The sequence below is a fragment of the Pelobates fuscus genome, chromosome 3 (assembly GCF_036172605.1).
Source record: "Pelobates fuscus isolate aPelFus1 chromosome 3, aPelFus1.pri, whole genome shotgun sequence".
Lineage (NCBI taxonomy): Eukaryota > Metazoa > Chordata > Amphibia > Anura > Pelobatidae > Pelobates > Pelobates fuscus.
Window position 1 is genome coordinate 333,645,235 of NC_086319.1, and position 72,089 is coordinate 333,717,323.

General features: G+C 40.4%; 1 protein-coding gene across 1 annotated transcript; it reads left to right on the plus strand.

Annotated features, from left to right (window-relative positions):
- Positions 1–1,658: 1,658 nt before the first annotated feature.
- Positions 1,659–37,218, plus strand: LOC134601223 (aromatase). Its single transcript, XM_063445692.1, has 10 exons — positions 1,659–1,687; positions 4,027–4,181; positions 6,804–6,954; positions 16,735–16,889; positions 20,090–20,266; positions 28,644–28,758; positions 29,115–29,229; positions 30,318–30,480; positions 31,506–31,747; positions 36,961–37,218. Exons 2-10 carry the CDS (start codon positions 4,037–4,039, stop codon positions 37,204–37,206), a joined length of 1,509 nt encoding a protein of 502 aa, XP_063301762.1. The 5' UTR covers positions 1,659–1,687; positions 4,027–4,036; the 3' UTR covers positions 37,207–37,218.
- Positions 37,219–72,089: the final 34,871 nt, after the last annotated feature.

The following is a 72,089-nucleotide window of genomic DNA, read 5'->3' on the forward strand; positions in this document are numbered from 1 at the left end:
TCCTCACATCTCCAGCAGGTCTCTGAGACCGCATACAATGTATTCTATCTGGTGTTCTGTACCATCCGATCAATAATTGTAGTTGAGTTCTTGTTGTTTTGAGCACATGGAGCTCAGGTGTGTCAATATGTGAATTTTCATCTACTGATGGTCGGAGTGTGAGACACCGGTGGCACTTTCCCAGCTTGCTGCATGTTTCGTGGGTTCAGGCTGGTCTGACGACTGGAGTAGCATGTTCAGAACAGAGATTCCCTTATATAGGTGTACCCGTGCCCTGCACAATTCTTCAAACTCTCTTAGAGTCATGTGAAATAGGCGTTGTCCATACTGGGAAGTGTAGTAAGATTTAACTTGGAAGTATAAAAATCTGTCCAGGCCCGTTGGAGTCCTGTTCGGCAGTAAGTCCAGTAGAGGCATTATTGCGTCTGATGTGCACCACTGGTGCATGTATGTACAGTACAATTCACCAAAGGCGCTGATGTCCTTAGGTGTAAGTCCCCCAGCTACCTCAGGGTTATATATAACCAGGGTTAGTGGTTCCAGTGTTATGGATAGCATTAGCCTTGTCCTAATCGAGCTCCATACCTTCAAGGTCGCCACACTGCAGCTGGAAGCGTCTCCTCTACCTGAGCCCTCTCCATGTTCAGATCTTGGATTTCTTAGGAACATGCCATTCCACCACCCATAGCAGATGTGTGGCTCTGTGGTAGTTCCGAATAGAAAGAAGTCCCCCTCCCCCTTGTGCCTTCAGCGGGTGCAGTTGTGCTCTCTTGCTCATAGGCGCTCGAGACTGCCATACAAACCTAAATATGTCTGTATCCATGAATTGGAAGAAGGTCATAGGCAAGCTTATCGGGATCATTTGGAATAAGTAAAGTAGGCGTGGGAGGAGATTCATCTTGATGGCATTAATTCTGCCAAACTACGAGACACAGAGGCTGGACCATTGAGCCGTATCAGTTTTCAGTGTGTGCAATAGTGGAGTAAAGTTACATATATACATTCTTTAATAAAATTCTATAATTGCATATGTCACTAATAATAATAATTTTTTTTTTTAATGTTGCAGACATAGCATGTTGGTGGAATATGTTGATGCCTGAAACATCTTCAAAGAAATCTAGTTGAGCTGACAAACGTTTACACCCTTTTCTTCTTTTACCAAAAATTTTATTTTACATACATAGCTTGGCATCTAGGCATCTTAAAAATACATATACAATGGCTGTTCCAGGGAGCTGAACAAAGACTAATGATAAAGGGCAAGAAAGACACATTTAACAATTAGTCATTGATGTTAAGACGATGCTTGTTTTTCACTTTTTTTTTCCCGTTTACATAAAATAATATTGTGTCAAGACTTGCATCATATTACATCTAAGGTAAGTCCTGAATGAAAAACAAAACTATATTGAATGTGTTTTTTAGGTTGCAATTATATTATTTGAAGACCAAGCCGTTTGTAGTAATGACTTTTTTGAAATCAATCAGACGGTATCTAAGCAACTGATCTCATAGCAGCTTGATGCACCTTTTCTAAAGAAACCACTTTACACTGCTGGTCAAAAAATAGGGGGGGGGGGGGCTTTTCGTTTTTTTTTTTTTTCGTTTTTTTTTTCTCAGTACATTAAAAAGGTAGAGATCCCAAGGTCCTTTCACAGAATGCCAAAGTTACCAGACCACACAGGTACAGTTGAATTCTATTTAATAAATGATTTTTTTTGTTAGAGCATGAAAGAAAACATGGAATTAATGTGTAATTGTATCTGTGATAGCTAGTTCGACAGAATGTGTAGTTTCTTTCCAAATGTTACTAAAAATAAAAAATCCTTTTTTGTTTTTAAAATTGTTTTGGAATAAACAGCGGAATGGAAATGTTTAATTGATATATCATTTGGATACTTTATAACTTATTAATGTATTTTTAAATTGTGGAGAATGTTTCTGTGGATATATACATATATGTCAACATATGTGTACAGAATTTTTTTTTTAATTAATTAAATGGAATTCTACTTTGGACTATTTATATTATTACTATAAAACTTTTGAGAGATACTTTATGTAATTAAGGTAGTACTAGGATTCTATAACAAATCTTGTGAATTACAATAAGTACCTGTATGGATATAGAAAGCTTATGGTAAAACATATTGATTATCTATCTGAAAAAGTGTTTTATTCCTGAATTTAAATTTAAACGCTTACAATTTATCTGAAGATTGCATAGAAAGGGCCCTTCTGTGTAATTATTTATTATCCTTATTTAGTCTCCTAACAGCCATTTAAAAATATACAATGTTCTGTTTCAGCATGTATATTTGTTCACATATTTTGCATTTCAGAATTTGTTTTCTCTTTTTAATTTATTTTTCAATTGCAAGTGTTTGTTACATGTTAATTGAATGTTACAGAAAAGTAATTAATTAAATGGTTATAAATAATAGTTTTGCATTACTTTTTTGTTTTTCCTTCCCTCCTGCCGCCAAAGAAAACAAACACACACACACACACACACACACACACACAAAGGGAAGTTTCCCCGAATATAGATTAGAGGGATTCCCTGCTCTGGTGCGTTTGTCTATGTTTGGGGAAATTTCCCGAACAAAGACAAGCGCACCAGAGCAGGGAATCCCTTAACTCCTCACTTACCGACCAATTCGTTCTACGACTGGGTCGTAAGACCTGAACCCGGTCGGTAAGTGAGAAGTACCTGTATAGATATTTAAACAGCAACTGGATGAATACTTGCAAAAGCATAATATTCAGGGATATCATTTTTTATATGTGTAATATGTGCAGCTTTTTGACCCAAGGAGATTTTTTTTCCTAGTTTGTTGCAAAATTGGAGAGCATTGGGTTTTAGAACTGGATTTTATGTCTTCTTTTGGAACAGAAAAAAATAGTTGTGAGAGAGGCTGAATTTAATGGATGCATGTCATTTTTCAGCCTATGTAACTATGTAAATTAAACCATGCAGTTTTCAACAAACAAAATTACTGGTCAATTATTTAACGAAAATCGTTTATTTTGTTTTGGAATGTTTGTTGAAAAAATAATCAACTATTTTGTCTTATGTTTGGTTTTCTCATTTATCTTAAACAATAAAACATGTCATTATGACTTGGGGACTTTTCTCCTCTCACCCCCTATGAGCTTTTCTGAAGGGGATTCCTTCCCCCATTTTCCAGTTTCCTACACCCATTCTCTCAAGTCAATAACATAATGATTGCCCCTATGTTTATGAGATATACATTTTCACTGTCTGAGTCAACAGGTAAGTTGAATATGTCAATCTACTAATTTTTGAACTATTGATCATGATTTTATAAAATTATCATTCCATATGTAGAATTTGATCAGAATATTAAAGAAGGAATTATATTCTAGGAAATAAATAAGTATATTTCTCTTACGTATTAAGTCATATGCTTTGGTTAAAGTTTAAATGTACATATTGTCATTGTCACCATGGATAGAATGGCAAACCCCAACTACACCATATAGGTTAATGTGAAGTATGCCAAAGGGCTGTAGAATGCCTCGCTGCAGTTGGAAAATTCTTAAAATTAAAAAAACATAACTTTTGTTGTGATTTTTACAGAAAAAAAAGTACTTTTCAATACCACAAAAAAACAAAACAATCTTATATCACTTAACACGTTTTCATTCTTTGTGAGGTAGGGAAATATTTCCTATCTCAACATAAACACAACTCTTCTATCCTCTTGCAAGTGTTACACAGAGTATCTTGCTCATATGTCCAGTGTCAAGGCCATTACTTCACTATGCAGTTGTCAAGTATATACAATCAAACAAAAGTACTGTGCAGTTACTCAAGTGCATCTCTGTAAGAACTCTTATCTTCATGTTTTGGCTAATTGTGCTCTTATCAAGCAGATTCTCAAAATACGAAGAGGGTAAAATGCCAACAGAATAGCCTTTAGTCCCTGATACTGTATTCCTCATCTGGGCATTTAAAGCTTTTGGAGGACCATAACCTTCTTCTTCTCTCAACTGCAGAAGAAAAGACATGATTTTAGAAGCGTGGAACAGTATGCAGTCTAACATCACGGAAGCTATACCAAGTTTGACTCCTACCACTGCTGCCTCTTTTCTCATCTTTATTTTTCTGCTTGTTGTGCTATGGAGTCAAGAAGAAACCTCAACAATACCAGGTAAATAAATGGATGGACAATTTTTTTTTACTATTTAATGATCAGCATTCAACCACGTAAGACAAGCTATACATTTTTTCGAAAATAGATAAAAACCCTGAATATCAGGTGCAAATTTGTATATTTGGTCATATTTAATGGGCTTTAAATGCTTAGCTTTGAATTACATGAAAGTAGTCCATATTTATCACACTGTAGTCCTATATCATTGTTCACATGGATTACCTACAAATTAACACTCATGTTATATTTACCGGAATGTTCAATATACTTTCCAAGACTCCTCTCTAATGGATGGTCTAGTTTGGACTTCAGCTATGTGTATAAGCCCGGAAGTCTCCAAATATGTTAAAATATACAGAATAGGAGGCTTAGTATATTACAGACTAAATATTTATTTTTGTACCTTTGACACTTTTGCACTTTTTGCACTTGTGATATGTATTTTATATAGTTTTGACAGCATGTGACTGTGCATTGACTTGGTTGTTTGTTTTGTAATGATATTGCCCCTACTTGCATATTGTATATACAATGTTTGTAATATTTTAGTGTATATACTAGCCAAGCTCATTAGTGCAAATTTATTTCAAAGATAAGCTTTTCAAAAACGTTGTTAACCTATAATCTAGTCATATCACAATTTATTAGATTTCTGGATAATCTAAGTGTTTAATGACCTTCTAAAAATTATGCTAGTTTTTTTTTTTTTTCTAATGTAGGCCTTGATTTAATATTGTTGGATAAACTTTCCACATGATTTCATATTTTTGGATACACTTTTGAAATAAAAATTTCAAAAATATTAATATATCAAAAATATTTCATATAGAAAATATGATGGCAATATGTAAAAAAAATACAAAATTAAAAATATTTTTCATATTAAATTATTTTAAAAGTTTATCCACAAATATGAACTCAGTTTGAAAGCTTATCTAACTAAATTAAATTGAGGCCTTAGTGTGACATTATTAGTCTTATTAAGTCATTTTCTATTTGAGTGTTAGTACCCCTTTGCTGGCTTGGAAACACTTCTGTGAATCTACAATCTGTAGCATCTGGAATGTGGTAAGATTTTATGAAACTAATAAACCACTTCAATAGTCAATATTACTTGAAAAAAAAAATCACAAAACAGGTGCTGCAAACAGAATTGTTTTGAAAATTGACATGTTTTTTTTAGAAAAATATAACATTTTACATATTCTAAAATCATTTAGAGAGAACTGCATGTGTAGTCTATTGTATGTAGTATATGCTTATTATCTTTACATTTCTGATATGTAAAGTGTTTTACTAAGGATTGTACATGTGAGTCACCTTACATTTTAATTGAAAAAATGCACATTCCATTTAGAGCTTGGCTTGCTTTACCCTAATGATTGGGCTTATTCTGTTTATCCAAAAAGTAATGATATTCTTCTGTTCAGGTTAACTAACTCACCACTTGGAAACTTTACTGTTATAACAACTTAACCAGTAGTAATGTTTTTTTTCTGATCTCTGTGGATGATTATGCAAAATAATCCCCTCCTCCACAAATTGGTTTTCATGCTCTCATGTACATATAGTGATTTTATTCAAAATAATACATTTTTACCAGATTTGTTAACACAAATTAAAAAAGTATTTACTGGGTGCATATAATTAAAATTACCAAACATCGCCCCCAAATATAGTCAATGTACAGCTGAAGGAACACACACTATGCTGTGCTTTAAATGCATAACATCCATGTAATCTGTGGGGATATGTACAGAAAAGAAGCTATTTAAACTAATGCAAAGTAGGTATAACACTACTAAAATTGTACATAAAATAAAAACTATACTTAACTCATCATAGGGCACCTGTGCAATATTCCCCAAAATGTCTCCAGTCCCCTGTCAACCTTTGGCCTAGGTTGCAACCTCCGGCACTCCCGATTTTGTTGACTACATCTCCCAAATTGCTCATATAGCCATACAGCTGGAAGAGCTTCAGGTGAGACAGTCCACAACATCTAAAGCGGCGGAGGTTACCTACCCCTTGCCTAGATTATTGGTGCCTAAACTTGGAACCCCAGATGTTACCATTATCCTTTGAAATAGAAAGCAGGGGAACATTGGAGGATCTTGTCCATGTTTGCTAGTTTGCTGGTTTGCTATCACCTGAAAAGGAAGCCTCCAACAAATCTTATGTGTGATTGCATTTGTTGATGATTTTGCAAGGGCAATATATAGATTAAATCTACATCCAGCAAACTAGTAAACCAGTTATGTGTTACTTTAGCACGCAGGGTCACTTTAACTTGAATAATTACTCTCTCTATTTATTACATCTGCAAGCTCACTAGCCCGATACATTACAATTTCCCCAAAGCAAACATTAACTGTAAAACAAAACAAGGAAACACAAAACATAGTTGCTGCTGTTACATAAATATAAATCATGTGTTTAGCTATATGAGAAGGTTGAGAAAAGCATTGCATTGTGGGTGGCTAACCTTTACCCCAGTAAGAGTGTAGACGGCACTATACGTAAATACTTTGTATAGCTGCAGTGTTGTCCAATGTCACTGGACAGAGTAATAGGCAATGCTGAATTGCCGCTAAACACTGATTCATTTTGTATTTTCAGGTCCGTCCTACTGCATGGGGCTTGGTCCAGTTATTTCCTACTGTCGGTTTCTCTGGACAGGAATAGGCAAAGCAGCAAATTACTATAATAGCATGTATGGCGAGTTTGTAAGAGTCTGGATTAACGGGGAAGAAACACTGATCATCAGCAAGTGAGTGTATATCCATTGCAATATCCCACACTCTATGACATAAAGTGCAAATAAATATACGTGTTGGTTTAACGTATCTCGCAGTACAATTAGTCATTCACATTTCAAGTTTACAGTCAGTATAGTTTTATATTCATATACTTTTATACGTTTGGGGAAAAAAAGACTCAAGTCCATCATTTTAACTTTCTACACGTCTGTTTCCACTGTTGGTCCAAAAAAAAAATAAAAAAAACTGATTTCCAATTCGGCATCAAAAAGTTTAATAAATTTCTCCTTGACTCAAAATTTCAATCGGATTTCTTCTTGTTTTAACAAGCTGTCAATGTCCATTATATTATCTATTATGGTGTACTGTTGTACAAAGACGCAATTATTGTTATATAAAAGTTTTAAATGTATTTAGTATAAATCAGTGATAGCAAATTTGCATTACAAAGTATTTTTAAAAGGAGAAAAACTAACACAACATAAGTACATAGTCTTGAATTAGAGGGGCAAAGTTTTTAAAAAAAATATCAGGAAGTATTACTTTACTGAGAGGGTAGTGGATGCATGGAATAGCCTTCCTGCTGAAGTGGTAAAGGTTAACACAGCAAAGGAGTTTAAGCATGCATGGGATAGGCATAAGGCTATCCTAACTATAAGATAAGGCCAGGGACTAATGAAAGTATTTAGAAAATTGGGCAGACTAGACGGGCCGAATGGTTCTTATTTGTCGTCACATTCTATGTTTCTATGTACCGTATATATTCGAGTATAAGCTCAGTTTTTCAGCACATTTTTTGTGCTGAAAAAGCCCTCCTCGGCTTATACTCGAGTCACTGTCTGTATTATGGCAACTTACATTGCCATAATACAGACCAGGACCGCAGGGCTCATTATAAGTCCGGCTGTCCTGTTGGGAGCCGGAGCAAGCTGTTACTTACCTTTTGTAGCAGCTCCGGTCAGCTCCTCCGTTCAGCTCACAGTGTAAGTCTTGCGAGACCCGTGGCCATCAGAGCATTGCCATGGGTTACTGTGGCAACGCGGCACGCAGACCGTAAGACTTACACTGTGAGCTGAACGGAGCTGCTACAAAGCTAAGTAACAGCTTGCTCCCGGCCCCCCTCTGCACAGCCCATGCCACTGGACCACTAGGGAATGAGAGAGATCCCCTCCCTGTCCAGGTAACAAGCAGGGAGGGAGGGGGGGGGTAAACAATAAAATTAAACAAATATATAATAAAAATAATAAAATAAATAATAATAAAATATTAAAATAATATTAAAAAATACATATTAAAATAATAAAAATGCCCTCCCCCACCCAGTTTACACACACTAAACTACACACACACACTCTGCATTATATACAAACACACACTCTGCAATATATACACACAGTGTGTGTATATAATGCAGAGTGTGTGTTTGTATGAGTGTGTGTGTGTGTGTGTATATAATGCAGAGTGTGTGTTTGTATGAGTGTGTGTGTGTGTGTGTGTGTGTATATATATATATATATATAATGCAGAGTGTGTGTTTGTAGGAGTGTGTGTGTGTATATAATGCAGTGTTTCTATGAGTGTGTGTATATAATGCGCGCACACACTGCATTATATACGCACACACTGCATTATATACATACACACACTCTGCATTCATTATATACACACTGCATTCACACAAACACACACATTCTGAATTCATTATATACACACACACACACACACACACTACACACAAACACACACACGCTCTGCATTCATTATATACACACACTACACAAACACACACACGCGCTCTGCATTCATTATATACACACACTACACAAACACACACGCGCTCTGCATTCATTATATACACACACTACACAAACACACACACACACGCTCTGCATTCATTATATACACACACTGTAAATAAATCTTTGATTAATGTAATTTTATTGGGATCTCATTTTATTTAGAAATTTACTAGTAGCTGCTGCATTTCCCACCCTAGGCTTATCCTCGAGTCAATAAGTTTGCCCAGTTTTTTGTGCTAAAATTAGGGGCCTTGGCTTATATTCGGGTCGACTTATACTCGAGTATATACGATAACGACAATTCCCATGATACACAGCTAACGTAAAACCCTGGCAGAGGTTTAGGGAAAATGCTGATCAGTGACCGGAGAACAGGTGATGTCATATATACATTCATGCCATTATTTTATTAACATTGATTTCTCTGGGATATTACAATATTTGTTCATGATTTGATTACATTTTGCATTTATATATTTTTTTTATAACAACTCTTTCTCCTGAAGGATGTATATCTCTTTAATAATCAACTTTCATCCATGACATAATTAGCATTATACTTATCGCCTTTCACAATATTATGATAAGCACTGGCCTTGCTTCTCACATTTGGGATTAGTCAGGGCCATAGCTGTCATATTTGCAAACATATGCTTTTGTTTCTAGTGGAATAGGTTTCCCTTTCCTCATTTTGAAAAGGAAGCTGTCAAATTGCATTGTATAGGGATAACACGAGAATGTTTGTGGAGCTATAAAAATATAAGTGAAGCAATGGGAGTATGTAAAAAAAATTGGACAAATGGATAAAATGTTTATGAACTCTCACTCTGCAATTTTCAAAGTGTTCGGCAAGATTTTGTTAGGATTTTTAGATATGTAGAGAGAGACTTTTTTTATTTTTAAATTTAGACATATTTTTTTTTTATAATAGACCTTACATTGCACGTAATGTATAACCAAGTAAAATATTTACATTGTAATTTCAACATTTTATTACTTTTAATTTAACCTCATTATTCTATTCCACAACTGTACTTTGGTAAAGATGCAAAGGTCTATGATGCCAAGTCGTTCTTGAAGGAATAATGAAGAGTATATTTATTAAAGAGTAGATGTAATGACGTTAAAACCACATGAAATAAAAATGTAAATAATAATTTAAGTTATGTGTAAAGTGAAAACATACTTGTTTATGCTGTAGAATGGTTGAACATGGCATATGAGTGACTGCTGAACCCAGAACGAGAGCTTGGGATGACTCTACAACATTAGCTTTCAAGATAAAGGAAAATTGGGTAGATTTATGCAGCAGGTTATGGCAAGGCTCATACAATTCAAAGTAAAGAATGATTGCTAGGTGTATTAATAACAACGTAAATTTGTAAACATTAGAAGAGGAAATAGATGGGCTTAGTGAAGATAGATGGGAGATACGGCTGGGGAGAGAAGTGAAATGTTTAGTAGGCAGATTAATAATAGTACAGTATTTTGGCACTCTGTTTCTTTGGAGATACTGACTAAATCTTGATATATGGTATTCCTCAGGACCACTGAGGTAGCCCATCCTCGCAGCATTGTATTTGTGAGCAGTGTTTGTGTTTGAATGTAAGTATGTTTTGTGTGTTTTAATGTATGCATATATTTGTGTGTAGTGTCTCCATTTGAATGCAATTGTATGTGTGTATGAATTGTTGCTATTCAAAAGCAGTGGTGTGGTGTATTAGTGTTTAGTGTTTGTATTTGAATGTGTATGGACGTAGCGTTGGCATTTGATTGCAAGGATGTATGCACATATTCACATATACTTCCCTGCACATATACAAATAAACACACTGACACATAAACACACAAATACACACACTGACACACAGATGCACACATGAACACACACAGATGCACACATGTACACATACTGACACACATATATATACACACACACACAAATAACACCTAAACACATGGACACATACAAACATATAAACACACAGGTAACACATGCACACGTATACACATGCAGATAACACAAAAATCACAATTTACATATCTGTGGCCACCCGCTGTTTCCATACCTTTTTGGTGCACGAAGGAAGCTTCCCTGGGACCAAGTGACATCTGGCTTAGTCTGATGGGAGTCTGGTCTAGGCTCTCCCTCATCTCTATCCCTCATCTGCCCTCTCCTTTGCAGCTTGATGGCAAGCTGGGAAAAAGTGACTTGTGCTCACTTCCTCTCAGCACAGTGTCTTCACGCTGAGCAAGGGGCTGGGTCGCGCTGTTAAAGGGGTGTGGTTCCTGCCTGGGCTCCTGGTCAAGGAATGTCACTGGGTGACCCTATGTGCATGGGCCACCCAACGAGCCCTCTGAGCTTGTGGGCCTAGGTGCAGCTACACCGGCGGTAGTTCCATCACTGAGGTTTGTTTCATTTTGTTTAATTTTATTTCATTGCACACTGGTTATAGCATTTGAGAACAGTTTGGCAACTTACCTGGGGTGACCTCCTCTTCAGATTGAAACTCCTGCAGTACAGGGTCAGGTCATGGGCTGAAAGCATCAGCTAAGCACTCTCATATATTGATCTAAGCCCTATATTGCCCAGCATAGTCCAGTGTCTTCCAGTAAGTTGACAAACTGTTTTGAAACAGTTTGATTATTTATCCTGGGAGGGCACTCCTGGCACCTTAAGCACCACCACATGCAGTGCTTATGGTGCTTGAAGCGTTCCTTTAAAGGGACACCATAGGAACCCAGACGACTTCAGTTAATTGAAGTGGTCTGGGTGCTGTGTCCCTATTGCACTTAGTGCTGCAATGTTAAACATTGCAGTTCCAGAGAAACTGCAATGTTTACATTACAGCACTAAGCCTGCCTCGAGTGGCTGTCTACTAGACATACACTGGAGGCGCTTCCTGAATCCTAAAACACTTTTGGTCCAATAACTGACACTGGAGGACATCCAGTGTCAGCTATTTCCCCATAGGAAAACATTGATTCAATAGCGCCCTCTCGTCGAGGAATGTCAGAGGAGGCGGAGCCACAACCCAGTGCCAGGGGACATTGGCGCTAGGATACCATGGCAAGGGGTGGGGAGAGGGGAGGTAGAGGGAGCTATAGTGCCAGGAATACAGCTTTGTATTACTGGCACTATAGTATCCATTTAAAATGAGTTTACAAGCTCTAATAGTTTAATTTTTCTCAGCAATATAGAATCAGCACTTCCAATTTTCACAAAAAAAAAATGTTTAACTAAATGAGAACAGTAATCCAATGTAAGTGTCAAATTGTTACATAACAGCAAAAAATCGATGCATTACCTTTAAAGTATTGAGCTACCAATAATTCTTCCACTGACTATTCATTTGACTTTGCTCCCCAGAGGCTTTGATCTCTGTTAAGAGAAAGCCTTATTGATTCGTGGCCAACTAATACTGCAACAGACAGGTCTAGCCATAAACACCAGCTGTGTTAAAGTCAAGGTCAAGCAAAGAAACACAGAAGAATTACAAACTTGTAGTAGACTAAAGGACATGGATGGATAGATGGATGGATGGACGGATGTGTGGTTGGTTGGAAGAACGGACATACAAGCGGACAAATGGATTACAATTACGTACAGACGCAGCAAAGAATTTTAAACATATTTAATTATCTTCAGAATATTAACTTTTTATGTTTCAAGTACTAACAGAATGCAATGAACAGTTAGAACAAAGCAAAAAATACAGAGGGATCAACCTACTAAACAGTGTTGGAAAAAACATCTCAAATTTAGGGGGTGTCTCAGATAATCAGAACTAATGTAAAAATTGTACAAAATGTCAAAGAAGTTGCAAAAAAAAATTGGTTAGTCTATTAATACGGTGAAAGAAAGGAGATTTAGGAGGGAGCTGTCTGAATATGCAACAGATACAGGTTTTCTCATCAACACATGAAAAACAAAGTCAAACTGGATTAAGTTTTCCCAGGGAAAGGGAGTGCAGAGGTACAGTAGCTCAGGATATTTTGGAGTACTCCTACTGATAGTTGAGGAGATCTGGGATGGTGAGTTTTTTTCACTTTTCTTATTGTTCAATCTTTTTAAAGGGTCATGCCACGTACAACCTATTTTTCTCAAAGACAATGACAATTTTACCTATACACCGGGGTAGGCAACCTTCGGCACTCCAGATATTGTGGACTACATCCCCCATAATGCTCTTTCACCCATTATGCTGGCAAAGTATCACGGGAGGTGTAGTCCAAAACATCTGCAGTGCCGAAGGTTGCCTATGCCTGCACTATGCTATCACAATTGCTAGCAAATATATGGATTGGGTAAGAAAAAAAAAGAAATATTTAAATAAAAATCTCTCTCCCACCTGTCAATCAATTCTTCAGCATTCACTCCGTACAAAATTGATTGACAATGAGTGACACCTCCCCCAGGCGTTCTTTCTGCTCTCCAAATATAGCCACCACAGAATATGCACTATGGTTGTCATGCTAGCTCCTTACGCTCTTAGCGCTGGCTAGATAGTATAGGAATGGAGTTCCATTGAAATGCTGTCATCCTGGCAATGAAGCCGGTGTGTCGCATTACTAAATAGATTTTCCCTGGTTTTGGTGCTGAACAAATGGCTGCAAGTTGGAGGTAGAATTGACAAAAAAAAAGCATAGCCATGCAAAAACACTTGTCTTACAGCGAATAAAGCCATATATGCTCCATACACTGTAAGATGTTTATTTTTTTTTTAGCACAGCCTGTTACTGCTGTCCAACTCTTCTACTATTAAGGGTTAATAAATGGGGGGAAATACCCCTCTGTCTCATTAGACATTTTTTTTTTACCTTTTAGCTGAAGGTAGCAAGGTGAATTGTTAGTGTAGGACTCACCTAAGAGGTTTGTCTTGATGTGACAGGTTAGCCTCAACTTGGCCACTAGAGTGATACTAAAAAAACTCCAGTTATTTAAATATGCACATGGATTAGGGATAGTGTGCAAATTACTTTATTCTTTAATTTTTGTTGTACGTATTGGGGTTGGTCATTGCTAGTGTGAGCTTGAGCGCAGTACAAATGTTGTATGTTTGCATCTACCTCTATGTTTCTATAAATACCGTGTTGATTTATATTTTGATATTTTTTAAAAATAACAAAAGTACTAATAATATATACTAAGCAAATTTAGAAAACCAAAAATACAAGCAAACCTCATCCTTTCAGCACCAAATTTTGTATTCCTTTAAAAAAAAAAAAAACAAACAAAAAAAAAACCACCTGCTGTAACTTGTCATAGTTTAAATGTTTAGTATTTAGAGCTTGGGGGGGGGGGGGAGAAATAGTGGGGCTTTTTAAAAAAATATGTATGATTTAGGGACATGGTTTGGTTTGTAAATACCAATAATACAATTCATCAAATATAACACAGGTAATGATATTAAGAAATATTAAGTGATTGGTTAATAGTGTATGATCATAATAGACTAGAACAATTGACTATTATTGTACGTGTAAACAAAGTCTATTATTGTAAATATAATGGCAAACAATCTTAATTGAACTTACATGGCATCTTGACTCATAGACAAACTTGTAGCACTGTTTTTACACTTTAATAATGGTATACATATAAAAACAAGTATATATAATACTAGCCAAAGATTATTATTTTCTAAAATTAATAATACTAATTGGATAAATGTAAAAAAAAAAAAAAAAATCTACCATTTTCATGAACAATCTGTAATGTTACAGCTCCCTCTATAGGTCAATAATATATTATCTCAAAGCATTTATGTCTTCACCATCTGCTGATTGATCACCCTTTAGTGATATGGATACATTGACTATATATACTCGGGGTGACTTTACATCTTTGGGTACAGTTGGATTTATTGACCTGTGTGTATTTTTTTTTTTTTTTTATAATTTTTATGTTTCATAGAGTTTCTTAAGTTAACCAATGACATCATTAAAGAGACACTATAGTCACCCAGACTACTTCATCTCAATGAAAAAAAACTGCAATATTTACAGTGCAGAGTTAACACCTCCTTTAGTGGCTGTGATAGGTCATCCACCAGAGGCGATTATGTGGCACAGGCCATGTAGAACTCGATCACATGACGTGAAAGCGACATATGAAAGCATTGATTTAATGCTTTCCTATGGGAAAATGTAATTGCCGGTACGGCACACACCACACATGAGCATTAGGCCCCCAATGCTCCTCTATTAGGAGTACAGGATTGGACCCTGTCTCCTCCGTGATTGCATCTCCGGGCGAGAGATGTGCCTCGGCTCTGGAAACGAGGTAAGTTAATCGGGGGTTTTAATCCTTTCAGTGCCAAATGGGGGAGGACCAGATACTACTAGCGACAGGGAAACTGCAACAGATTTGTATTCCTAACACGTATAGTGTTCCTTTAATAATGTTACTGGGAATCCATTAAAGCGGCACAAATCCATTTTTTTTAACCCTCCTCCCAACTTCACTACATCTAATTGACCCCCTAGTCACCCCCAAATGCCCCTAAGCCCCCAATATAAGCTATTTTTTTTTACTCTTTATTTTCTTCCCTGACCTAGGTCCAGGGCACCGCCATCTTTCTGTGGGGAGATGAAGTCACTGTGGGACCCGTCATCTGCCAACACTAAATAGCGCTGTGAAATTCCCGTGCATGCCCAGTTAAACACTTGGGCATTCGAACAGGAATTTCATCTATTCATTCATTTGTCAGAAAGACGAATAAATGAATAGAAATTTCAAATGAATGAACGAAGACCTCTTTGTTCATTCGGTTTATTACAAGGAGGGTGCTACCGGCGCGCAGCTCCCTCCTTGTAATACGTAAAAATAGAAGTGGCAGGGAGCACTAAGCCCCCCATGTCCTCCCTCATTCTATGGGAGTCAATATGACCCCCATAATAGCATAAGGGAGATTAAAATCTCCTGAATGCCCCTACTCGCTATGCTGCGAGTAATGGCATGTCTATTAAACAGTGAGCAGCCTCCCCCTTCTAAAATATTGCCCCATGATGGGGCATCTATTAACTAGCAACAGTGAGCAGCCACAACCGAACAAAAGTCCTGAATTTTGTCCTAACACAAATGGATGAACTGCTCTCATTCTGTTAGGGTGAAATTCTGTCGTTTAGGCATCGCGAGGACACGAAGGAAAGGTAAGAATTGTAGGAGAATTTTGCTAAACACAGGAAATGGAGCACACTTTGCTCCTCCGCTGGTAATAGCTGGTCAGGCGTAGGAAACCTCCATAAGACAAAGTAGTCTCTACTTTGTCTTATGTTTTAAAGAAAACTAGAGCAGACAGGAAGAAATGAAGAACAGATCCTGACAGAGGGAGAGAAGAGGAAGCGATTGGGGAAAGGTAAGTTCAGCACGACAGTGCCGCTTTAAGTTAATTCCCTTACGCTTGTATTTGAGTTGCATTTTTAGTTGAGGATGATTGTTTTGATGCTAACATGCTTGTTCTGACATAGATGTGCCTCTCCTACATGCTTTCTGGATACTGTTAACCCCATGCTAGCATGAGCTAGCAGGTGTCATCGAAGGAGAAAACGGATGTATCTGCCAACATGCAACGTTAAATCCCAGTGTGCACTACTTGGCAGCACACAATCTTCACAACAATAAACACAGACAACACTCATTATCTGCAAACATGCAATTTTATCCACTAGGAAATATATTTCGGATGAGATATATTTTAAGTGTGCATTTTATATGTAAAGCAATAGGTGCTTCATTGTTTGTTATGTTTGATGGAGGTTTTCATTATAACATAATTAATCTCAAGTACAAAAAAAGAAAAAAAAACATAAGAAACAAAGACAAGGCATCAGACTTTATATCGTACTAACTTCTTATAAAGGGTGCAATGTAAAAGTAAAGCTAGCAATGTGACTTTTATTTTTCAGATAATGTAACAATGATTTGAAGAGCTCAGATGTCGTTTATATTTGTTTCAGCAAATTGTATTTACATATTTGATCCCCCAGGTCCTCTGCAATGTGTCACGTGATGAAACACAGTCACTATGTGTCAAGGTTTGGCAGTAAACTGGGATTACAGTGCATTGGCATGGATGAAAATGGGATAATATTTAATAGCAACCTATCTCTATGGAAAATTATCCGTCCATATTTTACAAAAGGTATATATATTTTTTAAAATGTTAAGCACTTGCTGTAGCAGATCAAACCATTGCCTACCTAGCACTTGCTATGTTTATAACAAATGTATGCAGGTATTGCCTCAATCCTTGGCAGGGTAGGACTTTCCGATTAAACAATGCATACGAGTATCTTATGTATTTCTGGCTTACAGCTAAAATAAGCAACTTAAGCACATCTTAATCTAAAGTGGCACTAAAATCTTTATAAAATACTCATGATGACTGTGTTGAAATTTCACTGAAATTCCAACCCAGTCAAGAGATATACAGAGACAAAGTAGGGACTACTATGTCTCTTTAGTTCACCTCCACTTGAATTTTCTTGACACAAGGCAGAGCGTAAGTGTCCATCCATGAAGCCATCACCAGTTACTGCTGCAGGGAATTGGCTGGGTCTATGGAGGACCCTGCAGTCTCGCAGGAACCCCCTATAGACCTCAATGCTGTACTCTTACGCATGCGCGAGAGTACAGCATTGATGTCGGCACCGATGAGGACCATGCTGGACCAAGATGGCGACTCCCGTGAGGGACAAGTTCCGGTAAGTAAACTCACCTTTATCTGCCCTACTTGGACACCAGACTACCAGAGGCGATGTTACCGTCAGGGGTTTATGAATGCAACGCAAGTCTCTATAGGAACCTCTGCTTAAGATATAAATTATGTTCTGCTCCCAGGCCCTAAGAAGGTGTGGGACATAAAAAAATGATCTGGTAGTGGGAGAAATTAGTGCTTTTGGCAGAAGGTGTAGGAGGAGATAGGTCTAGAGTCAACATACCTTTCAGCACTCAAAAATGGGACATGTATCAGGCCTTCAACAGGTTCTTCTCAGTTATTAGCAGATCACTGGGAATACCAACCTTTTTTTTTCCCACAGAGACACATCGTGGGTTATTTGGGGGTCCTATGCACCACCAACAATGTATCTAATGTTATTTAGACATGTGTGTATTTTACTTTAGAAGTGTAGCAGTGACCAGAGCGTTCTCTGTGTGGGGTGCAAGTTTTCAAGGGGTGCGGAGCTCAGCTAATGTCGTTTGAGTGCTCTGAAGGAGTGTACATCAGTTTTAGTCATGATTTCAGTTTTTACCATATTTATGGAATTTTAATGGTTGTCACGGAACTATCTAAAATGTCATTGTTTTGTTTTTTTGGTTTGCTCTACTATGTAGTTCATTCCCTCATGGGTTTTACTAAACAGAAAGGAACATGAGTGATTTGTTCTTAATGAGGAATTCTAGTTCTCTCACAAGAATTAATTAGAACTAATACACTGTGAGCGATATACACTGTGAGAGGTCATTGTGAAGCAAGCTCCCAGTGATGCAAAGATATAACACATACAAACCAGAGGGAGACATTACAGATAGCTTGCCACAGCATCTGTAGTTTGGCAGCGTTAATAGTATTCTCTTAATTTTTTTGTTTTAATTGGTATCCTCGAAAATCATACACACTGCTAATTCCTTAAATGCTTGAGTCAGAGAACCCCACAATAAGAGCAAATTACATCAACAGCCTGAAAACTGAAGCTGCACTATTTAAAGAGACCTTGTCATCCCCGGGTCATGCGGGCAACAAGTTCATATTCAGGTAGGTATGTGTTAAATCTATATATTGTGCTGGTGAAAAGTCTATAGTTTAAATGATTAACTTACGTGAAATTCCTCTTCTTCCTCACACAATATCTATCCTAGAGTAGTTGGAGAGGTTGAACACAGGCCATTCACTACAAAATAACAAATAATTCTTAGTGTACAGGTACACACTTTGTTATTGCATGACATTGTCACCTGGAAAAATAGCAATGAAGAGTGCCTAGTCACTCGGAACCTCAAATTTAATTTTCTTTACAGCTGTCCCAGTGGCATAACAGTAAAACCCATTAAGGTCAAACTATTAAAATGTTAGCACAATTAATTTTTTTTTAAGCATTAAAAGGTCATGACATGTTCTTGTCGAGAGCATTTTATAGTTGTCTTTTCAAGTCAATACTTTGCATTCCTCTTATATGTTTTCTACTTAATGTTATCAAATAGTATATTTTTATTATTATTATTATTAGCACTTATATGGCACCAACAAATTCCACAGTACTTCACAATTATAGAAAGGGTGAATAGGGCTCTGCTCAAATGAGCTTACAATCTATGAGTGCATATGGGAAACATCAATTTACCTCTACTATTTAATTTAACTTAGAGTGACACTATGAGCACCAAATCAACTTTAGCTTAATGATTTTGGTGTATAGATCGTGCCATCTGAAAGATCAATTCTCTGCCATTTATGATTAAATCACTTTGTTTATGCAGTCCTAGTCACGCCTCCCCTGCAAGTGATCTACATAGTCTCTCCACCCATTTCCTGTAAAGAGAGCTCTAAAGTTAAAACATCCTATATTGCACATTTTGTTTAATTAAAAAATGTGTGTTGCCTGCTAGAGCATGCAGGAGCTCCCTGTTTATGATTACAGTTCAATTAACAGAACACGGGATAAAAACTTCTGAAGTAAAACACTGTGCTGTTACATCTGATTGAAAATAAAAACATTTTTTTTCGTGTAGGCTGTGTGACTCACTGCCAGGGGAGGTTGTGATTAGAGCTGGATAAACAGAAACTAAAGTAATTTAATTCCTAAATGACAGAGAATTGAGCAAGGAGACTGCAGGGGCATGATCTATATACTAAAATAGCTTAATTAAGCTAAAGTTCTTTTGGTGAGAACACCAAACTACAACTATGGAGAGAACAATGCAAAACGTTATGCTATTATGGGTATGTCCCAATATTAAAAGAAAAATGGTGGGGTGGGGGGAATGCACAAAACTCTGTGCAGAATACTTAAAATACCAATAAGCTGTTTAGATTAATAATTTTATCCTTTATCATAATAGGGCTTGTGAAAATTAATCTTTGTTTAACTGGAACATACACACACGCCTATTTAATTCACAATACATATTTGCTGAGATAGAAACATTGTATGCTATAATAAAGGATAAATTCACCTATTTAAAGTGGATCAACAACCACATGTTCGCAAGAGCCCATTTGAGTTCCTTTAATAATGTTATTGTGTTTATCTATACACATAACTACAAATAACTGAATGTATAGTGGATTATGTTAAATTATGCCTATGTTTATATACACTATATAAACATTTTTCTTTTCAGCATTATCTGGACCTGGGCTTATACAAACCACAGAGCACTGCATCAGTTCAACCAATCGTTACCTTGAGAAACTGGGAGATGTAACAAATGAATTGGGAAATATAAATGTACTGAAGCTTATGAGGCTAATTATGTTAGATACTTCCAATAAGCTGTTCCTAAGAGTTCCTTTAGATGGTAAGGCATCTGTAACATGCTCTCAAATAAGCACAGAAATATGGCTGATATCTGATTAATGATTATAGATTGTAAGCTTGCTGGCTCCTTTTGTATCAATGTGTCTTATTATATATCTTCGTTAGTGATGTACCGAACGGTTCGCTAGCGAATAGATCCTGGCGAACATAGTGTGTTTGCATTCGCCACGGCGGGCGATCACATGCGCGGTTCGATCCGCCCCCTATTCGTCATCATTGAGTAAACTTTGACCCTGTACCTCACAGTCAGCAGACACATTACAGCCAATCAGCAGCACACCCTCCCTAGCAGACCCGCCCACCTCCTAGACAGCATCCATTTTAGATTCATTTGGAAGCTGCATACATTTTTTTTTTATTTATTTATTTATTTTCTAAATTCTTTAATTTTGTAGTGCATGGAGGTATAACAAATGAGCATGTGGTACCCCAACGGCATTCCTCATGCTTTTCAAGTAACAATTGTAACAATAGGGTATATGTTAATACCCTAGTCGCGCGGAGCCCTCCATGGGTGAAGATGGATTAATTTTTTTTTATTTTTTTTTAAGTTCGACGGGTATGATGGCTTTTTATTCGGCCTTTTTTGGGGCTGAAAAATGAAGGTTTTAGAAAAAAGAAGACGTTGAATAGTAAGTTGAATTTTACTTTACAGGGTAGTAATTTTATTCCCCCCTCACTATTATTCAGGGTGAGGGGGGTAGGTAGGGGCTTTTTTATTTGGGTGTGTTACTAGGGGCTTGGGGACCCCTAGTCACCTTTGATGGGGGAGGGGGGGGGTTTCATTTAGGGCCCCCACCCGCCGCTCAGGGGGGGGCCGGGGGAGGAAAGTAGGTCCCCCACATTATTCTTTTATAGGGCCCCCACCCGCAGCTCAGGAACCATGTTACTCTGTATATAGAGGGAGCCATGTTTACACTGTATATAGAGGGAGCCATGTTTACACTGTATATAGAGGGGAGCCATGTTTACTCTGTATATAGAGGGGAGCCATGTTACTCTGTATATAGAGAGGAGCCATGTTTACACTGTATATAGAGGGGAGCCATGTTACTCTGTATATAGAGAGGAGCCATGTTTACACTGTATATAGAGGGGAGCCATGTTACTCTGTATATAGAGAGGAGCCATGTTTACTCTGTATATAGAGAGGAGCCATGTTTACTCTGTATATAGAGAGGAGCCATGTTTACTCTGTATATAGAGAGGAGCCATGTTTACTCTGTATATAGAGAGGAGCCATGTTTACTCTGTATATAGAGAGGAGCCATGTTTACTCTGTATATAGAGAGGAGCCATGTTTACTCTGTATATAGAGAGGAGCCATGTTACTCTGTATATAGAGGGAGCCATGTTACTCTGTATATAGAGGGAGCCATGTTACTCTGTATATAGAGGGAGCCATGTTACACTGTATATAGAGGGAGCCATGTTACTCTGTATATAGAGGGAGCCATGTTACTCTGTATATAGAGGGAGCCATGTTACTCTGTATATAGAAGGAGCCATGTTACTCTGTATATAGAGGCAGTGGCGTACTAAGGGGGGGCGGTCCGACCCGGGTACCACTCACTAGGGGGGTGCCCGGGGCGAACTTTCGCAGGGGCAGCGAAATGCCGCCCTGTGTCTTGTGTAAAGGGACCGGCTGCTAATAAGACTATCTACCCGAGTTTCCCATCCAGCAGCAGCAGGGTCCTCTTTTCTCGCGATCCGCGAGAGCGTTGCCGTGGGTTGCCATTGCAACGCTCTCGCGGATCGCGAGAACGTTTCCATAACAATGCTCTCGCGGATCGTGAGAACGTTGCCATAGCAACGCTCTCGCGGATCGTGAGAACGTTGCCATAGCAACGCTCTCGCGGATCGCGAGAACAGAGGAACCTGCTGCTGCTGGATGGGAAACTCGGGTAGATAGTCTTATTAACGAGCATGGAGAATACTGGGCCCCTCTAAACTGCCCAGTGATGCTGTGCCACCGGATCACCAGTCGAGGAGGACGGGAGGGACAGGTAAATGGCAGCACTTATTCCACACAACATACACACTGCATCTGCATACACTCTACACACACTATACATACACTGCATACACACTACGTACACTGCATACACACTACACAAACTATACACACACACTGCGCACACACACTGCGCACACACACTGCGCACACACACTGCGCACACACACTGCGCACACACACTATGCACACACTGCACACTCTATACACACACTGCACACACATACATTTTTTAAAAATTGCTGTTGTTTTTTACATGTTAAAGTTGGGGAGTGGGGTGCCAAATAAAGGATCCTCCCCGGGTGCCAAATGCTCCGGGTACGCCCCTGTATAGAGGGGAGCCATGTTACTCTGTATGTAGAGAGGAGCCATGTTACTCTGTATATAGAGGGAGCCATGTTTACTCTGTATATAGAGGGAGCCATGTTTACTCTGTATATAGAGGGAGCCATGTTTACTCTGTATATAGAGGGAGCCATGTTTACTCTGTATATAGAGGGAGCCATGTTTACTCTGTATATAGAGGGAGCCATGTTTACTCTGTATATAGAGGGAGCCATGCAGGGGCGGACTGAAAACCCTCAGGGCCCCCGGGCAAAAATAAATCAAGGGCCCCCTTACAGGCCCCACCCATACTCCGCAGCAAGCGCCACCCATGTCCCGCCTCCATGCACCGCCTACAGCCACACCCTACACAATCTTTAGACACAAGGAACAAAAGTGCAATAATCCCTTCGAGGCCCAAGTAGAGACTACAATTGAGGGCTAATGGGCCATGGAGGGGGGTCTTTCTAGCAGAGGCTATCTCAGTGTCCTTTAGAGAGTGTGTTAGAAAGAATCCCCAACAGGCCCTATTAGAGACTACAATGGAGTCTAATAGGCTTGGAAGGGGGTCTTTCTAACAGAGGCCATCTCAGTGTCCCTGCTGGAAACAGTCGCCTCCAGGCCCCAGTAGAGACTACAATTGAGGGCTAATGGGCCATGGACGGGGGGAGCATTCTAGCAGAGGCTATCTCAGTGTCCTTTAGAGAGTGTGTTAGAAAGAATTTCCTCCAGGTCCCATTAGAGACTACAATGGAGTCTAATGGGTTCTGGAGGGGGGTCTCTCCAACACTCTGGTTCCTATTCACAATATAGCAACACAACATAGCTCGCTGATACCTAGGCCAAGTTGGCTCCTCTTACCTTAATTACTGTTGCTGGGTGGCAGTCTGTGGGCTTGCTGGAAGGCTGTGGGCTTACTGGCTGCAGCTGGCAGGCTGTGGGCTTGCCGGCAGGCTGTGGGCTTGCTGGCTACTGCCGGCAGGCTGTGGGCTTGCTGGCTACTGCCGGCAGGCTGTGGGCTTGCTGGCTGCGGCTGGCAGGCTGTGGGCTTGCTGGCTGCGGCTGGCAGGCTGTGGGCTTGCTGCCTGCGGCTGGCAGGCTGTGGGCTTGCTGGCTGCGGCTGGCAGGCTGTGGGCTTGCTGGCTGCGGCTTGCTGGCTGGCAGGCTGTTGGCTTGCTGGCTGCGGCTTGCTGGCTGGCAGGCTGTTGGCTTGCTGGCTGCGGTTGGCAGGCTGTGGGCTTGCTGGCTGTAAGCCTAACTGGTGCCCTGTGGGCTGGCTGGCTGGCTGGCTGGCCGGCCTGTGGGCTGGCTGGCTGCCTGGCCGGCCTGTGGGCTGGCTTGCTGGCTACTGGGGCACTTGTAGATTATTTAAAGAAATAATCCATGTACAATAACCACTACTGCTCTGTGTAGTCGTTATGGTGCCAGGAGGGCCGGGCCCCCCTCCCAGAGTAAGTAGTCAAACCGTTTAAGAACAGTTTGACAACTTACCTGGGGTCTGCTGGGATATGAGGCTGTAGTAGGGTATAGGAGCAGTGGTGCAATGTGTAAGGGGTGCAGTGTGTGTGAGGGGGTGTAGTGTGTGAATGTGTAGGGTGTGTGGGGCAATGTGTGTATGAGGGGGCTGTGTATGTGTGTGGCAATGTTAGTATGGAGGGCTGTGTGTGTATGGGTGAGCAGTGTGTGTGTGTGTGTGTGTGTGTGTGTGTGTGTAAATGTGTATGGTGTGTGTGGGTGTATGGGGGGCAGTGTGTGAATGTGTATGGTGTGTGGGGGCAGTGTGTTTATGGGGCTAGAGTTCACTCTCACCACTGCGACCACCAGGAATCCCTGGTGGTCACAGTGTTGAGAGTGAACTCTAGCCCGTAGCTCCAGGGCTAGAGTTTACTCTCCCAAGAGCCGTAACGTTGCCGTGGTAACCGCGGTAACGATCTGTGCTCGCGCAAGAAGGACCCAGAGGAGCTGAAGGCTGAGCTCCCGGGTCCTCTCTTCCTCCCTCCCCTGCCGGCTTCCCGCACGGTGCCTGCGGACAGGGGAGGGGGCAATTGCCCTCCTTCTTACTCCCCCCTCTCTCTCTTCTTACCCCCCTTCTTATTCTCCCCCTCTTCTTACTCCCCCCTCCCCCTCTTCTTACTCTCCCCCTCTTCTTACTCTCCCCCTCTTCTTACTCTCCCCCTCTTCTTACTCTCCCCCTCTTCTTACTCTCCCCCTCTTCTTACTCTCCCCCTCTTCTTACTCTCCCCCTCTTCTTACTCTCCCCCTCTTCTTACTCTCCCCCTCTTCTTACTCTCCCCCTCTTCTTACTCTCCCCCTCTTCTTACTCTCCCCCTCTTCTTACTCTCCCCCTCTTCTTACTCTCCCCCTCTTCTTACTCTCACCTCTTCTTACTCCCACCTCTTCTTACTCCCACCTCTTCTTACTCCCACCTCTTCTTACTCCCCCCCCTCCTCTCTTCTTACTCCCCCTCCCTTTCTCTTCTTACTCCCCCTCCCTTTCTATTCTTACTCCACCTCCCTTTCTATTCTTACTCCCCCTCCCTTTCTCTTCGTACCCCTCTCCCTTTCTCTACTTACCCCCCTCCCTTTCTCTTCTTACTCCCTCCCTTTCTCTTCTTACCCCCTCCCTTTCTCTTCTTACCCCCTCCCTTTCTCTTCTTACCCCCCTCCCTTTCTCTTCTTACCCCCCTCCCTTTCTCTTCTTACTCCCCCTCCCTTTCTCTTCTTACTCCCCCTCCCTTTCTATTCTTACTCCACCTCCCTTTCTATTCTTACTCCCCCTCCCTTTCTCTTCGTACCCCTCTCCCTTTCTCTACTTACCCCCCTCCCTTTCTCTTCTTACCCCCCTCCCTTTCTCTTCTTACCCCCTCCCTTTCTCTTCTTACCCCCTCCCTTTCTCTTCTTACCCCCCTCCCTTTCTCTTCTTACCCCCCTCCCTTTCTCTTCTTACCCCCCTCCCTTTCTCTTCTTACTCCCCCTCCCTTTCTCTTCTTACCCCCTCCCTTTCTCGTCTTACCCCCCTCCCTTTCTCGTCTTACCCCCCTCCCTTTCTCTTCTTACCCCCCCTCCCTTTTTCTTCGTACCCCCCTCCCTCTTTCTTCTTACACCCCTCCCTCTTTCTTCTTACACCCCTCCCTCTTTCTTCTTACACCCCTCCCTCTTTGTTCCTACACCCCTCCCTCTCTGTTCCTACACCCCTCCCTCTCTGTTCCTACACCCCTCCCTCTCTGTTCCTACCCCCCTCCCTCTCTGTTCCTACCCCCCTCCCTCTCTGTTCCTACCCCCTCCCTCTTTGATCTTACCCCCCTCCCTCTTTGATCTTACCCCCCTCCCTCTTTGATCTTACCCCCCTCCCTCTTTGATCTTACCCCCCTCCCTCTTTGTTCTTGGCCCCCCTCCCTCCCTCCCTCTTTGTTCTTGGGCCCCCCTCCCTCCCTCTTTGTTCTTGGGCCCCCCTCCCTCCCTCTTTGTTCTTGGGCCCCCCTCCCTCCCTCTTTGTTCTTGGCCCCCCCTCCCTCCCTCTTTGTTCTTGCCCCCCCTCCCTCCCTCTTTGTTCTTGGCCCCCCCTCCCTCCCTCTTTGTTCTTGGCCCCCCCTCCCTCCCTCTTTGTTCTTGGCCCCCCTCCCTCCCTCTTTGTTCTTGCCCCCCCCTCCCTCCCTCTTTGTTCTTGGCCCCCCCTCCCTCCCTCTTTGTTCTTGGCCCCCCCTCCCTCCCTCTTTGTTCTTGGCCCCCCCTCCCTCCCTCTTTGTTCTTGGGCCCCCCCCTCCCTCCCTCTTTGTTCTTGGCCCCCCCTCCCTCCCTCTTTGTTCTTGGCCCCCCCTCCCTCCCTCTTTGTTCTTGGCCCCCCCCTCCCTCCCTCTTTGTTCTTGGTCCCCCCCTCCCTCCCTCTTTGTTCTTGGCCCCCCCTCCCTCCCTCTTTGTTCTTGCCCCCCCCCTCCCTCTTTGTTCTTGCCCCCCCTCCCTCCCTCTTTGTTCTTGGCCCCCCCTCCCTCCCTCTTTGTTCTTGGCCCCCCTCCCTCCCTCTTTGTTCTTGCTCCCCCCTCCCCCCCTCCCTCTTTGTTCTTGCCCCCCCTCCCCCCTCCCTCCCTCCCTCTTTGTTCTTACCCCCTCCCCTGTAGCATGGCCGAGCTGCTCTCCGGTCTGCGGTGCCCGGCCGGAGTGATAGGAAGGTGCACACTCGTGCACCTTCCTGTCAGTCCGGCCGGGTACAGGAAACAGAAATTCCTGTTCTGCGCGGAACAGGAGTTTGTTTCCTGTACCCGGCCGGACTGACAGGAAGGTGCACACTTAGTGTGCACCTTCCTATCACCACGGCCGGGCACCGCGGACCAGAGAGCAGCTCGGCCACGCTACTGCGGAGGGGAGGGGAGAAGCTGCAGCCGCCTGAGGCTCTTAAGAGAGCGCTCAGGCGGCTGCAGCATTTAAAGGGGCGGCCGGCCCCCTCAAAGTGTGCCGCCAGGCCCCCTGATGGCGGGCCCCCCTCCCGGCCGGGCCCTCGGACCATGTCCGAAGTGCCCGACCGGTCAGTCCGCCCCTGGAGCCATGTTACTATCTGAGGTGGTTAACTATGATTGTCCCTGGCATGTTTGTTAGTCTGGCTGGCATGAATAAAAGTAGCATGTTTCAACTATATTAGTAGTTAGACTAGTTTGCACTAAAACATGTGCAAATGGGGAGTTTGCGGTTGTGCAAATGGGGAGTTTGCGGTTGTGCAAATGGGGAGTTTGCGGTTGTGCAAATGGACTGTTTGCGGTTGTTTGCGGTGTGTTAAACGGGGAGTTTGGTCTATCACTGTGAAGCGGGCGTAACCCTTACACTACCTGATCGATACAACATCATACCTGATGTTTTAAAGCATGTTATTCCAAACAATTTAGGAATGTTATGTGATTTATGCCCTTTATGAATTAAAACCAGACTCTGCATCAACTATGTAATTTTCCATGGGAGTTTTGCCATGGATCCCCCTCCGGCATGCCACAGTCCAGGTGTTAGTCCCCTTGAAACAACTTTTTCATCACTATTGTGGCCAGAAAGAGTCCCTGTGGGTTTTAAAAATCGCCTGCCTATTGAAGTCTATGGCGGTTCGCCCGTTCGCGAACATTTGCGGAAGTTCGCGTTCGCCGTTCGCGAACCGAAAATTTTATGTTCATGACATCACTAATCTTCGTGTCCAGGACTTAACCTGGGGGAGTGCGCACTGCTCAGGTGCTCTGTAGATAGGCGGTGTGTTCGGTGCAAGGCATTCCCTCAGGTAGATCCACCCCCTCCTGTTAGTTAGGCCCTGCCCATCCGATAGCTGTCGGAACTCGTGAGGGTGGAGCCTTATGAGAGGCCTTATGAGAGGAGACAGGATCTACTTGAGGGGCAGAGCCTAGCGTCAAACAACCCGCCTATCTTCAGAGCTCCTGGGCAGTCCGCACCTCCCTCTCCCCCCAGGAATCGGCCCTGCTCCTGTCTATATAATGTTTTTTTTGCATAATTTGTAAATTTGTAATTTTCTCTGGATAAGAGCACTATATATAGGGTTGCCATATCCACCATGTTTTCTGGGACACACATAATTTCATCATGTTGATTGACAGCACATGACAATGTTACTTTGTATTATTGATAATGTATATGCTGCAGAATTACTGATTGATTTATTACTTCATTTATTACCTGCAGCATGTGACTTTTACATACTCTAGGGCAACTCACATTGTATGTTGCCTATCAATGTGTCCTGGAAAACATGCTGGATATGGTATCCCTAAATATATAAAAACTCTTAAAGGGGAACTGTCACTTCTGTTACTTCCCAGAATTGTAGATAATTATTTCTATTTACTTGTACCTATATTTAACAATTATGTATTTGTCAGGTGTGAAAAATAACAGTAAATGTAAAAATCTACAACATTTAAAAAAAAATTGACAAATTTAAAATGCTAAAAAGGGAAAAAAAATAATACTACTAAATGTTACCAACTCCCTGTATAATTTATACATGTTTTTTTTTTTTTTTTTTTAATTTTCAGAAAATGAAATTGTTCTAAAAATCCAGAAATACTTTGATGCTTGGCAGGCGCTGCTACTGAAACCAGATATATTCTTTAAAATGTCCTGGCTATACAGGAAGTACGAAAAGTCTGCGTAAGTACTCAGATTTAAAATGTAAAATTATAGACCAGATTCGAAAAAACTGTGAAAATGTTCCATGTAAGTCATGTTTTGGTTTGATCACTGTATCCTAAAATATATAATTAAAACTTTAGTGAATAAACCCTGTTTGTGTGTTGTCCACTGACTTACAAAATGTAGAACAATGCAGCCAATTTAACAAAAAAACCAACTAAAAAATATTTCGAGCTAGGCTATTTTGGCCTGGATTTTAGGAGTTGGTTGGCAATTCCCCACTGTTTACTATTAAGACAATACCAACTTTGAAATATTTTACTGAAAATGAGACATTTACATATATTTCAAATAAAGCTATAATTTCTTTTCAGGAATGATTTAAAAGATGCTTTAGAAATTTTAATTGCCCGGAAACGCCAAGAGCTGTCAACATTAGAGAAGCTGGAAAAGGATATGGATTTTGCATCAGAACTGATTTTTGCCCAGGTGTGCGGTATTAGAATTTAAATTAGGCACATTCATTATAAATAATATAAAATATCATGTGCTGCTTGAATATAGTGATGGCATGATGAGTACTGAATTGGGAGCATGTATGTAACATATAAATATATATATATATATATATATATATATATATATATATATATATATATATATATATATATATAAAAACATAAGTATAAATATTATGCAAATCATTTACTATACAGTGAGCTGAGGTCAATTAACAGAGTTGCAAAATTGACCTAAAATTCGTTATTCTGGCAGAACTCCCCACTCCACCTGAGTTGAATGTCCCCCGTCCCCCCTCTCCCCAATACAGCTGATTTTTTTGTATTTTGGTCTATAAGATTAACTCCATAACTCAGCTCACTATTTACCAATTATATCTCTTTAATTGTTACACATTTCACATTTTCAGAACTTGCTGACTTTAACTATTAGTTTATACTTTTTTGTTTTAATGGTGAATCACATTTTATTCATTTAAGAGTTTTGTAAAATAAAATGTTTATTATTTATTGTAACTTCTACATGTTTGAGTCAGATAAATTCAATGTTTACATATGTTTAAATAAAGTCCCAAATATCAGGTCACAGTCTTCTTCTGTTTATAATATATGTAAAAATTGATTGATATTATTATTATTATTATTATTATTATTATTAAGATGCTTTAGGTCTACTGGTTTCCGTATTAACTGTTTTGGAGCAGTTTGACAAAATAAATTGGGTCTGCTCTGCACTCACCACTTCTCCAGAAGCACTAATTATGATATCAATTGCAACTTCGTCGAACCTTGGACAACAGTCATAGGCCAGAGCAGCTCTCTTAGTCTATCAGTGCTGTGTAAGTTTGGATGGATTTGCTGTTCAGAATGTGTAAGCAGTGTAATGGTTTTACCAGTATAACAGCAGAGAGTACGTGCCATGGATGTGCCAGGAAGAGCCCGGTTTTGATGTTAAAATGTTCTAATGAACGGTAGTGGTTATGGTACTTTGAGTATCCCTCTCATAACAAACTCTGCATTGCAAAAAGAAAAAAAATAATTTATAAACTTTTTTTACAGAGCCATGGGGAGCTTACAGCCGAAAATGTCAACCAGTGCATCTTGGAAATGCTGATTGCAGCCCCTGACACCATGTCTGTTTCACTCTACTTCATGTTAGTTCTCATTGCACAGCATCCAAAAATTGAAGAGGTGATAATGAAAGAAATCCACAGTGTTACAGGTGAGCAAATATTAGAGGCTAAACCATTATTAAAACATGGAAAACACCCACGTCCCCTTTTCTGATCCACTCATTATCTTCTACAAAAGCCATTACTGATAGTATTTCACAAGAAAGTTAAACTAAAATGCATGTGCAGGGTTATTTACTTAAGTGACAATTGTCAGGCAATCAAAGCCATGATGAGTTAACCAAGTCTTTGACAATATATAGATGTTTGTTGTTTATCTGGAGCCACTCAGATGATATCGATTGTTGGAAATTCTAGTTATTATTATTCACTCCAAGAAAAGAAATTGTAAAAACTTATATGCCAACTTGCATGCTTATTAAATAAAGTCACAATGGCCCCTTCAACACACATCAACCGTGAGAGTTGCAGGGGGGAAAAAACTAAATATGTAATTAACAAAACAAAAGAGGCAAAAAAAAGGCATTTTGTCATACTAGGAGTTCTGTAAATATAAGTTTTATCTATTAAAGAAACAAAGGCGATTAACGTTAGCAGCACTTTGCATAGTTCAACAATGAAATGCGACTTTGCCCGACCTCTATAGTGCCTTACAGCAGTCAGCACGTGCCAGATCAAATCAACTGGATAGCTTACACATTAGTAGTGTCCTTGTTTTAATTTCATATTCAATGACACAAAACATCTCTAATGTATACCTCGGGGTTGTTTCATTTAAATAAGCAGTGATTGCATTAATAGTGGAAAAATCTAAACCATTACATGACATTATATTACTACATCCAGTTTGCCAACTAACATGAACTCCAAACAAAACAAATATATCATAATTAATTATCAAATAAATAATAAGGAAAATCTCCTTTGGTGTAGGATACTGATTATGAACAGGCCACCAAGCTACTGTGTTTAATAAGAAAGGGACAAGTGGATTGCATTTATCCCCCTAGGTCATGTTAAATTGGGCTTTTGCAAGAAGTTTTCAAATGTTCCGTGTCATTATAGAAGCAAATGATTTAAAGAATTGTTTATCTTCTGTTATGTCATCGACTAGGTGACAGAGAGGTACAAAGTAGTGATATGCAAAACCTGAAGGTTCTCGAAAACTTCATCTATGAAAGCATGAGGTACCAGCCTGTGGTTGACCTGGTTATGCGCAAAGCCTTGGAAGATGATGTCATTGATGGTTATTACGTAAAGAAAGGCACTAACATCATTTTAAACCTGGGGCGCATGCACAGAGTTGAATATTTTCCGAAACCAAATGAATTCTCCTTGGAAAATTTTCAGAAGACGGTACGTTCAGCTATAGATACAGATGTAGATTAGATACCGAATACCGCAATAGGAATCAAGTAATTGGTAAATGGTGTTTGCCTAAGTCTCTATAGGCAAGGGTAGGTACTCTAATGGGTGAGTGAAAGGAGTTTTATTCCACGCAACAAGAATTGCCTTCTTAATGTGTGGAATAAAACTGCTGTCACTCAGCCATTTGAGGGTCTTGTCCTCTGTGACCTTGTGAAGATAAAGGTGTACCTCAAACTGTTTGACTTCAAGGAAGTCATATTGTATTAGTGCCATTCATTCTGTTTTCTAAATTATCTACAGCAGGGGTAGGCAACCATCAGCTCCCCAGATGTCATGGACTACATCTCCCTTGATGCTTTGCCAGCATTATGGCTTTAAGAGCATTATAGGAGAAGTTCTCAACAACATCTGGAGTGCTGAAGGTTTCCTGCCTATTATCAGCAGTAGGATAGGCAAAATCTCATACCTATAGAAACGGCAAATAACTGGTGCCTGATTTGGAATGTTACATTTTGCGATTTTTAAGTAGGATTAGGATGATGTTTAGTCTTCAATATTAAAAGCATCACTGTCAAGTTCATGGTAATCTTGGAGACTTTAATTTAAAAGTAAAATATTTAGCTTTCTGCCAAGGAGAGGCATAATCACTGTATATTCAGTGGTGGTCTGAGCCAGCGTACTACGTATAGTGTGCTCTGTGCCGTAATTCAGTCTGCGGTATTATACAGATCCATCCAATTCTTTCCACTGTTTTTTTTTAATCATGTTACACCAGGTAATGAGGATACAACAGCTGGCCCTTTTCTTTACTACATGTTAAATAGAATATGTCGCATTTGATTTTTATCATATGCTTTTATATGGCTCTTAATGCAATTGTATAAAGAAAAAAAAAATTCTGAACAAATAAGTAATGTTGGAATACATTTATATCAACTTTTAATCATCACACCACAGCCCTCTGGGTACTAATGGTACTAATAGTAGTTGGTCCCCATATGGAACCGGGGATGACTACACAGAATATTTTGAAATACTATCTAAAAGAAACACTCCAAGCACCATAACCACTACAACATGTCCTAGTGGTTATGGTGCCAGGAGTGACCTTACATCCTCCTAGGATAAATAGTCAAACCAATTGCTAATGGGTTGGCAGACCCAGGCAGACTACTTGTCTGGGTCTGTCAAGTGCCAGTCACCTCCTCCATTGAGAAATATTTACACAGGAGGGCTCACTAAAAATATCTCAACAATACAGAGTCCAAATAATTTATACTTTTTAGGTGCTCAAGCCCAACTCTGTTTTGCAGAGTAAAAACATGGCAACATTTCATTCTTTGTGTTATTAGTTTAAGCAGACTGTGATTGTCTATTTTTTGTGACTCAGATGATGATCAGATCACATTTTTTGACCAATTTGTGCAGAAATCCATATATTCCAAAGGGTTCACATACTTTTTCTTGCAACTGTATATGGGTACACTTAATATGAAAGAGGTAAATGGTTAAACAGACATATAGCTCAAATTAAACGTTTTGTTTTGATCAAAACATGTACATCCTTAATGGGTTAAAAGATAATTTCACCCAAAAAGAGTGATTTATTAAAAAAAGGAGAGGAAGGAAAAAATTCACATGAGACAGCACCGAGACCCTCCTCTGGTGTTGTCACTGCAGAGGAAAGGACGTCCTGTGTGTGCGGAAGAATAGACTTGGGAGGCATGGAGGAGCTAATGACAGAAGCCCAATAAACACAAAATGAACATTAGCCAGCCCGGAACACTTGTTTTGGGCAGGCTAATGATGCTGCCAGATTTGGAGTTACTTCTCATAGCAAACTGCTATATCTCTGCAGATGCAGCATTTCAAACTGAAGACATTATTGAATGTTTATTAATATTAATTGAAAGAAAGGGAGCCTTTTTATTTTTAAGAGCAGGGAAGGCCTTTTTTGTTTTGAAAAGCATAGGTGTACATATTCAGGAATAGAAAAAAAAGATGTTTACTATTTTTTCCGTTTATATATAATAAAACCTTTTGGAATCTATTCCTTTATTTATTTTTTAGTTTTAGCTGAAAGAGTACACCTGTACATTCCGGTCAACTTTTCATGAATTGATAAAACCCTTAATAGTTTAGTACATTTCTGTATAAATAATTGGGATATTCTAGAACACAGATGTCCATTACCTTTTAATCTCCGAAGGGGTGTTTTTTTTGTAATTCACCTTTATACAAGACTCTAACTTATCTATCTTGGCGTGACCCAAGATCTACGTGTTGGGCCGGCCTCGTAGTATTGTTACACCAATGTTAACCATTTCTGCGTTCAGTACACTAACAACATTTTATAGGAGAATATTGAGAAAAAAGATGGGACTCTCAAAATGCAATCTAACTGTTGAATTATCTCCTTCAAGAACCATGTTGTAATTTTCCTTTGTAATTGTGACAGTCTTGGTACATTTTTATCTCGATGGGGTTAATATAGATAAAAGGGAGGCTATGTTTTAAACTGGCCCCTATTTGTGTAAGTATAGCCACATGCAGGAGAGCAAAATGTTAAAATAATGGAGCTTTTAAATATAATTTGGATTACTGGAAAATGTTTCATATCTGTGAAATCTAACTTTAAATTTCCCAGATCTGGAATATTTATTTTGCTGTTTATTTATGATAAATTTATGGGTTATGTGTATCTTGGGTTTCAGCTGATAAGGAGTTATATCTTTCATGTGCTTTTTTTGTCTTTTTTGTATATAGAGAAATATATCAGAAAGCGAGCAAATTAGTAAAACATGAGGTATAAAGGGGAAAAACTACATACTACAATATTGCACTCCACTAATATAAAAAATGCAAAAGAGTTATCACAAATAATCATTCTCTTTATTAAATGTCCATGTTAATATTCAGTATTCAGTAGTGCAGAGGACACAGCACTCCCTTGGTCCCCAAGAGACAAATGGACCAGAGGTACGCCAAACCCCACTTAACAGTTTAGAAAGTGTACAATGGTCCAGACACTCAAGTTGTAATCAAAAAAGCAGGTTTATTAGAGTAGTATACAAGCAACATTTTGACCTTCACAGGATCTTTTTCAAGCTCAGTTGAACCAGTTAAACCTGCTTTTTTATTACAGTTTGAGTGCCTTGACCAATGTCTACTTTCTAAACATGTTAATATTCAGACAAACAATGTTTATAGTGTCAGGTAAGGAGAGAAAAAAGAAAAAAGTGAGAATAGTGCATTAGGGGGATTAATAGAGCGAGTCATACCACACACCAGAACAACTGAACACGTTTTGCGTCTTCAAAGGGCGATAAAACTGATGTTTTACAGAACCTACTAATGAGAGCTTCTCATCTAACTTCACTTTTTTATTGTTTACGTATTACACAGCCCTTTATAGTTATATAGTGTGGATGTACACTGAACAAAATCATAAACACAACACTTTTTTGTTTTTGCCCCCATTTTTCATGAGCTGAACTCAAAGATCTAAAACATTTTCTATTTACACAAACAGCCTATTTCTCTCCAATATTGTTCACAAATCTGTCTAAATCTGTGTTAGTGAGCACTTCTCCTTTGCCGAGATAATCCATCCACCTCACAGGTATGGCATATCAAAATGCTGATTAGAGAGTATGATTATTGCCTAGGTGTTCCTTAGGCTGGCCACAAAAAAAGGCCACTCTAAACTGTATTTGGAGGAGTCCGTGGGAGGTCCAAAAACCAGTCAGTATTTGGTGTGACTACCATTTGCCTCACGCAGTGCAACACATCTTCTTCACATAGAGTTGATCAGGTTGTTGATTGTGGCCTGTGGAATGTTGGTCCACTCCTCTTCAATGGCTGTGCGAAGTTGCTTGATATTGGCAGGACCAGGAACCCGCTGTCGTATACGCCGATCCAGAGCATCCCAAATATACTCAGTAGGTGACATGTCCGGTGAGTATGTTGGCCATGCAAGAACTGGGATGTTTTCAGCTTCCAGGAATTGTATGCAGATCCTTGCAACATGAGGCCGTGCATTAATATGCTACAACATGAGGTGACGGTCATGGATAAATGGCACAACAACGGGCCTCAGGATCTCGTCATGGTATCTCTGTGTATTCAAAATGCTATCAATAAAATGCACCTGTGTTCATTGTCCATAACATACGCTGGCCTATACCATAACCCCACCTCTACCATGGGCCACTCGATCCACAACGTTGACATCAGCAAACCGCTCACCCACACAACGCCATACATGTTGTCTGCCATCTGCCCTGTACAGTGAAAAACGTGATTTATCCATGAAGAGAACAACTCTCCAAACCACCAGATGCCATCGAATGTGAGCATTTGCCCACTCAAGTTAACGACAAACTGCAGTCAGGTCGAGACCCCGATGAGTACGACGAGCATGCAGATGAGCTTCCCTGAGACGGTTTCTGACCATTTGTACAGACATTCTTTGGTTATACAAACAGAGTGTTGCAGCAGCTGTCTGGGAGTCTGGTCCCAGACGATCTTGGAGGTAAAGATGCTGGATGTGGAGGTCCTGGGCTGGTGTGGTTACATGTGGTCTGCAGTTGTGAAGCCGGTTGGATGTAGTGACAAATTAATTAATTTCATGAATGAATGAACGTTCAGTTCACAGGCAACAGCTCTGGTGGACATTCCTGCAGTCAGCATGCCTATTGCAAGCTCCCTCAAAACTTGCGACATCTGTGGCATTGTGCTGTGTGATAAAACTGCACATTTTAGAGTGGCCTTTTATTGTGGCCAGCCTAAGGCACACCTGTGCAATAATCATCCTCTCTAATCAGCATCTTGATATGCCACACCTGTGAGGTGGATGTATTATCTTGGCAAAGGAGAAGTGTTCACTAACACAGATTTAGACAGATTTGTGAACAATATTTGAGAGAAATAGGCCTTTTGTGTACATAGAAAAAGCCTTAGATCCTTGAGTTTAGCTCATGAAAAATGGGGGCAAAAATGAAAGTGTTGCGTTTAAAAATTTTGTTCAGTGTATAATGGCAAATAAGTTACAGACAAAATAATTTAAAAAAATTTCAGTTAGATATTTGAATACTTTTATTAAATTGATGATTCAATCATTGATATTTTATGAAACTATACATATTCCATATTCCTTTCATTTTTCATAAGAGATTTTCTTTCTCCCATAATTGCTGTAGGTTCCTTATCGTTACTTCCAGCCATTTGGATTTGGTCCGCGAGCATGCGCAGGGAAATACATAGCAATGGTGATGATGAAAGCAATTCTTGTGACTCTCCTGAAGAGATACAGGGTACAGACATTAAGCGGAAGATGTCTGGAGAACATTCAGAACACCAATGATCTCTCCATGCATCCTGATGAAAAACAGGACTTGTTAGAGATGATTTTCATTCCTCAGAATACCACTAATTTCAAGCACTAGCAGGCAACATCATCATCTGGAAAATTCTGAAATGTAATTAGCATTGAGTAAGTGACAGTGTTGATCTGTGTTAAATCTTGATTTAACAGCTCCTGCTTACATTATGGAAGTAATTTTCTGTGCTCGACAAATGTTAGACTGAGGTGTTTTATTTCATTATATAGATTTGTCTATATTTAACAATATTATTAATAATAAAATATTCAGTTTAGATTTTTCATAGATTATAAAGTGAAATTATTTAATTATTTCACTCCTAATCAGAAAATAAATAGAAAGGCCATGGAAAAGTAAATTAAAAGTGGTAACCTGGATGGAAACATGGTGTATTTAAATGCGTTGGAATTATTTATTTTCCCTTTAGGGCAATGGCTCTCAACCCAGTCCTCAAGTACCCCCTAACAGGCCTGGATTTAGGGATTATTCAGTTGTGTCTAAGGTGTTTTTAGAAAAGAAAAAGAAAAAACACTTTTGTGTGTATGAGTGCAGTGTGTGTGTGTATGAGTATGTGATGCAGAGCCTTGGTGGGGGGTGGGCATTTTTATTATTATTTTTTATATTATTTTAATATTCTTTTTATTATTACTATTTTTTTTCTAATATATTATTTAAATTTTTATGTTTATTTTCGTCCCCCCTGCCTGCTTGAAAAAATGGCCAGGGAGGGGGGCTCTCACTCCCTGGTGATCCAGTGGGTGGGCTGTTTAGGAGGGGGCTGGCGGAAAGCGTTTATTTACCTTTCCTGCAGCTCCTGCCAGCTACCTTCTCTCTCCTGCGTTCCCGTCAGCTCCCTCTGCAAGTCTTGCGGTGTGAGTGCCGCACGGTGCTCTGACCCCGCGGCTCTCGCGAGACTTGCAGAAGGAGCTGACCGGAACCCAGGAGAGAGAAGGGAGCTGACAGGAGCTGCAGGAAAGGTAAGTAAACGCTTCCTGCCAGCCCCCAACAGCCCCTTGTCTGTATTATGGCAATGTAAGTTTCCATAATACAGACACTCACTCGAGTATAAGACGAGTGGGGGGTTTTCAGCACAAAAAATGTGCTGAAAAACTCATCTTATACTCGAGTATATACGGTAATCCCTAAATCCTGGACTGGTAGGGGGTACTTGAGGACTGGGTTGGGAACCCCTGCTTTAGGGGAATTGTTACTGTTGCAGGTGCTGTATTTGAGCAATTCTTGGAAATTAAAAGGTGTTTTATCTGTTTGTTTTTATCAAAAATTACTATTATATTTAACAAAATATTAACTGAAATTCCTTGTCTTTAAATTGTTCTTCTTTTTGGGACACTAATTGATTCTGGGAGCTTTTTAAAGGGGAAAGTGGGGTGCTGGGGGTTAACAAGTTGTATAGGTCATGCTGCACCTTCCACCAACCCAAACTTTGATATAAATAAATCTTTAACTTCTCAAACTTCAATAAATCCTAGTCCCAAATGGAAATGTTTTTATTAATACGTCTAATGATTTTAAAAGTTGTGAAAGATGATTTTTAATCTTACAGCCATGCTGAGCTTAATATTCTTATATTGGCAAACTCTTATTGGACTATCATACAAGCTTTGATAAAGGTTAGGGCATTACCGAAATGTTGCTTTAAGTGTAATATGTTCCAATGAAAGTCTGCCAATATAAGAACACTGAGTGCCTGGACTTTTATGTAACTACCTACATGTGATATTGGACATAGGGACCATCTCTAAAGTTTGGAGTACCGTTTACTTTATTTTTGTCTGGATTGCAGTCCCCCTTTTCTGTGTTGCTATATATCTGTATATGTTGAGTCAGTTGACTGTTGCACCAGTACAATTGCACTAGCCTAATTCAATAAAATTAAAGCTTGTTTTCAGGATAGGTGGTCATCCTGGCAATTATACTGCTCAAAAGCAAATTTGTCAGAAACTGCATTTTTGGGCATCTTTTAATAGGGCCCCTAATGGTCAACTGCGCAATCACTGCCTTCAGTCTTATCTGTTATTTATCCTTATCTTGATTCTGCTGTCCATTATCACATTATGAAATCCTGATGCCAGCCTGGCTCTACACCATGGGTCCTCAAACTCCAGCCCCCCAGATGTTGCTGAACTAGAACCGTGATTTTCTGGCTATCTATGTAATTCAAAGAATCATGGGAGTTGTAGTTCAGCAACATCTGGGGGGCCGGAGTTTGAGGACCCGTGCTCTACACCAGTGTTTCCCAACCCAGTCCTCAAGGCACACCTACCAGTCCAGGATTTAAGGATTTCCCAGTTTTGTCTAAGGTGTTTTTTCTTTTTTTTTTTCTAAAAACACCTTAGACAAAACTGGGTAATCCTTAAATCCTGGACTGGTAGGTGTGCCTTGAGGACTGGGTTGGGAAACACTGCTCTACACGATACAAACAAATTCCTTGTTCAGACTCTTAGAATCAATCTTCTGCAATCTGAAATATACTCGTTTTGATGATCTTAAATTAAAGCTTCTGCTCCCCTGCTTACTTTATTTTGTTATTGGATCTTCTAATATTCCAACAACTCATTCCTAAAATGCACAGTCTATTTCCTACACAACTCCATTTAAGATCCTGGTTCTTACCTAGAGAGATGCCCATGACTATGCCACAAACTATATTTCTTATCTCACAATAAAGCGTGGTCCGTACATTTAAGTAAATATTTGTTACTGTTTTCTGCCATCATACCTAACTCACACTTACAGGGTATACATCTTCTCCTAGCTGCTCTGCCTTTTAGAGTCCTCTAGTGCGGGGGTAGGCAACCATGGCACTTGTGTGCTATCAAACATTGCCCTAGTTATCAGACTTATATTTAAAATAATTAAATTACACAACGCACTAATTGATGCTTCTTCTGATCTGTTTTGTCTGATGCTGACTTGCCTTACGTCACATAATCTATATTAGTAATTTATATCTTCTAATTTATATCCACCTCAACGGATTGTCTATATTTATTTATTTATTTATTTAGAAAGTGTTGTACCAGTAATAATGCATTAGGGATGCTTTCGTTTAAGTATATCCTGGGTATGTACATGGTTTTTATTTTCTTTAGATTGAAATCTCTTCTCTTTGGATCATGGTTTTCATTACTTTTTTTTTTGCTCCAGTGTTTTGCTACCACACAGTAGTATGTTTTATTTACCCATAACATGTGCCGGTATAACTAAACTGTACTTATTGTATTTGAGTAGGCGTTCACTGTCCCTTTTCTTTGGTGTCTATGTCCCCTACCCTGGTAATCAATTCTTCTGGAAGACTTTCTGTGATTATATTATTTATACACAGTAGAGTGAGCAAATAAATACACTTCTAGAAAACGGTAAATTTTCTGAGATTACTTAGTTGAGTAAAATATATAATTTGTAATAATGAAATATTATTAGACACATCTGCATTTCCACTTTTGGTCTCTAAAACACCAGTATTGTATTTATAATTAACATCTGACATAAAAACAACTGTGTGAAGACATGTGGCGGGATGTGAATAGTTTCATCATATTCATGATGTGAAATAGAGAGAAAAATAAGGTTTAGCCATGTGCAACAAAACACTAACATTGTATTAACATTGTATTAAGCATACAAAACAATTACAGACCAAATTCCAGTGGTACTTAGAAATTTGTTTACCAAAAAGAGCGTGCTAAACTGATGAATAGAATTTGTAAATATGAAAAACACATAGAATAGTGCAAAAATATGTAATAGGGGAGGGAGGGGATAAGGGGGAAAAACTCACATTTACCAGAGCCCTATCACCCCTGGCTCTGGGTTTGAAATGCTTGACTGGAGAGGGAAGACTCCCACACTGGTAAGACTCCGAGTAGTAAGTTCACTGGAGGCTGCTAGTGTTAGCAAATGGTGGGTTATGCTGACATAGCTACCCACATAAAAGCATGTATGCAGCAAAACAGAAAGTCACTTCCGGTTTTGTCCGTCCCGATCACGTGATCACTTCCGGATCTGCCTCTCTAGTGACGTATGTGTGACGCGTTTCGCCCGCCTACTCAGGCTTCCTCTGACGGTCATCTGTATTCTGTGCATACTTTTGTATCACTGGGGTGGAGTGCTGCCATACTGAATGTGTTATATTCTATAGCACTCACACATTATTGTTTTTTTTTCTGTACTGAGAAATTTCACTGGAAATGTTTAACATATTGCACTAAATATTGATTTGATGTGTCCAGTAAAAATACATTGTAAAACACTGTGCAGTTCAATAGTTATTTTCTCATATAGAAAGATAATGTAACTTCAAATACTGTATGTGCGTGCTGAAAGCAAAACATATGTGCTTATTTGATATTCAGTATTGCATGAAAGATCTCCTTAATATTTTTTTTAATGTCAATGAAATGCAAAAGGATGCAATAACCGTCCACGTTATGACTGAGCAGACCCATTGCAAAGGATATTTTGCACAGTAGTTACGAAAGTAATGAACATTGTCAGCAACTAAAGTTATATATTGTTTTGAAGGGAATACCCAATAGTGCATGTTTTACCTGCATATCTTTCTATGATTTTGGCATTAAGGCTCACTAGAATAGAGGCGCCTGATCAGTATTTTATATTGTGTTTATTTGTGCTTTGTGTATGTGACTGTATTTCACAATTTCACCCAATAAACTTATACATTTTATTACATCATCAGAATTTCAGTTCAATGCAGTTGATTTAGTTTTTTATTTTGGTATACACACTAATATATATATATATATATATATATATATATATATATATATATATATATATATATATATATATATATATATATATATATATATATATATATATATATATATAATAGAAAATAGGACGTACAGGAAGAACTGAAAGAGAAATTGTGGAAAAATGGCATGGAAATTGCACCTTTTAGGCCAGATTTGCCTCACTGGAAAATTACCCAGGCTATTTTTTATTTATTTATTTTTGTCAGTACAATACAAGGTATATAGGTTTATATAGTGCTCTGAACATTTTCCAAGATTTGGTGCCATAATGTGATTATTATTAATAATAATAACAAATTATTTAAAGGACCACTCTAGTGCCAGGAAAACATACTCGTTTTCCTGGCACTAGAGTGCCCTGAGGGTGCCCCCACCCTCAGGGACCCCTTCCCGCCCGGCTGTGGAAAGGGGTAAGGGGTTAAAACTTACCTTTTTCCAGCGGTGGGCGGAGAGCTCTCCTCCTCCGATCCTCCTCTTCTCCTCCCTGTCGGCTGAATGTGCACGCGCGGCAAGAGCTGCGCGCGCATTCAGCCGGTCACATAGGAAAGCATTCATAATGCTTTCCTATGGACGCTTGCGTGCTCTCACTGTGAAAATCACAGTGAGAATCACGCAAGCGCCTCTAGCGGCTGTCAGTGAGACAGCCACTAGAGGATTAGGGGGAAGGCTTAACCCATTCACAAACATAGCAGTTTCTCTGAAACTGCTAGGTTTATGAAAAAATGGGTTAACCCTAGAAGGACCTGGCACCCAGACCACTTCATTAAGCTGAAGTGGTCTGGGTGCCTAGAGTGGTCCTTTAACCAGGAGAGGTACGTTCAGATTACTCTGGTTTCCAAGTACATCCTGGGGTTGTTAATTTTGCTCAATTTAATGGTACTCATTTTATCTACCTCAGAAGGATGAAGGGCTGAGTCAACCCTGCCAGGGTTTGAAGCTGCAACTCCCAAGGGTTAAATAGATTCTACTGATGATAATTTAGCCCACTGAGCTATCACACCAGCCTAGAACGGCTGTGGTAAAGGTTGAGGGTTGATCATAGGACATGATATGGAAAGGGTTTTGGGAGGGACTTAAAGGAACACTCCAAGTGCCTTGACCATGACAGCAATTCCTAGAGGTTATGTTGCCAGTACTGTCCTGGCACACAGCCCTCCACCTTCAATGTAAGTAATCAAACCATTTTAGAACTGCAGGCAAAAGTGAGCGCCAGCAGCTCCTGCTGGGAGCTTCCATTAGCTCTCTTGAGCTGAAGTTCTCAGCCAATGAACTAAGCCCTGCACCAGTGGATCGGCTCAGTGAAGAGTTTCCAGCTGAGAGGAGGGAGGGAGAAGAGCTCAGTGGATTCCAGGTAAGAAGTCAAAGCACTATTGACACCATTACTGTGCTGTAGTGGTTATGGTGCTTGGAGTGTTCCTTTAAGTTGATATGTGGAGTCCATAAAAGACCAGATACTGCAGTGGTGCCAGTGGGATCCAGGTAAGTTTTCAAACTGTACTGAAATGGTTTGGTAAAATATACTGGGACAGCACCAGGGCACTCGTGGCAGCATGACTACTACAGTGAGCTTTAGTAGTTATGGTGTTTGGAGTGTTCCTTTTACTGAGCAACGTGCACCTGTTGGAGAGTAAACGACTAACAAAAAATGAGAGTGCAATCAGCAGACAAAAAACTAAAATTATAGGTGTATTTTAAAAAATAGTCACTGTTATTAGTCAGTCCCATATTGCAAACTGTTACGTGCACTGCACATGAGGCGCAACAGCAAAGCGGGACATACACCACATCATGCGGTTAAATAATGTATCCCTTTGTGCGTTTAATGAGAAAAAGGCTTGGACCATTCCTATGACACGAAGATGGAATAACATTGTGCAAAATTAAAGAAATACAAAAACAAGGCTAAGCCGTTGCCAAAACCACAAAAAATTAGTGTGCTCCTGCGTTTAATTTAGATTGTTCATGTTTGGCCCTTCATTTGTGTTTGTATTATTAACTATAGTGTGCCCTCCTTTGTAGCTATTCTTATCAAACTATTATCATCATTTTCTTTTTCTTGAATCTATTCCAATTAAGGGTATTCCTCTGTTTTGTTTTGTTTTTGTTTCATGTTTTGTTTACAGAGGAGTCTGCAGTGTCACCATGTACTAAACTGACCAAAGGGAATTGCAGATTACAGGCCAAAGCAACCAAACTGGAAGTTGTCTCCCGCTCGAATGGTTTCCCAGCTGGCTTATTGTGACCTAGAATTTCATTAGTTTGTTAGTTCCTCCCAATACCCAGTTTAGGTACTTGTGTGTTCTATTTCCCGTTTCATATGGTTTTTGGTTAGAATAAATTCAATGAAAAATCGAGGAAAGTGAGACGATGTGAAAGGGACAACATTAGATGTGATAAAAGATTATATCTGTTCACGTTTTTTATGCACTAAAATATAACGGAAATAATGTTGCTAATTCAATATTATAGTGCTATTTTCAGTTAACTAGATAGAAAAAGAAACCATTTAAATGAACACTAAAAGCACCGTAGCCACCACAGCTGAAGTGGTTATGGTGCCAGGAGTGCCCTTTGCTAAAGGTTTAATGTCTTACCCATGGTCTACATAGCACTCTCTGCAACCAGAAGCTCTCTTTACTGAGCTAAGCCCATTGGATGATCTCGTTCACCTGATGCTCTTAGCTAATAAGATGACCTTGCACTGTAGGCCTAGCAGGAGCTTCCATGTTTCAATACTGCTGCAGAGATGCAGGGGACAGTGCCCAGTGGACCATGGGTAAGACGTTAAACCTTTATCAAATGTGGGGTGCCAGGGCACTCCTGGCACCCTAACCACTAAAGTTGGCAAAATGTTATGATGTTTGGAGTTATTGTTTCAAGTAAACCTGGCATGATTTGAATTCAGTCAGTATTTTCTGGCCCCGCAGGTACTCTTTATTCAGATTACTTATTATTTAACAGGCAAGATTGTAATGTAATTGATTCACCCAACAACATCTCCATTCGATCTCTATAACGATACTTGAAAATGGCACTGTCATAATGCTATTGTTCATTTCTTGGAATGTTATTGATAGACTAATAGGGCTTCATTCTTTCTTGCACTCCTATTACACACAATCAGGATGTGTATAGATATCTATGTATAAGATAGATAGGCATATAGACAGACAGATTCATCAAGTACCAATGGGATATGTGCTTTAAGTGAAATAAGATGAATAGACAGATAAATACATGGACATATAGATTGGCCAAATTCACTCAATACCAGATATTTAAAGGGAAACAATGTTCTATTCCAATCAAATTTTTATTTTTCTATTTAGCCTACAGTATAAATATTACTTTGCCTTGTAATGTAGTTCAGTCTTATCCTTTGCTATTTAAAGGAATGCTATAGGCTCAGGAACACAAAAATGTATTCCTGACCCTATAGTATTAAAAAAAAACAATCTAGTCCTCTTGCACCCCCACCCACCCTTGCCCACCTAAATATAGTAAAATTGTACCTTTTTTCCAGTCTGCTGGCTCTGCCCCAGATCTGACCTAATCCGAAGTGATGATCTAAGCCATAGGAAAGCATTGAAGTGGCTAAGATTGGCAAATCTTATGATCTCAGCCAAGGAGGCGGACTGGAAGGGGTGGGGAGCTAAATGCCACTATGGACATTCAGCATCATCAATGCATCTCTATGAGGAAAGTTCAGTGTCTCCATGCAGAGGGTGGCGACACTGAATGTCAGTGCTGCACAGTGTACATCACTGCCCCAGGAAGCCTCTCTAGTAGCCATTTGAGGAGTGGCCACTAGAGGTGTCCGAGGTGTCCCTAGGCTGCAACGTAAACATTGCCTTTTCTCTGAAAAGACAGTGTTTACAGCAAAAAGTCTGCATGGACTGACTATACTCACAAGGAAAAATACAATAGTTCTTCTGACTAAAGTGTCCCTTTAAATTTGAAGACCACACTTAAAGCAGCGGTTGTGTCCTAACACGTGTCTGGAATTGAGGGCTAGTCCAGCATCAAGTCATGGAGTTTATGATAAGAAATTTGAACTCTATAAACGTCTTTGCAACATGATTGTGGTTAATTATTGTACATCTAAATAACAATACTGACTGGTGTAATTAGTATACTCCAAGTCCAGCCATTCTAATTAATCCTAAATTAATTTTGAGAGAGATTTTAATCTTATGAGACCACTCATAGCATTGACTATAAGCACATGAACAATAAAGAAGCTAATTGAAATGTTCAAAGAGACTATCATAGTAATTAAAAAAATATAATGAGGACATTGTTGGTACTATTGCATGCAACACTTGGACAGTATTGTGACCAGTCATTATTGTAATTACCGTCATTTCAACTGCTACACTGTAAGTAATCATGGTTTGTGTGTTGGCTGAGTCCTTTTCAATAATTAAAAACAATTCACTGGGAACAAGGGTATAATAAATAAGATAATGTAGTAGTTACTATATGACTGTGGAAAAAGCATACCTGGATATCCCACAACCATATAATATCTTTAAATATAAACGAGAAAGGTCCTTTGATAATTCTACTGTTCTTTGTAAGGTTTAACACCATTCAACAATCACCAATAAGTAAACAAAATCCTCCAATTCAATTACAGTCACAACCTTTTTTTCCGATTTCATTGGTCGCCTATGTAAATTTTTCACAAGATAATTATTAACATATTTGTTAGAGAAATTCAATGACAGCAATGAGGCAGGTCAGTATTTTTAACAATGGAGTCCACAAAGGCACGTTTTTCAGAGTTTGTATTTGCTTGTTCACATACCTCTAATACTAATGATGTGCATATGCAAGTAGAATTATTTATTAAAATGTAAATTGTAAGAAGTTAAAAATGAAATCCAAATTGGATATAAAAATATAGGCCATAAAAGGTACATTGGAAAAATTCAGCGAAACAGCAATGTTTTTTTTTTCTGGGGGGTGGGGGGGAGGGTTATGTAAGCACACAAACTGGTATATAATGACTAGAAAGGAGCAATGACTAGCACCCTTAACAGAAAATATGGTACAAAATGTAAAATTCTGATTTAAAAAAAAAGTTAATAAACAGTGAGCCAAAAGTGAAGTGGGAAGAGAAAACTAATAGAAAAAAAAGAGGAAAGGAAATGAAAAATATATTATATTTAATCAGGGGGCTGGGAGAGCGAATGTTTAAACCCTGATTCAAAATGAAATTACTCACCCATGTAATTGTCCCAGGGTTTCCAGGCATTGTAAAAAGATATACCGGTAGATATAGTATTCCTAACCAGGGCCGGACTGGGGAAATAATTCGGCCCGGGCATTTTTTATTCACAGCGGCCCACTGAAAAGGGGGCGGGGCCAGATACGGTGTGTTTTGTCACCCCCAATGACAAGCACGCCCCATCTCAAAGTTAGCATGTTGGGAAAAGGGCCCTGTATTTCTTCTGCACAGCGCAAGCAAATGTAATAACATTCTTGCGTTGTGTTTGCTTGAAACTTGTCTCAGGGGTTTCCATAATTGGGATACTCATTTATGGAGACACTATGTGTTTACTTAAATGAAATCTAGTGTGTGCATAGGGTATCCAGAGTGTGCATGTCAGAAATGTAGTGTGTGTGTAGGTGGTGCAGCGTCTGTGTGTAGGGGATCTAGTATGTGTGAAGGAGTGCGTATAGGAGATCTAGTGAGTGTGTGTGTGAGTGAGTGGTGCAGTGTGTGAGGGGTGTAGTGTGCATTTGTGAGGAGAATAGTGTGTGTGGGAAGGTGCTGTGTGTGTGGGAGGGTGCAGTGTGTGTGTGATGGTGCAGTATGTGTGTGTGAGGGCGCTGTGTGTGGGTGCTATGTGTTAGGGTGCTGTGCGAAGGTGATGTGTGTGTGTTAGGGTGCTGTGTGAGTGTTAGCGTGCTGTTTGAGCTAGGGTTCTGGGTGAGCGTTAGGGTGCTGGGTGAGCGTTAGGGTGCTGGGTGAGTGTTAGGGTGCTGTTTGAGCTAGGGTGCTGTGTGAGCGTAAGGGTGCTGTTTGAGCTAGGGTGCTGTTTGAGCTAGGGTGCTGTTTGAGCTAGGGTGCTGTGTGAGCTAGGGTGCTGTGTAAGCATTAGGGTGCTGTCTGAGTATGTTAGGGTAATGTGTGAGTGTTAGGGTGCTGGGTGAGTTTGTTAGGGTGCTGGGTGAGTATGTTAGGGTACTGGGTGAGTATGTTTGGGTGCTGTGTAAGTATGTTTGGGTGCTGTGTAAGTATGTTAGGGTGCTGGGTGAGTGTTAGGGTGCTGGGTGAGTGTTAGGGTGCTGTGTGAGTATGTTAGGGTGCTGGGTGAGTGTTAGGGTGCTGGGTGAGTGTTAGGGTGCTGTGTGAGTATGTTAGGGTGCTGGGTGAGTGTTAGGGTGCTGTGTGATTATGTTAGGGTGCTGTGTGATTATGTTAGGGTACTGGGTGAGTATGTTAGGGTGCTAGGTGAGCGTTAGGGTGCTAGGTGAGCGTTAGGGTGCTAGGTGAGCGTTAGGGTGCTGGGTGAGTGTTAGGGTGCTGTTTATGCTAGGGTGCTGTTTGAGCTAGGGTGCTGTGTGAGCTAGGGTGCTGTGTAAGCATTAGGATGCTGTGTGAGTATGTTAGGGTGCTGTCTGAGTATGTTAGGGTAATGTGTGAGTGTTAGGGTGCTGGGTGAGTTTGTTAGTGTGCTGGGTGAGTGTTAGGGTGCTGTGTGATTATGTTAGGGTGCTGGGTGAGTATGTTAGGGTGCTGGGTGAGTATGTTAGGGTGATGGGTGAGTTTGTTAGGGTGCTGGGTGAGTATGTTAGGGTGCTGGGTGAGTTTGTTAGGGTGCTGAGTGAGTGTTAGGGTGCTGGGTGATTATGTTAGGGTGCTGGGTGAGTATGTTAGGGTGCTGGGTGAGTATGTTAAGGTGCTGGGTGAGTATGTTAAGGTGCTGGGTGAGTATGTTAAGGTGCTGGGTGAGTATGTTAAGGTGCTGGGTGAGTATGTTAGGGTGCTGGGTGAGTTTGTTAGGGTGCTGGGTGAGTGTTAGGGTACTGGGTGACTATGTTTGGGTGCTGTCTGAGTATGTTAGGGTAATGTGTGAGTGTTAGGGTGCTGGGTGAGTTTGTTAGTGTGCTGGGTGAGTGTTAGGGTGCTGTGTGATTATGTTAGGGTACTGGGTGAGTATGTTAGGGTGATGGGTGAGTTTGTTAGGGTGCTGTGTGAGTATGTTAGGGTGATGGGTGAGTTTGTTAGGGTGCTGTGTGAGTGTTAGGGTGCTGGGTGAGTATGTTAGGGTGCTGGGTGAGTTTGTTAGGGTGCTGGGTGAGTTTGTTAGGGTGCTGGGTGAGTGTTAGGGTACTGGGTGACTATGTTTGGGTGCTGTGTGAGTATGTTTGGGTGAGTGTGTTAGGGTGCTGGGTGAGTGTGTTAGGGTGCTGGGTGAGTGTTAGGGTGCTGTGTGAGTATGTTAGGGTGCAGAATATTTGATAGAGTCCTAACCTCAACATCTGAGGAAAGGGATTTAGGGGTGATTATTTCTGATGACTTAAAGGTAGGCAGACAATGTAATAGAGCAGCAGGAAATGCTAGCAGAATGCTGGGTTGTATAGGGAGAGGTATTAGCAGTAGAAAGAGGGAAGTGCTCATGCCATTGTACAGAACACTGGTGAGACCTCACTTGGAGTACTGTACACAGTACTGGAGACCCTATCTTCAGAAGGATATTGATACCTTAGAGAGAGTTCAAAGAAGGGCTACTAAACTGGTTCATGGATTGCAGGATAAAACTTACCAGGAAAGGTTAAAGGATCTTAACATGTATAGCTTGGAGGAAAGACGAGACAGGGGGGATATGATAGAAACATTTAAATACATAAAGGGAATCAACACAGTAAAGGAGGAGACTATATTTAAACGAAGAAAAACTACCACAACAAGAGGACATAGTCTTAAATTAGAGGGACAAAGGTTTAAAAATAATATCAGGAAGTATTACTTTACTGAGAGGGTAGTGGATGCATGGAATAGCCTTCCAGCTGAAATGGTAGAGGTTAACACAGTAAAGGAGTTTAAGCATGCGTGGGATAGGCATAAGGCTATCCTAACTATAAGATAAGGCCAGGGACTAATGAAAGTATTTAGAAAACTGGGCAGACTAGATGGGCTGAATGGTTCTTATCTGCTGTCACATTCTATGTTTCTATGTTTCTATGTGAGTGTTAGGGTGGTGTGTGATTATGTTAGGGTACTGGGTGAGTATGTTAGGGTGATGGGTGAGTTTGTTAGGGTGCTGTGTGAGTATGTTAGGGTGCTGGGTGAGTATGTTAGGGTGCTGGGTGAGTATGTTGGGGTGCTGGGTGAGTGTTGGGGTGCTGTGTGATTATGTTAGGGTACTGGGTGAGTATGTTAGGGTGATGGGTGAGTTTGTTAGGGTGCTGTGTGAGTATGTTAGGGTGCTGTGTGAGTATGTTAGGGTGTTGTGTGAGTATGTTAGGGTGCTGTGTGAGTGTTAGGGTGCTGTGAGTATGTTGGGGTGCTGGGTGAGTGTTAGGGTGCTTTGCGAGTGTGTAAGGGTGCTGGGTGAGTTTGTTAGGGTGCTGTGTTAGTATGTTAGGGTGTTGGGTGAGTGTTAGGGTGCTGTGTGAGTATGTTAGGGTGCTGTGTGAGTATGTTAGGGTGCTGGGTGAGTGTTAGGGTGCTGTGTGAGTATGTTAGGGTGCTGTGTGAGTGTTAGGGTGTTGTGTGAGTATGTTAGGGCGCTGGGTGAGTGTTAGGGTGCTGTGTGGGTATGTTAGGGAGCTGTGTGAGTGTTAGGGTGCTGTGAGTATGTTAGGGTGCTGGGTGAGTGTTGGGGTGCTTTGCGAGTGTGTAAGGGTGCTGGGTGAGTTTGTTAGGGTGCTGTGTTAGTATGTTAGGGTGCTGTGTTAGTATGTTAGGGTGCTGTGTGAGTATGCTAGGGTGCTGTGTGAGTATGTTAGGGTGCTGTGTGAGTATGTTAGGGTGCTGTGTGAGTATGTTAGGGTGCTGTGTGAGTATGCTAGGGTGCTGTGTGAGTATGTTAGGGTGCTGTGTGAGTATGTTAGGGTGCTGTGTGAGTATGTTAGGGTGCTGGGTGAGTGTTAGGGTGCTGGGTGAGTATGTTAGGGTGCTGTGTGAGTGTTAGGGTGTTGTGTGAGTATGTTAGGGAGCTGTGTGAGTGTTAGGGTGCTGTGAGTATGTTAGGGTGCTGGGTGAGTGTTAGGGTGCTTTGCGAGTGTGTAAGGGTGCTGGGTGAGTTTGTTAGGGTGCTGTGTTAGTATGTTAGGGTGTTGGGTGAGTGTTAGGGTGCTGTGTGAGTATGCTAGGGTGCTGTGTGAGTATGTTAGGGTGCTGGGTGAGTGTTAGGGTGCTGTGTGAGCGTTAGGGTGCTGTGTGAGTATGTTAAGGTGCTGGGTGAGTGTTAGGGTGCTGTAACTCTAGCCATTAAATGGTTATCTTTTAACTTAAGGAAAACGTGTCTAGCATAGAGACCGAGACATGATAAAGAGGTGGATCGAAACGTTGCCGGGTTCACACAGGTGGAATAAATCTCTTTGTTATTTATTTTGGTGTTGAGGCTCCTTATTGTTTTATATAATGTGGTGGCAGAATCTTACAACCAGCACTACACCAGTGTGTTCTCTAGGGTGATTTTATTGACATGCTTCAACTCAGAAGAAAGAAAAGCAGTCGAGAAGCCTTCAATTGGTTTCAACAACAGATAGTAAAACAGCTACACTTCCATTAAGTTCGTCAGTTACACTTGGATCATCCTTCCCACCTACTTAACTTGTTTTCAACACCTGCTACCCAAATACCAATGATCTTACTGCCCAGCAGTTGCCTGCCATAGTATTTAGTGTTTGATCAGAGAAAACATTTTTTTTAATTTGTTTGTGTGTGTGTGTGTGTGTGTATATAAACATTTGAAATGAAAAAAAAGAGAGTTCTCATATGGCCAGATTGGTCACAGAACATAATGTCAAAACATATTAGTTAAAGATAAAAGTGAGCCCTGGATAGCATCATAAACAAGGTCTAAAATATGTAACAAATAATGAAGCAGATTTGTGCTTTTCTCAGCTTTCTTTGGTTTATACAGATGGAACATCAAGACAGTTTATACAATAAACATCAGCATTTTGCAAATAACAGGCTATCCAGACAAAAACAGATGATTTGATGGTACTTGTTTTTGTTCCATATAATGATGATGATTTATGAATCTGGATGTATGAAGCTTGATTGCCGTAAACCACTGTGACCAAGTGGAACACAGACAAGCAGATCAAATACTTTGATTAGAACACTTGAGAACTGTAATTTTGATAAAAAGCAGTTCATATACATCATGCACTTGTTTCAGTAATAGTTGCTTGAAGTGTCTAAAATAAACTCAATATTCACAGGAGAAAAAAAAAAATCTATTTTGCCAAACGGTGATGAGTGTATAAGTTCTCGATAATGCTTAGTTTCTAAAGCACTTTTTAAGGGCAGGTACTGCGTAGGTGGATAGTTTCCATAAACTGAACATTGGATTGATGTGATTTCCATATATTAATAATTTTACTGAATATAGGGTTTACATTAATGAAAAATAATAGTATGAATAAAATAATCTTCAAAAGGCAGTAAATAAAGAATCCTACAACTAAGTATCTCTCATTATTGGAGACCTGCGTATCTCACTGCATTTTTTTTAAATTGTAAACTTTTTTTCAATAAACAGAAATTCACAAAAAAATAAAGAATTCTAACACAAACATGTCATATTACGGTGAAAGGGATAATTTTGCACCTCCACCCCCAATATATTTGGAACACAACTCCTGTAATGCTCTGTTTGGATGAGAGGAATGAGAGTTCATTACTTTATTGCCTTCGTGTATATTTTTTCTGTCGTTCTTGTTTGCTGGTCAGCAACTGAAAGACGATAGTGCTGATGGCTTCTCCAAGCAATTCCCTTTGTACTATTACTATTAATGGCATTTGTGCAGCGCCAATCTGTTCTGCACTTTACAATATTAAAGGGATTCTCCACTGCCAAGGAAACATATTTGTTTTCCTGGCACTGCAGGACCCTGTAGAGACCTATGGGGATTTCGGCGACGCTGGAAGTCCTCACGTAGCGTGAGAACGTCCAGCGCCGTATAACACACTTTTCGTGTTCTAAGACGGCCACTAGAGGAGGACTTAGCCCTGCAAGGTTAAGGGTAGTGGGAGTTGGACCCAGACCACTCCAATGGGCAGAAGTGGTCTGGGTGCCTGGAGTGTCCCTTTAAAGGGGAAATTAACAAGCTCTAATCCAGTATCTGTCTATTAGACTTGAGCAAGGCAAGAAATGGTGTTTTTGGCCAATAGAAATGGAAAATAAAAACATTTCTGGGATACCTGAATTTTACCACATGACAGGAGGCTTACTATTTTGCATTAACTTTCTTTACTTTTACTCCAGCAGCAAATGTCAATATAAAGATTAACCAATCAGAATGAAGAAACACACAGTATATAAGTACACCCACACACTTCCTCTTTCTTTGCTGCTCCAGCAGGATACAGGTCTTATCTTTGTATGTTCTAGCCCAGGGTGGATGCTTTATAACCAGTGGTAGTTGACATTGATTGATTGATTGATGATTGCTTCTATAGTTGCCACATTTGTATTTTAGTATAGTTTTTTTTTTCACTGTTCCTACTTTTTTCCCTTTATTGGTTACTTCTCACTTGATCTGTGAAAAAAAAAATCAACTTAAAGGGGCTGTCCCTTAGCCATCAATCATCTCTTTTTTTTAGCTTTTTTCAGAATCCCAAATCAAAACAACATTCTTGGATTGACTGATACAGCTACATTTATCTACATTTCAGCTTGGAGTTTGGGAATTTAAACAATTACCCGATTAGCCCAAATCAGACAAATTGCAGATCAGAATTAAACTAATCTCCAAGTCATAGCCTGTGGTATATAGTAAAGTGGCATTGCCTTGTGTACATTAGACACAGATACAGAGTAAGGGCCAGACATGGTAATAATGCATACAAAAAGCATGCATGCGCAATGGTCTCCAGTTCAGTAATATTCTTGAGTGTGCGTGGTGTATCACCTTGTTCAAATCCAACCAGACATTTTCCCTAGTCAGGTGACTGTGATGGTCACTGTAGAATTTTCCAGGACTTCTTCTGCAACCAAGCCTTGGTGGAATTTAAGGTATGCTTGGTATCATTGTCTTGGAAGATCCAATGATACACAAGCTTCAGTTTTCTCACAGATGGCATGATGTTGTCTCCTAGGATTTCCTCTTACTTCAATGAATCCATCTTGTCTTCCACATGGTTTATATTGACAATAAACCAGATGTTTAATGGGAGTTGATTAATTTTGATTACAACTGTATGTAGTGGTTGGTTACCCTGGACAAGTTCCTTGCTAGGCCATTTACCACGTTGATGTTTCCCCTAATTATGTAGTTCACTTCTGATTTATACTGAGTAAGTGTATTAATAATTCATGCCTCTCCCTCCTATTAAAGCACTGTCAGTTTTACCTAAATGTGGGAGAATCTAGAAAAGCTTTATATTTAAGCGAACATTAGACCATAATTTAGAGATATGACAGAATATATACTGATGGTTTAGTATAACAGTTGTTTTTTTTTTCCTTTAATTCTTTATTTACGTGTAGCCAAGTGTCACATTGGTGAAACAAGCAATTTACACTAAATATACAATGATGAACAAGGGGAATTATTAAACTGCACCAACAGGCCAGAACATAGAATAATTATTAACATTATTGGTGCCATCTTTAACAGGGAACTTATTCAAATGACACGGAGAACAATTATGGGGGAGAGTGCCATGGTAGGTTACTGGGAGTGTTCATTTCACAGAACAATCAGCCTTACATTCCCATGTAAGTTTCCTATTTCTGCCATGATCTAATAAAGGAAACCATAGTCCGGTGTACAGGAACAATCAACTTATCCACGAGATATATATCTTCGACCTTATACTCTACTTTGTTCAGTATAAAAGTTCCTAAACCCTGGGTTGGGATAAAAAAAATTCCAAGCCGACGACAGTAAAGTCTTTAATGTAGAGGTATTGTCTTTCCCAGTACAATAAATACCTTTCTCACACTGGGCAAAGTTTATGGGTGACTGTGTTCTTATACAATTTGCAGGATGGGTCACTAAACTGATGTAATTTATGTAATTTGGGTCTTAGTCAAAAAAGAAAAAGGTTAAGAACCACTGGCTTAGTGGTTCTCAAAATTAACACCTTTTTTTCTTTTATGTATATATTCATTTATATTTTCCCCATTCTAGCAATAGATTACTAAGGTGACGGAAACAATACCCTTATGATCATTTATTTTGTTATAAATATCCACATATTCATGATATAATGGTGTATTATGCAAACATACGATTCCGCAATGTATTCTTTAATGAAGCCATATCATCACCCTTTAAACACTGTATTGCTGTAGAATTACTTTCACTCAGTATATACAGATTTATAAATAGCCCCCCCTGCCCCTTCCCAAACTACGTTGGAATGCTATATGTCACTATAAAGGTTCGATATGTTGTATTTTTCTCTTTCTATTTTGCTACTTTATTACCTTTGTAATTATGTATTTCCTTTCGCTAACAAATCATTGCAATATGTAGCCATTGACGTATCACACTAACAACACAGTAAGTAATAATAAGAATCTCATAATCATCTCTGAAACTAATAACATTATTTCTACTAAATCACCATAAAATAAAATAATTGCGTGAAGTTTATCAGAATCCCCAGAGCCATAACTCTGTCCCCAGTTGCGTTCTATTAATTCATCAGCCCAACAGGAAGACTCATCTGGAATGTTTGAAATGCAAAGACAGTCTGACACTAATGACTTGAGACACATTTTTGCATTTGTTTTTCAGACATCACAAGTCTCACAATTGCTGTCATGTTTACCCATTATAAAGTACTAAACTCCAAATAATCACTCTATAAATCCTAATGAAATAATAAAAGACTGGGTCTAGCCATGCATAAAGGAGATGTCACAGCTAATAGCACTTTATTGACCATATCTAACAAAGTGCCAGAAGACCCATCAACCAGTTTTACTGTATACAAATGGCACGACAGGGATAGATCTAAAGCCTGGAGCCACAGAACCGCAAAGTACAGCTGAGGTACCACAGTTTATAAAACCATTTTCTTTTTCTAGTAAATAAGACAGAGTAGATAAAATGCAGAAAGAGAGATTTTAACATTCTGATTCAAGCAACACATCTTTCTAAAACAAAATAACTGGATCTAAAATGAATTCTGTCACTTGAAAGTATTTTGTTATGGAAGACAAAAAGTTTTAATGTTGGAGACATGACTTTAGTGTGTTCTGGCAAATCATATTCTTTTATACTACAAAAGTACCTGCAGTTTTGTTTTATGTTTTTTTTTTGTATTTTTGAAACAGTTTTAGTGAAATATTCAATACATCATATTTGTTTCTTAAACGGACACTAGAGGCACCCAGACAACGTCATCTGAATGAGGTGGTCTGAGTGGACTGTCCCTGTCACACTTAGTCCTGCAATCTAAAACATTGCTGTTTAGTAGATACTTTATGACAGCCACTAGAGGGTGCTTATGCGGCAATGGCTTGAGTTTGACTCTGTTTTGCAACATTCAATGACTTCTGTCATCAAATGCTGATCGTTGGATTCAGTCCTTCCCTGTAAGAAGCATGTGATTAGATGAGTGCAGCACTCACCACATGCTCTTCTCATCCACAATGCTTCTGTATGAGGAGCATTTGATTGGGAGAAAAGCCATGGATGTGACACCTGCGGGACTACATCAAAGTGGAGCAGTGGCAGTACAGAGAGAGTCTCGGTGTTGAAAAAGGAAACCTTGTTTCCCTTCTTTTATTTAATTTGGAGGAGCCTAGTCTCTAAACAGGGAGGAGAAGATTTTAGAGTTAGCAATACATGTTTATACATGTTTAATTATTATCTTGCATATATTAATGTTTGAGATAGGACCTCATTTTCTGTTGTGGAGAGAGGATCTCACACAGTTCTATTGTGTATTTAGTCATAATTGAATTCACATTATTTTCTTGGGGTGCATCCAATAGCTGCAAATTCAGATGAGGTCTCCCTATTAGTGATGTCCCGAACAGTTCGCCACGATGTTCGGTCCGCCCCTATTCGTCATGGAGGTGGGAGGGTCGGGGAGGGAGGGACGGCTGCTGATTGGCTGGAATGTGTCTGCTGACTGTGAGGCACAGGGTCAAAGTTTACTCAATGATGACGAATAGGGGCGGACCGAACGTTGCGCGTGTTCGCGACCTCAAACACGCTATGTTCGCCAGCGAAAGGTTCCTGGCGAACTGTTCGGGACATCACTACTCCCTATATTAATCACTTAGCTGAAGGTGAAGTACCTTGTATCATACATGTTCTTGGCCAGCTCCCGTCTTTAAAACCTCAGAGCATCCCTAACCAGTACTGTGTATTCTGTAGCTGTGCTGCAAGAAATCCAGTGCTCTATTCCTGCTCTCCTTGATTTTTTCCAGGCCCCATTTCCTGACCTTCCTCTTGTATTGATTTGACAAATTCTGACCCTCAGCTTTTCCCTCAGAAGTAAGGCTCTTTATTGCCTACCCCCACATTTGGCTTTAGATTGACCATGGCTTCTTTTTGCTCCTCTTTGGTTTGATGTCCCGGTATCTGGGATGTCCTTTTCTTTTGTTCCATTGAATTAAGCCCCCATTCTATTGCAAACATCCTGGAAGCTAGTTCCTATCTACAAATCTTTCTTGGGAATGGTGAGTCGTACGGGCGTGTGGTCTACTTTCAGTGGGATTCCAGTTCTCCAATTTTGGGGGTAACTCCAAGGAGCATTACACCAGCGCACACAACACACTATATACAGACAGAGCACACATACATAAATTATAGCTAGGGCACACATTACACACAGTCAGCACACAGACACACTTCACACAGTCAGCACACATACACATACATGCTAAGTGGAAGCCCCAATCTTTCTAACTGAAATTATTGTCTGAGTCAAGACATATAGACATTTAGACTCTTGGATAAGTAGATTTTTTATTTTATTTTTTTACATTTCCTCAATCCTGCCATAAAGATATTCAATTATCTTTAGGGATTTAACAAAGTAGAAATATGGTGGTGTAGTGTTTGTTTTTACAAAGAGGAAGGGAAATTTTAAGAATGTACAGAATGTACTACATAGACTAACTAAACCTTATGAAATTTCTATGATAGTGTATGAATGTTGTCCTAAATATGTAAGTCCTCAAAAATATTTTTTATGTCCTAGTAATGCGTACAGCTTTATTCATTGGTGCTTTTTTAACTCTTTAATGGTATTACAATTTCTCACCAGAATTGTCTATCCATCCATCCTCATATATATATATATATATATATATATATATATATATATATATATATATCTTCTTTGGCTGTAGTTTTCTACCTTTTAGTTATCAGGTATGGAATTTCTCTCCCTGTATTTATTTTTTTTTTTACTTTTTTTGTTAAGATTATCAACTCAAGGGTTAAAAAAAATATGGAGGAAAATCTGTGATGAATGACAGAATTTAATAAAATTACTTTTGTAAGCTCAATTTAAAAAACATTGCAGTCTGGTAGAAATATATATCTATATTATGACTTTGTATTGGGAGGATTACAAATGAAATACAGACAATGAAACTGCTATATTTCTCATGTAATGTATTACAAAAACTCATTTCCATATGCCGGTTATAATGGAAAAAAATGTGATGTTATTACTTATTACTTTTCATCATTTTGACTATATGGTGTTTTGTTGTTTCTCATTTACATTTGCTGAAAGATGGGGCTCTGAAACCATGCAATGATATCCATAGTGAAGAAATGACTTAAAATTAAAAGATTAGAGATAATATATTATACATATAATGTATTTAATACATTTATAAATTTGTTTGCACTACAGTAGGTATTTTTAGACCACTTTGTTTTGTATAGCATACAATGTTTTGTGCTTTTAGAAATCATACAGATCGTACCCCTAAATATTGGGACAATCTGGAAACCATAACTACTTCATATTTATGTCATGATAAGTTATTATCATGGGAGACTTTAATCTTCCAGATGAGAACTGGAAGACCAAAACAGCTGCTTGTACCAGGAGCACACATATTCTAAACTCCCTACTGGGATTGTCTCAAAAACAAGTTGTTGAAGAACCAACTCGTAAGGAGGCCATACTAGATTTAGTGTTTAACCAATGGAGATTTAGTATCAGATATTGCTGTAGGTGAAAGTTTAGGATCTGATCTAGTGATCACCAGTCAGTGTGGTTTAATATAAGAAAAGTGACTGAATCACACTACACAAAAACAAAAATTTTAGAAAACCAGACTTTTCTAAAATTGGAATATGCGTAAAGTTGTCCATATCAGATTGGAGCAGTCTAAATAGAGTCCAGGAGAAATGGGATTATTTAAAAGTTGCACTTCTGAAAGCAACAGAAAATTCCATTAGGCTTGTCAGGAAGAGCGGAAAAATTAAGAAACCACTGTTCTACTCCACAGAAGTGTCCAAGACAGTAAAAAAAAAAAAGTTAGTATTTAGTAATTATAAAAAAAAAAAACAGAGTGAGGAAGACAGATCTATAAGGTTAGGCCAAAAGAGGCTAAGCAAGTTATACGAGCCTCCAAAGCACACACAGAAGAGAGAATAGCACAATCAGTAAAAAAAAAAAAAGAAAAAAAAAAAGGGGGAAAAAAACATTTTTTAGATACATAAATGAGAAAAGTAAAACAAGTTAGATTAAAAACAAAAAAAGAAAGATATGTAGAAGAGGATAAAGGTCCAGCTCACTGCCTTAATGAATATTTTTGTTCAGGATTTACAGATGAAAATGAAGGAGAGGGACTTCAGTGAAGAAAAAGGACAGATGGGTCATTTGGTACATGTGCGTTTACAGAGGAAGAGGTTCTATTTCAAGATTAAAGACAAATTTAGTGGATGAGGCCTGATGCGATACACAAATTTATTAAAAGAACTTGTGGTGTACTAGTAAAACCATTTACGTATTTATTTAACCAATCATTATTAACAGGAGTAGTCCCAGAAGATTGGAAGTTAGCGAATGTTGTGCCCATTCCCAAGAAAGGTAGTAGGGAGGAGTAGGGCAACTATAGGCCAGTAAGCCTTACTTCAGTAGTGGGGAAATTGATGGAAATCATGTTAAAGGATAGGATTGTTGAACATCTAAAATCAGATGGATTTTAAGATCAGAGACAACATGGGTTTACTTCAGGGAGATCATGCCAAACTAATCTTATTGATTTTTTTTTGATTGGGTAACTGAAATAATCGATCAGGGTGGTGCAGTAGACATTGCTTGCCTAGAATTGCTTTTGACACTGTTCCACATAGAAGGCTCATCAATAAACTGCAAATCTTTAAGTTTAAATTCCAATATTGTTGGATGGGTAAGGCCAGGGACGTATAAGCCGCGAGGCAAACAAGGCATTTGCCTTGGGCAGCATTTTCCAGGGGGCGGCAAAAAAAGCCGCCCCAAATGTCCAGGGCAAATGTGTTATTAGCCTAACTGCTAACTAAAAATCTAGTCGGTTGGGCGGCACTGGCGAGGGAGCACTGATTAGTGAGCTCTCTGCTCAGCTCCCTCGCCCGCTGCAGAGTGATGCCGGTCCTGGAACGCACGAGGGAGCTGAGCAGAGAGCTCAGGGGAAAGTGCTCCCTCACCAGCGCCGCCCACCAGTCCCACTGGACCCCAGGGAAAGGGACAACCGCAGGAGGCTGGGTGGATTGAATTTAAAAAAAAAGTGAGTGTGTTAATGTGAGTGTGTTAATGTGAGTGAGTGTGTGTGTGTTAGTGTGTGTGTCTGTTAGTGTGTGTGTGTGTGTGTGTGTGTGTGTGTGTGTTAGTGTGTGTGTCTGTTAGTGTGTGTGTGTGTTAGTGTGTGTCTGTTAGTGTGTGTCTGTTAGTGTGTGTGTGTCTGTTAGTGTGTGTGTGTCTGTTAGTGATTGTGTGTGTGTGTCTGTTAGTGAGTGTGTGTGTGTGTGTCTGTTAGTGAGTGAGTGTCTGTTAGTGAGTGTGTGTATGTCAGGGAGTGTGTCTGTTAGGGAGTGTGTATGCGTGTATGTTGGTGATTGTGTGTCTCTGCTAGTGACTGTGTGTGTCTGTTGGTGTGTGTATGTGTGTGTCTGTTAGTGTGTGTGTGTGTATGTGTGCGTGTGTGTCTGTTAGTGTGTGTGTCTGTTGGTGTGTGTGTGTGTCAGTGCGTGTGTGTCTGTTAGTGTGTGTGTGTATTAGTGTGTGTCTGTTAGTGTGTGCCTGTTAGTGGGTGTGTGTGTGTCTGTTAGTGTGTGTGTTGGTGAGTGTGTGTGTCTGTTAGTGAGTGAGTGTGTGTCTGTTAGTGAGTGAGGGTGTGTGTCTGTTAGTGTGTGTGTTTTAGTGTGTGTGTGCGTGTGTGTCTGTTAGTGAGTGAGTGTCTGTTAGTGAGTGTGTGTATGTCAGGGAGTGTGTCTGTTAGGGAGTGTGTATGCGTGTCTGTTGGTGATTGTTTGTCTCTGCTAGTGACTGTATGTGTCTGTTAGTGCGTGTGTATATCTGTTAGGTAGTGTATGCGTGTCTGTCAGTGAATTTGTGTGTGTGTATTTAGAAGGTGGGGCAGGTTGGAAGGGTGGGATGGCACGAGGTGGCGCGCGGGGGGGGAGAGCGCCTGAGTTTTGTCATGCCTAGGGCAGCACAAAACCAGGATACACCACTGGGTAAGGTAGTGGCTGAATGACAGGTAACAGAGGATTGTAGTCAACGGTGTATATTCGAAGCAAGGTCTAGTTACCAGTAAGGTACCTCAGGGATCTGTACTTGGACCTATTTTCTTCAATATTTGTATTAGTGATATTGCAGAAGGTCTTGATGGTAAGGTATGTATTTTTGCTGATGATACTAAAATTTGCAACAGGGTTGATGTTCCAGGAGGGATAAGCCATATGACAACTGAGTTAGGTAAATTAGAAAAATGGTTAAATTAGACAATGTAATAGAGCAGCAGGAAATGCTAGCAGAATGCTTGGTTGTATAGGGCGAGGTCTTAGCAGCAGAGAGAGGGAAGTGCTCATGCCATTGTACAGAACACTGGTGAGACCTCACTTGGAGTATTGTATGCAGTACTGGAGACCATATCTTCAGAAAGATATTGATACATTAGAGTGAGTTCCGAGAAGGGCTACTAAACTGGTTCATGGATTGCAGGATAAAATTTGACAGGAAAGGTTAAAATATCTCAACATAAATAGCTTGGAGGAAAGACGAGACTGGAAGGGATATGATAGAAACATTTAAATACATAAAGGGAATCAACACTGTAAAGGAGGAGACTATATTTAAAAGAGGACATAGTCTTACATTAGAGGAGCAAAGGTTTAAAGACCTGTACAGTGAGGGTAGTGGATGCATGGAATAGCCTTCCAGCTGAAGTGGTAGAGGGTAACAGAGTGAGGGAGTTTAAGCATGTGTGGGATAGGCATAAGGCTATCCTAACTATAAGATAAGGCTAGGGACTAATGAAAGTATTTAGAAAATTGTGCAGACTAGATGGGCCAAGTGTTTCTTATCTGCCGTTTATTCTGTTTCTATGTTTCACTGAAGGCTTCTCTGGCACCATTTCATTCTTCAATGTTAGACCATTTTTTAGTGGTTTAACACTGAATGAGGGTCACTGGCATAGGAAGACTCCATCAACGACACTAGATTATGCCAGTGCTGGGTGGCAGTGATAGGCTGAGAATAATCAGCTGATGCTCTTAGCCTATCACTACTACCTTTCGTTGCCTAAACCAGGGGTTCTCAACCTTGTCCTCAAGGACCAGGGTTTAGGGACCCTACCAGTCCAGGGTTTAGGGATTACCTGGGTGCGTCTAAGGTGTTTAGAAAAAGAAAAGAAAAAAACCTTAGAATCTAAGGTGTTTAGAAAAAGGGAAAAAAACAAACACCTTAGACACACCCTGGTAATCCCCTTATCCTGGACTGGTAGGGGGTCCTGAGGACTGGGTTGAAAACCCCTGGCCTAAACTAATGCAGAATCACATGGACCCTCATTCAAGTTTAAATCATTCTGTTTAACACGGAATAGTGGAAAATTGCTAGGGGACCTCAGGCACCATTACTACTTCATTGAGATAATAAGATTAAATGGTTACAGTGCCCATTTTATTGTTGTTGGTAATGTCATTGACTACGATCATACATACTGAGTAAGAATTTCAAAGAACTTAGCTTATCATTAGAATTTCATGTTCCACTGGCTTTAGTCAGAACTCAAACGTCTATCCTTCCAAGGGCAACAACATACTACCCTTATCTCTCTAAAAATGTATATACAATATTTACACTTCTGAACATACTTGCAAATGGAAGGAGATCTCAGGGTTTTATTTCTGGAAAAAACATTAACTTTTTGTTTATTATTGTCATATAATTGTATTAATTTAAATAGTGTGTTTTGGTTAAAATGCAAACCCCAATACGAAAGACAAAAATGACAAAAATGAAGAGATACAATCTGTAGCCATAAAGTGAAATTGAAAGTGAATAACATCAAATTAATTGCTAGTCTCTAGTAAACATTCTATGTATGAGGACAAAAACATAGTACGTAAATTCTTTCTGAGTGGCAGGCATAGGGCAGTTTGTGCTAGGGACTGAATTAATTAAAGATAAAAATGGCACATGTAGGATTTCCAATAAACCAGAGTAGGCACCTGTCCACTAGGGGGCGCCTGTTTTCAGAACATAATGTGCTCTTTTCATCATAATAGGCTGGCTGGTAGATATAATCCAGTCGGCCTTAACAGCAGACCTGCAGGAACACTTATAAAGAGTGTAAAACTCAGTGCTGTCCCAGCACCTCCAGTGTCTGTGTGTGAGGTTGGACAGCAAGTGGAAGCAATCACTTCCCATCTGCCCACTAACCACCTCTCAGACAGGAAATGCATTGAAGGAACAGAAGCTCTGAGTATAACGCCTACTGCAGCTCTATTATCACTCTGAGTGGTCTACTGAAGACATAGAAGGAGGAATACTTTGCAAATAACCCTTTGAACTCCAGCAATCCCATATTTAACTCCTATTAAGACCAAAACTGTTCGTGTACCCCAATACTAAATTTAACCCCACTAAAACCCTAACCCAATAATCGTAAACAGCCCTTATATAACGCGAATCCCTCTCAAGCTGTTAATCTTTTAAACACTAACTACCCTGTGCAATATAACTCTGACATAAACCCCTCTCTAGCCTTACACCCTACTTTACTCTAAACACTTCTAACATTATCTTTTACCCTGAATGCATTTAAATGGCTGCATGCACTCATTGTACACTCACAGATTCAAACACAATAACACAAGTACATACATACATTTATATTTGTAGCTGTCAAAAATAAATATATCGTTTTTCAGATGTTTTTAGGCCTTCTAATAAATGCCTTGTGCTTATTTTCTCTGCCTTGTTTTGGGTTGGGCAGCAAGGAAAACCTTAGATTTTGTGCTTACAGACACATGACATGTAAATCCAGTCCTGCATATAGTATTATAAAATACAATGTTCTAGTGTCATATGCCTTCTTGAGTCCTAGCTTATCAGGCTAAGTTAGAGCATGAGATTTTGAAGTAAATTAATCCCAACAGGAAAAAAAGGATCTCCAGATGTGAGTGAAATCTCCCTGAGTCTTTGTGCATTCAACCTAATCCTACTTAGTGATGGTATGAGCTTAGAGACCTACTATGAATTACAACCCGTACTTCGGCCCATATCATACAGATAAGAACTCTAAGGTTGGGAATTGCTTCCCTATTTTCTGATTGGATTCAAAAAAGGTATTAAAAAAAAAAAAAGATAAATGTTCCAGTGAAATAAAAATGCAAACACAATTTTTTTTTTAATAATGAACGTTCCATTAAAAAATATAGGTTTACACTGTTAAAACACACACACATATAAAAATGTTCAGTGGGCTGATTGTATAATCTACGTATGGAATGCATTGCACGTTAGAATATATTACTATCCTGCTGCTAGCATATCCATTCCTCTACCACATAAACAGCTGGTAGCACTTCATGTTTGCTGATGCAATTAACATCAGTTCATTACTTATACAGGAGAATTATATTGACAAAAATGTATAACTCAAACTGTGGGGAATACAACCATTTCATACCTAAATGGAAAAAGGAGTGCCTCTGTAATATGTTTTTAAGCATTTGTGAAGTGTAAATGAATGGTGGTGCTTAGAAAAAAATAAATAACTTTACAAAATAAATGTGAAACAAAAAGTGACCCACTATGCAGAATATTTTTAGCTCAGTTATTTGGTCCTATAGTTTTGTCACATTGATTCACAAGAGATCTATGTTTTGTTTTCAAACTGCATATAACGTTCATTGTTTATGACAAATTTGCCTTTCAAAGGAAATGGGCCAAGAGAGACATAGGATACAAGTGAGGTATGGTGATGGCTATAACTTAAAACAGAAGAAATGCGCTGGCTAGGTTGTAGAAATGTGGGAGAATGAGCTGTTGGAGCTAGTTGAAGGATTTGAAGATCTTATGAAATAGATGAATTTTGTGGGAGAGTTTTAAAACTAGTGATACAGGGAGTCAACTTTTAAATGCTAATCATTTCAAATGATAGAAGAACACAGTAAAAGTCTTATGAGATGTTGAACAAATAAGAGAAGATGGGCCCTGGCACAGATAAGTGTGGAACTGCAGGCATTGGTATCCATGTTTTTTCACCAAGCTTTCAGGCACCATCAGAGGAACTCCATGGGACTATTTGTTCGGAGATGACTGCTGCGTAGCTTGAAAGCTTTATACGGGCATTGAAAATGTCCGCACAGCACCTCTCCTGGTAAAACACAGTGGCATAAATAGCAGCCACTCATCAGGGAATTATTTTTTTGGCACTGGATCTCAAAGTGGAGGATATAGATAACAGGGAATGGAGGGGCAACATCTGAGTAAGGGAGGTCCCTGAGTCCCCTGTGGTGAGGATGGTAAGGAGGACCTACTTTCAGAACTATTCCACTTGATTCTAGGGGAGGAAGCACCATGGCATTTGTTATATTATTTGCTACCTTCACTCCTTCCCAGTAAAGAAAAAAAATAATGGTTAAAGCATGCTCCAAACCGACATGGGATTTCAGGGGCACAACTGTGTCCCTTTTCCAAGATTTATCCTCTCATACTCTGGAGCCCAGTAGAGTCTTGTGACCAATAATTGCCACATTGCGAGAAAGGCCCATTCAGTATGAATAGGATTTTCCCTTAAGGTGAGATTCGACAATAAATGGCTCAAGCTCCAGTGGCCTGTGAAGATCCCACACTTCCTGCAGCCCTTGGACCTGTGTCAGGTATCAGTCACCAATGTATTCTGGAACCTTGGATGCTAGGCCCCAGCCCCACAGACAAACTTGAGAAGCATGGTGGATCCCCACTGGGCCCTCTGGTCCGATTGCACTCAGATTAAGCCAGTAGTAAACAAATACTTCTGTGGTAGAAATTATAGGTAGTGCATTTAAGATGAATGCTCAAGACCTGATGGCTGCTGCATGACATGTGACTCTCTACACACGTGGCTCACATGGTGGTAGGCATCCCCAATGGGAAGAGGTATCTGCGGAAATGGGACAGTGGGTTTTGGGAGCAGAATATGGGGAACAAGGAAGGAGAAAATGCTGTGACACCCCGAGATATGTATAGGAGAGAATGGCTTCAACAACTACCTTGCTATTGTGGTGGAATCTCAGTAAAAATAAATTTACTAGGACAAGATTGCCACGTGGTATGTGCATTTGCATATGTTGATGTACCAGTTAAGTCAGTTACACGTAGCTAAGATACAATCAGTAGTGTAAGGAGCATAAGTAGGAATATAGGATATACGAGTATTTCCCCTCCTCCATTGTGCTGGGCAAGCCATGTGGTCAAACAGGATTTTAGTCTCTATTCGGTTGATTAGATAAGAGTATGTGTAGGTTGAACGGATTATGGGAGGAGCTACATGCCTATATAAGGGACCTACACTGTATGATCAGGACTCAGACTTTGCTGTTTTTTGGTGACATTAGTCCCTCTGAGTCCCGGTCGGTGAATCGAATAAAGAATCTCTTCCTTCCTGAAGAAACCTGTGTCCATCTCTCTGTGCTTGGCTTCCGTCAGTTTCTCCGGTATCATTTGGTGCATTGGGCCGGGAAGCTCATCGTTCAACGGTAGCTGAGAAGCAGAGGCGTGAGACGGTCTATCTTTGCCCACGTTCCCTACGGCTGCACCCCTGAACTTCTGCGTGGACCTCCTTTCGTCTCGGCGCCACTGGTCTGTTGTCCAGGAGATCATCGGCCTCTACGTAGTAAGTACTGGGGTGCCCCCGTCGATGAGTGTGAACCCAGGTTCAGGAACGAGGAGGTAAGACGACTACTGTTTTAGACGGTGGACCCACTAGGGGTATTGGATACCGATTGTGCGGTAGGCCCATAAGGGGTTATTTGTGTATGGAATCTGCCCCCTCCGGTGGAGGGAAGGAGCGAAGGTGCACCACTCAATTAAACGCCCTTTAGTAAGCCTGTTTAATTTTGGTTTGGAGTCAGGCGGGGTTCTGGTGTAAATAGCCCTAGCCGGACAACGGTGTCTTGTCTAGACTAGCGTTCTAGGGTGTATATTTTGTTCGCTAGGTCGGAAGGACCGGGAGACTAAGCGGCGTCTGTGTAAATTCGGTCCGCTAGATCTCAACCTATCTTGGCTAAGTGGGAAGGCGTGTAAATTTGGAACCCACTAGATTTTTGATAGAGTAAATAGACTAAAAGGGTGCTGTTGTAAATTCCGCCCTCTAGTTTGCTATATGTGGTGTTTGGGCAGCGTGGCTAACCAAAACGGATGTAAATTATTTTAGGTAGTCCATCAAGGTACTGGCCAATAGATTAGTTGGGAATTGTAAATGTGTTAAAGATTGTTGTAGTAGAGTGTATATCTTGCCAGATAGCGTGAGCTCTGCCGTCTAGCGAGAGTGTGAATAGTGTGTAACTGTATTATAGCGCACGGTACCATAACTATGTATAATAACTACTGATATTGTAAATAACTACTAATAACTGTTGTCTATGTTGTATGTTTAACACCATAACCACTATTAATTGAACTGTGACTTTAAATTGTACTTTAACCTATGCTAACCGTACTGTAACTACTGTTTGTAAAGACGATGTTACTGGGGTATGTTATAGACGGGTAATTCAAATATAGGGAATTATAGCGTGGGTGACCGTATAGTTTCGCCAAAGGGCACAGTATTAGTTACTTAGTGACTGGTGTAACAGCTGTGTGTGTACGGGAATTCCCTGAGTGTTTTCTTGTGTGCGTTTCACTTAGTAACTGTACCACGTGGGGCTGTTGCCGAGGGAACGGGTGTGACCGTTGGTAGAGTGTTTGTATAGTTTCTGTTGGAAACGACGCTCCATTGTTAAGTATGGGCGCGTCAGATTCGACGATTTTGGATCCCTTAGGATGTATGATAAAGAATTTTAAAAAGGGATATACAGTATGTGATTTTGGGGTAAAGATGTCTCCAGCACGCTTGATTACATTGTGTAGTAGGGAATGGCCTACTTTGGTTGCCGCATGGCCGCCACGTGGCAGTTTGGATCCTAATCTGGTACAGCGTATACACGTGGCTGTATCAGGTAGGCCTGAACTTTACGGCCAGTTTCCATATATTGATTGTTGGAGGCAGGCCGTAAAAGACTCGCCAAAATGGATCCGAGTATGCCACGAGGAACAATGTCGCCTCATGGTGGCCAGGACTCGCTTGTCCACTAAGGCCGTAATTACGCCCATTTTGGACACCGGAAGAGGAAGAGGAGGTGCTGCTGGAAACGCTCCTCCCCTTGCCCCGTTGTCCCCACCTACTTCCTCCTCTAGCTCAGAGCCCAGCCCTCTTGTTTTAAACCCTCCCCTCTCAGTACCTACCTATGTCAACTCCACCTACCCAGATTTGGCGCCATTTCTAGTTCCTGGTCAGGCTCCTCCTAGCCCGGCCCGGAATATTTTACTCACCGACCTCCCCCTCAGTAAAGCGTCCCCATCCCCTTGTCTTACTACCCCTCGACCGGAACCCCTAACTGACGTTCCTAAACGAAGCCCCATACTAACCCGACAATTGACCGGTACCCTACAACCCCGACATTATCAAATGCCACTTCGACTGACACCTGGCCCGACACACATTAACGGTGACGGCCAGATACAATATGCTGATCCAGTATTCGTTTATGTTCCCTTCACAACTACTGATCTATTTAATTGGAAGACCCATAACTCCTCCTACACCGAAAATCCTCAAGCCATGACGGATTTGTTTACCTCCATAGTCCAGACACATAATCCCACTTGGGCTGATTGCCAGCAACTGCTTATGACATTGTTTAATAACGAGGAAAGGACAAGGATAAACCAAGCGGCAATTAAAGCGCTGGAAGAAGTGGCCCGTACACAAAATCAGGCCAATCCGGCAGCATGGGCCGCAGCACATTATCCAAACACTGATCCAGAATGGAATATCAATGGCGCAGATATGGCCCATTTAAAAGCATACAGGGACGCTATTATTGCTGGCATGAAAGCTGGAGGAAAGAAGGCGATTAACATGTCTAAGACGGCTGAGGTATTGCAGAAATGTGATGAATCGCCCAGTGTCTTTTATGACCGATTATTGGAGGCATACCGCTTGTATACCCCCTTTAATCCGGAGGCCCCTGAGAATTCCCGGATGGTTAACTCTGCCTTTGTCAGCCAAGCCTACGGAGATATAAAGCGCAAGCTACAAAAGTTAGAAGGGTTTGTAGGGATGTCCATAACCCAACTAATGGAGGTAGCGAATAAAGTGTATATCAACAGGGAAACAGAGACAAAGAAAGAGGAAGAGCGCAAGATGCGTAGAAAGGCAGATATGCTAGCGGTAGCAATCGCAGGCGTAGATAGAAGGGAAAAGGAACTATATAGGGGAACAGATAGAGGCGATAGTAAGTGGAATGGGGAACCCCTGAGTAGAAATAAGTGCGCATACTGTAGGGAAGAAGGGCATTGGAGAAGTGAGTGTCCGCGAAGGGAACAGTATGAGAGAGACAGACCTAGGGCAGGATATGGTAATTATAGAGGCAGAGCGAGAGGTAGAGGAGGTCCTGGAGGGAATAATGGTAGCAATAGAGGAAGTGTTAGAGAAGACAGGTATTATCCAGCAGCGCAGAGATCCCGCGATAGAGAAGATAGGGACTTTGTAGGATTGGCTGACACGGTCATGGAGGACTATTGATACCGACCGGCTCCATCCCCCTTGGGCGAGCGGAGCCTATGGTCGATGTATCAATAGGGGGAAAAAGGAGTGCGTTCATGATCGATACTGGTGCTGAACATTCGGTGGTGACTGACCTAGTTGCTCCTCCATCCGGAAGAACTATCACCGTAATAGGAGCAACTGGAAGGAGTGCTGCTAAACCGGTTATTAAAAGTCGACTCTGTACATTGGGAGGCCACGTAGTAAAACATCAATTCCTTTATATGCCTGAATGTCCAGTCCAACTGTTAGGGCGTGATTTGTTGTCAAAACTACAAGCGCAGATAACGTTTCTACCAAATGGAACAACATCTTTAAAGTTCAATGGACCTTCAGGTATAATGACAATATCTGTACCAAAGGAAGAAGAGTGGCGACTTTATACAGCGTTGACTAGCCAAAACCCTAAGAGTGATTAATCCTTGTTTAATATACCAGGAGTGTGGGCAGAGAACAACCCACCAGGACTTGCTCGCAATATCCCACCAATTCGAATCGAACTGAAACTTGGGGTCTATCCAGTGAGCTTAAGGCAATATCATATCCCACAAAAGGGCTAGAAGAATATACAATCGTATTTGGATAAGTTCATGCGGTATGGTATCCTAAAATTCTGTACTTCCCCCTGGAACACCCCATTGCTGCCTGTTCAACAGCCCGGTACAGATGAGTATCACCCTGTGCAGGACTTGAGAGCAGTCAATGATGCGGTCGTAAGTATACACCCAGTTGTGCCCAATCCATATAACCTGCTTGCTTTAATTCCGGGCGGGGCTACCTATTTCACTGTCTTAGATCTCAAAGATGCCTTCTTTTGCCTTGGAATTGCTGCGGAAAGCCAGTGTATCTTCGCATTCCAATGGGAAAATGCTGTAACGGGCTCGAAACGCCAGATGACTTGGACAAGACTGCCCCAAGGGTTTAAAAATTCACCCACCCTATTTGGATCAGCTTTAAGTCAAGACTGTCACGGTAATATACCCCAACACGCAGGAATAGTTCACAGTCAAGAGACAAGAAACAGAGTTCGTCTACCGGACCTTAGAATGGCCGGACTAGGACGAGAGAAAGACAGAGTCAGAACAAGCCGAGGTCAAGGGAACTGAGAGACAGCGTAACGTAGAACAAGCCGAGGACTGGTACACAGAGGACAAAACAGCGGATAAGCAAGCAAGGATAAGGAGAGAGCGGAGTCAGGAACAAAGCCAAGGTCAAGCACCAAAAAACCAACTGAACGATACAAGCACTAAAGGGAACTGGACAGAAACCACGATAGGGCAAGGAGCAAGGGGAAACAGGTGAGTATAAAAACCCTAAGGTTCACTTTGATTGGCTCCTGTCATATCCACGCCCCCAAAACGTGAGTGAATGGGGAATGTGGCCTGACAGGGGCCAATGGGAGACTGATTCTAATTTAGTCTCCCACTGTCCCTTTAAGAGCGTGCCCGAGACGCGCGGCGCGCTCTTAGTGTCGGGCGGGACATGTGACCGCTTCTCGCGGTCACTGCCCGCCTGACTGATCCCATCGTTGGCTGAGCCGCGCGCGGCTCGTGCAGGAGCAGGACCGCGCGCGGCGAGAAGGGAGGACCCCGGCCGGCCCCTGGAGAGGGTAAGTACCGCTACAGTACCCCCCCCTGAAGACACGCCCACCGGGCGGGGAGGAGCAGGCCTGGCAGGAAAA

Coding starts and splice junctions, on each gene's coding strand:
- LOC134601223 (XM_063445692.1), top strand. CDS start 4,037: ATGATTTTAGAAGCGTGGAACAGTATGCAGTCTAACATCACGGAAGCT. Junction 28,759..29,114: donor AGGAAGTACGAAAAGTCTGC/GTAAGTACTCAG, acceptor ATTTCTTTTCAG/GAATGATTTAAAAGATGCTT. Junction 29,230..30,317: donor CAGAACTGATTTTTGCCCAG/GTGTGCGGTATT, acceptor CTTTTTTTACAG/AGCCATGGGGAGCTTACAGC.